We start from the raw sequence: 70,495 nt of genomic DNA, 5'->3' as shown, positions 1-70,495 counted from the left end.
TGCTGACAAAAACATTCCAGTACTCCGTCTCATCGACTGGTTCTGAAAATCAGCCTGATTTCTTCTACTTTCAGCTCCCTGCATCGTGTGTTATTTACAGAACACAGAGTTTAACTAATGGAAATGTAATCCCACATGTGCTAAACCTGCCAGCTCCTCCCTGGGGGGGATCTCAAGGCGTTCCCAGAAACACAGCACAAAGCACACGTAGAATGCTTGAGCGCACCCCCATGGGCTCGTCCAGTGTTGGTCACGTCAACCGGCTGCAGAGCGTACGGGCAAAATCCTCGTCTCTAAGTTGTACCACGGAACAGAAAGCTGACATCGTTGGTTCTCCCTACATCCAGCGGGTGGCGCAGGTCGCTACAATCGACAGCAGCCACACAGGCGCACCCGCTAGCAGGAAACAAACGCACCGAGTACAACACTTTCATTCTATTGGCTGAGAGGTTGCCAGGCGACGGTACTTTTTGTTTCCAGAGAGAGCAGAAGACGTTGCACAAGCGAGCACATTTGAGCCGACCAAATGTCCGCAAGTTTTGAGCGCGAGGAGAACGGTTTGAGAAAGTACAGCGGCTATTTGGAAGAGAGGAGAAATTTTGAGAACAAGCCTTACAGGTTTTGAAAAGACAGACAAGAAATCCTGCTTTCAGACTGAAAATGTGTGTTCTCGAATTATGGCAGAAAAATTCTCCCATGAATAACCCCTGAATAGACCTTACCAGAGAGGCTTAGGAGTGCAATTTAAATTGAATTTAAAAGGGATTTCCTCTTTATACAGTGAAAATTATACAGTCAGGCTCATCACAATTGGTCGTCTTTGACTTGGGACAACGCTTCTCAAAAAATTACACCAATAAATTTGAAAGTCTCTTTACTTCTTTTTTTTTTCTTTTATGTTTTGACATTTGTAGTGAAAATGTATTTAAGGAGTGAGCAGCAGAACTGAGTATGTGTACTACAGCCTTTAAAAACGAGGAAAATCCTTCTTGCCCAATCACAAAATATCAACCTAGCATTTCAAAGTTTGACATGAGTTTTCCAACTGGACAATGATCACAGGCACACATCAGAATCTCACGTTGAAATGGATCAAACAAGCAAAGATTAAGCTTCTGGTGTATTCTGAGTCCTGTTGGAAACCAATCGAATTAAATTAACTCTACCCGTTCTGCCAGGAAAGGCAAACAAATGTCCTACCGTAATTATACCAAAAAACCGATTCTCATTTTTAAAAATGAAGTTAAGTCAATGCATCTACTCCTCCTCCTCACTACTTCTCCAGCATACTACGCAGAAACAAACCTTCACAAACCGTTTCTTAAAGAATCAGTGACACAGACAGCAGGGATTAGCCTCCAGACTGACCTTGGCGATGAAGACGCCGGTATCCAGAACAGCTTTGATGTGCTTCAGCCAGCCTGAGCTCTCCAAGCCCTCCAGGAAGTCAGACATGGAGGGAGAACGAAGCTCGCACACTGAAAGCACAACACAGCTGTCTCAGTGGCAGGAAGTGCGAAGCAGACCTGATCGCTGGAGTTTATGGAACATCATTCTCTCCCACAGCGTGCAATCTGTGCGTAGCTGGTCTTTCCCCCCCAAGACAGATTTCTCTAATATCACAGTTTAATCTGTAACAAAGTCAAAATGTAGCTTCTAGGTCGAACACTTTAGGCTAGATGAACATTAATTGGAGTTTAGCTTTCCTAACACAGTTTGTAACTTGTACAAAAATACGACTATTGTTTTCTTGGTTTTTTTTGTGAACTCAACATTACCATTTTGTCTATAAGAAAACGTGGTACCACTTTAAACAATACTATGTATTTTTAAGAGTAAGTCTGAAAATAATGAAGTTGTAACACTTTATGGACAAAATTTATGACAAATGTACTTTGCAACATGACATTGCAAGGATATACAGTGGATGGATGGATTTTATACTTAATGCAGAATCACAATTTCTTAATATAATAATAATAATAATGGTTAAGTGCATTAGTCATTTAGCTAATGCACTTAGTAATTCTTTATACACTGCTTGACTAAGAACTAATTAATAACTTACTGACAGTAATTTATACCAAAAAATTGCAAGTGACATTTCAAAACTGTCATGAATTTAGCATTAAGTTATTATGTAGTAATTATCATATGTTGGGGCAAAGCTGAGAAAATATTGAGTGGAGACAGCAGTGGAGGTCAGCAGCACACAGTAAGCTCCTACTCGACACAGGACGGCAGCAACTACCCACCGACTGAACATATGAAGAAGCAACACAAAGCTGAAAAAGGGTGGGACTAAAACATAAAAACCTATTTTTTAGACTAGTTTTTCTGCCATCCCCATCTAATGCTGCCCTGGGTAACCACCTTCTTTTTACCCATATCCAAAACCGGCCATTTGATGAGGAAGTTGAGTACATTAACAATAAAGAATTGTGTAAAAATAATACTAAAAACATTGGCAATCAATATCACACAGGCAACAGAGACTCCTGCTGACGCTGCACCAGTTTGTCTGACAGGAGAGACGCAGGTCATCGGGTTGACTGAGCCGGTGGCTCGGTGAACGGGCCTCTTCTGGGAAGGTAATCTGAGTTAATGGTGCCAGGCTGGGGGGTCCTGTAAATCTCATTGAAGCGTGCAGTCGTGTAGAGGGCTGCCGTCTCCTGGCATCTGAAGAATTCCCCTTCAGTCCCAGGGGGGCAAAGAGTTATCAAAACTGAGCACAACTCTTAACTCTTCAGACTTGAAATCACATCGTTCTCACGCCCTCCGTCTCCCTCCAGGGGGATAACGTTAGGGGCAGTCCACTCCGGGAAACCAAAACCCTCCAAAATCAAAGCCAGCGCCCCTGGACGATACCCAGGAACCCTCCTGGAGACTCATTTGAAGCTAACTGCAGCTCAGTCTGCATGACCACAGCTGAATAAAAGCACAGAGGCCTCAGATTCCCTCGCTGTGCTTCAGTAAAGGTGAAACACAAATACAATGCTGTGAAAAAGTATTTCCCTTCCTTACTTTGAATCCCCAGAACCAAACATGAAGAAGCAACATTCAGTTTTTACGCTCCGCAAATCTGGAACAAACTTCCAGAAAACCGCAAAACAGCCGAAACACCGAGTTCCTTTAAATCTCGGCTGAAAACCAACCTGGTTAGTTACTTTTGATTCTTTTTTTTTCCTCCTAAAAAAATGTGTTGGTTTTATGTCAGGTGTAAAAAACAAAATCAAGCACTTTTGTTTCATCGATCAAGAGAATATCTGCCCAAAAGTGCTGAGATAGTTTGGATAGTTTATCATTCCGGCTCATGACTGAAATCATGACTTAAAATCTACCTTTTTGTACTCAGTCAGGTTTTTTTTAACATAAACATTTTGTTTCTGCATCTGAAGCGTGAACTGGGATGTCATCCGAAGAGAGCGCAGCAATTTCACCTTCCAGCATTTTCTGCTGGCTGTTCCTCATGACGTGGATGTTCTCGATCCCCATGAACTGGAACTTTATGTTGGAGTAGTTGTCTTCGTTCTCGTAGCCTTTTCCTGCCGCCCTGTTCGCGATCGCGTTCAACTGAAGAGACAAGACAACACACACACACGGGCACCCACACCGGTTCATTTCAGCCTCCATGTCACAGGAAACCTTGCGCACAACCAGGAAGTCCTGAGGACATGCAGCTGTTAAAAACAAACAGCTGAGCACATGTTACTGCCGGCGGCTCGCGTTTCCACAAAGGGCTCACCTTGGGCCTGGTGTCCACCACATACATGAAGTCGCTGCGGGGATTGGACCTCAAGATGGCCTCCAGCATCTGCTCGTCCTCCAGGCAGCGAGCGCTGAAACCCGACAGGGGCTGGCTGCTGCGGCAGATGGCAGCCTGGGAGGGATTTGTGATCAACAGGTGAGCGTGAGACGAACCGATTTACATTTTTGCATGAGCTGCATGATATTAGAAAAAACACGAGGTGGCGATTTTATTGTTCACGAATGGGATCAGAGGCGGGTAGAGTAGCCAAAATGTGCACTTACTTAAGAGTACTTCAACATGCTTTTACTCGGGTAAAAGTAAAAAGCAGCCGTTCAAGAAATTACTTAAAAGGAGAAAAAAAACAAAAAAGAAAAACGACTACTTAAGTACTGAGCATCTGATCAGCAAAAATGATAAAATGATGGAGAAAAATATAAAGTTATGTGGAAATAATTGTGATTTATACAGGCACGTAGTCTAAAATAGTGTTTTAAATGCCCAAATTAAAATAATTCATATAAATAATTCCAAGTACAAAATAACAAAAAATCAGAGAATAATTTTCCAAATCAGTTTTTTTCAATATGAAAACTTGAGAAACTTTAACTAAAACAGGTCTGTGTCTGAATTAAGTTTTGCCTAAAACAAACTTGTCCTTCATTCAGTGAAGTTACACACAGAGGGTTACTAAAGGAAGAATCCTTCATAAGAAAATTACTCAAGTAAAAGTCCTAAAACTACATTTTTTTCCCATAACGTTAATCAAATAAAAGTAACTAGTCACTACTAAGCTCTGGTTGCGATTAATACAAGTTTTTCTTACTATTCTCTTTCTTTTCCATCGTTTTACTTTCACAACTCTTTCTAATTTTGCTCCGTATCAAGTGTTGGCATTAAGAGACGGAGAACGCTAATCCAAAACGCCTGATATAGAACTAGGAAAACAGAGTTTCACTTCAGATATTTCCATGCGACGCTTCAGTTTAAGGCAAAACGTAAAACAATCAGCAGTAGATTCATGTTTAGTACATCTCTTCCTGCATGTTGCATTTGGACTCACAGAGTCTCTCAGTTTCTCACATCTCCATTTAAAAGCCACGAAGGAACTGATCTGAACATGATCCAGAATATAGCAGACACAGACCCCCCTCCCCCGAGCTTACCCTGGGAATCTGACCCCGCAATGCTGCTTGACAAAAATCAGCATTTGGGAAAATATATTTGCTGAGAGGTAAATTTGTCAAAAGAAAAACTAAGTTGCAGCCACGCTGCTTTTTCATAATTCCTCTGAAGACGAAACTGGAACATGGCTTTGTGGAGCTGTGTCACACAGATGTGTTGTGGCATTAAGAAGGTAAGTGTCAGAGCTAATTAATAAAATTCATGGTACATATATTTCTACAGAATTGGTTAGTGCAAAAAAGTAATCAATTAATCTACAACTGATCAAGCCTCCCATGAAGGAATGCTTTCTTACTGCATTTTAGGCTACAATATGGTTATTTTCTCATTTAAAAACAGAAAGTTAATTATATATTTGCATCTTTTAATCTCTCTTTCTTTCTCTCTCTCTCTCTCCTTCCCTCCCCAGATTGCGAAATGTCTTGCCTGCGAGACAGAAGAGAAGCTGCTACCGAGCAAACAGACCCATTATTAATCAACTTTGTTCAAAAAACTGGCCCAAGAACGTCAATATCTCCACCAAAACGTCGCCTCTTATCTTGATTATTTGTGATTTTAAAACAACAACAAAAAAACAGAATGGTTCGGGAAGGAGACGGAGAAATGGAAATTGCGATCATCGTTGCAATCCTCCCACCGGACCCTTGTGATGCTAAAATAGAAAATGAGACACGCAGGCAACTTACATGGTTTTCTTTGGAGTAATAGGACAGGGCGGGGAATCGGCCTCTGCTTCTGAACTTGGAGCTGCCCACCAGCACCGGGGGCGCGGCGGAGTCGGGTACAAACAGCTCGGCGGGGTAAGTGTCGCTCACCTTTAAGAAAATAGAATTAAAAACAACACAAATTTAATAACAATCACCATATTACAAGTGACTGCTGTGGCCAAAAATGTATTATTTTGCAGCACCTTTTTCAAAAGGTTGTGGTCAAAGTTGCACTTTTTTCCCAGCTTTATTTTTGCCACAACGTGGTCTTGCACAAAAAAAAAGTTCAAATTGCTGCACATAATCTTCCCAAAAGAGACATGGTTTTAGCATAGTTAACATTTAAAATGTAAATAACACGTTCAAGTGCCTTCTTGAAATAGCACCGTTAAAAGGGACAGTGTTATGCGTTTCAGCCTTCAGCTGTTATAAAAATTTAATGTGTATCAAAGACGACTGAAAAGAAATTTTACGTTGTAATTTAACGCCTTGAAATTGGACCTCTGTCCCTTTAAGAAACTCCGGCTCCATTTCTAAAACTCCGCCTTCAGGAAATCATTGCAACATTGCTCCTCTGTTAACCCTTCCATGTTCTTTACGAGAGTGGCGCTGTGAGGAAGCTCATGTAAGGAGCAGCAGTGAGGCGTTTGCTAATAGCTGCTGACTAGTCTGAAGGAGCCGAGTGGAAACTTGGAAACTGCAGCTCTGAGGAGGAGCTACGCCCTCGGTCCCTGCCAGGTGTTTTGCACAGCTAAATGGTTGCCATGGAGATTAAATGACTTCTCAAACATGCATGAAAGAATCAAAGCAACGCTCCAGGTACGTTTCGGATTAAGAAATAACATAACGCAAAGTTCCCCACCCCCCCCAAAAAAAAAGTATTTCACCTAACACTGTCCCTTTATTAAGTCATGTCCTGATCTCAACCTCCTGCAGGGATCAGGATTAAATCTGTCCACTCCAAGGTCGGCTCTTTGACCTTATGGTGTTGGTTGACCGGGGAGAGTTTCCACTGGGCGTTCGGGAGTCCCATCCGGCTGAAGTCGGCCTTGAGGTCAACGAAGGTCCACTCCCGCCGCCTCGCCTCCTCGTCGACGTTGGGCTGGTAGGAGAAGCAGTACAGTTCCTCGTAGCGCTCTGAAAGGCCCGGCGCAGAGGGAAAGCGGGAGTTAGATTGCAAAGATGTTCAAGCAACTTTAGCTACTTTTCTTCTTCTTTTTTTTTTTTTTTTTGTCAATTAAGAACCAAACGCTTCAAAATGTTTTTGTTTGGATTTTACGCGATGCGTTGAAATTCATTACAAAGGATCTCAAGCTCATTCAGAGAATATGGAGAAGGTCTGTGAACAACAGTTGAAGTCTTGCCACATATTGTGGATTGAATTTAGGTACGGGCTTTGACTAGGCCATCTGCAGACATGTGTATGCTTTGACCTAAACCAGGGGACTGTCGCCTCGGGTTCCAAGAGGCTCTTTGGACCGTCCACAACAATAATAAACAACTAACTAGTACTTTTAATACAGATATATTACGAAATGTAAGGTTTTGTGATTAATCGTGCCTTGTAGTAAATTAGAAAATATTTTTCTTATCTTTAAGTTGAAACACTAAATGTATCTCTCCAATTTTTTTTTTCTTTTTACAAAATTTCACATTTCTTCTTTTTTTTTCAAAACAAACAAAAAAAAAGAAATAAAGCAGTGGTACTTTAACAATGACAACATTCATTTTGTATATATTTAACTCTTTGGTTCTAAACAAGTTTTGTTTGGCTGGACTGGGGGTGAAAACGACTTTTTGGATGGTAAAGGTTGCAGACTCCAGGTCCGAACTGTTCCGTCGTTTTAGGTTTGTTCTCCTGCTGAAAACTGAATCCGTTCCTCAAAGTCTTCAGTAGGTTTTCATCAGATTCTGGTTTTGAAACTAGGGTGGAAAATCCCACCTTAGCGTTATCTGATCGTTACGCCCTCTTCCGGAAAAGGACTTCCTCATATTGACTGGTTTTCTTTCTTTCTTCTTTTTGTTTTGTAAACTACTTGTACTAACAGATTTTTATTTTCACTTTTAATTGAACAGATCTGCCAGTGGAACTAGTGCTCTGTTTTATGAATATCCAAGAATTTCTTACATAAGACAAGATCCTACATCTTACTGAAGAGTTACTACCGAGATATTTGTACTAGAAAATAAATAGAAATACCCAGTTAGATTTTATGTTTTTGCCGTTTGGTTGTTTTTTTATGGTGTAAATATATATATATATATATATATATACACACCTGTATCAGTCTTGATATGGAAATATTCTAGATTGGGAATCGGATACATAAGGACAGATCTATGCAGCCTAATTCTATGGTTTGTGCTCTGAGCGAAGTCATGTTTTGTTATTTATTTGACATTATATTTGGAATCCCTAATTGCACTTTATTTTTAAATGTTGGCCATTTAAAAATAACAGTTGGTTATTATTTATTTTATGTCCCCTGTTATACTCCTAATTAGAGGTTTGCTTCTTTTTTTTTAAATGGCTGCCCAAGTTTATGAAGCTGTTTGTGTGTTTAAGTGTGCTGTACTGCTGCAGTCGTCAAATAAAGGAGTAATTCAACACGTTTATGTCAGTGTTTAAAAAAACAAAGCAGCATTTTAAGTCAATGCAGCAATGTTTGACTATATCGGATCGGAATCGGACGATACTAGGCCTCAAATATCGGTATCGGAAGTGAAAAAAGGTGAATCCTTAAATATTAATGTTGGATATCTGCCCAAATGTTCTTCTCAGCGTGTCCTTTACTATATGCATTATAAAAAGTGAGTGTATGAATACTTTCCCCAGCCTAATACTAGTTTTAAAGAACGGGTAGAGAGGAGAGTCTGAGCCTTCAGAGCTCACCGGGCTGGGAGAGCCGCTGCAGGGACAGGTGGACGTCCTGACAGTCCTGCTCTCTAGGAATGTTGAAGTGAAGAATCTGGAAGTTCTTGCAGCGGATCAGCAGAGGACACCCTGAGGCGCTGGCAGCCTGTTTGTCCACGCTGCACACCAAACCGTGGAGCACCTGAGGAAAGCACGCGGAGCCCACATGAACACATAAAAATAGCGACACATTATTTCTGCCCCGTGGGGGGTGAGTGAGCCAATAATGAGTTACCCATGTTTCACTGCGGCCTCCAGTCTCGCTCTCCACGAAGATGCTGTGGGTGGCCGTCAGGTAGAGGGTGCCCACCCTGCTCCTTCTGGGGGACACTCTGTCCAGCAGCCGGACATTCTCCACCTGCAGGGAGGACACGGATACATCAGACACACTCTGCCAGCGTGGCAGCAGCACACACACACACACACACACACACACACACACACCCTTTACGTCGATCATGTGTGTGTTTGTTTAATCAGATATATAATCCACAATCTGTCTGTGTTTGTCAGTCTGACGCTTTTCTGCTAATGCGGAAATACAAGCGAAGCTAATCACTGCATCAGGAGGATCCGCGGTTACCTTCGGCAGTCGGATGTGCTCCATCAGCGGCTGAGCGGGTCCGGTCCAATCAGCTCCGCAGCTCGGGTTCGGTACACCATTAATTACGGTTAAAGAAGCGGCTCCGCGAAGCTCTCAGGTACAACCAGCCATATTATTTCTATTGTCTGGGCTGCAGTCAGCCGCTGGGTCCTAAAGCCCGTCACTTCAACGCGTTTAAAGGGACAGCTCTATTTTTTAAATTTATTTAGTTATTTTTACCTGAGGTTATAATCTATGGAAGCCCGTTGCCGCCACTCTGGTCAAAAAATAAGTAAATAAATAAATTATCTCATTATTTTGACATGCTATCTCAAAATATTTTCATCATTTTGAGATACTTTATTGAGATAGTATCTCAAAATAATGATTCTTTTTTTTTTTTTTTTTTACCAGAGTGGCGGAAACAGGCTTCCATAATAATCATTAACAATTCTCACTAGAGATTGAAATAACATTTCTGTTGTAAAACTAAATAAATAAATGTTGTATTTATAAAAAATATATTAGACCGCCATGCTACTCTGATCCAGTCATTCACGCAGAAGGACTTACATTGTCCAACTGACATTTCTGTAAGAAAAGTTTATTTTGTATTAGCTTTACAACATATTTTAATTGTCTTAAAAACAGAAAAATGGGTAAACATCCTCGTAATTAAAAAAGAAGTTAAATTAGTCAAGTATACTACTGTTTTTGTGCTGAAACGTTAAAATTCAGTCCCCCTTTTTGACTGGAGTCGAAATAAATGAACTTGATCATATTCTGATTTACTGAGATGCACCTGCGTGTTTCCTTAACCTGTTTGTCTTTTTGACATCCTGTTTTGTTGTACAAATGTGTTTATTCAAAGTTGTTCCAGAACAAAATAAAGACCCACATGTTATTTTGTCATGCAGGCCACTGCAAGCAAAGCAACAAAAAAAAAAAAAAATTCACAGTTGAGTGCAACTGCTGCAGCTGAATGAAAGGTGTCCCGTTGTGAATGCTGTGATCGGGACTTGGATGTTGATGTGAAAGCTTTTTTCTTTTTTTTTTCAGTTGAAATCCTCAACAGTCAGAATATCAATATTACACATATCACTTTAGACCACAGCAGCTCACCTAAGAGCAATGTTTGACGAACAACATGAGTTCTTTTAGGAAAGCAGTGCCAAAAATGCTAACATGTTGTTTGTGTGTGGACCTCGGCCCAGTCAATAAATAAAAGCACAAACAGCACCTGCGATGTCACGTGAGCCAAATGGAAACTGGTTTCATGTCAGAGCACCTGGGCGAAGTTTGTCTTTCTTATTGAGGATTCTTAGTTTCAACCAAACGGCGCTGCTGCAGACATTGTGACATGTCATAGCAGGATGAGCAGAGTTGGGCTAAAAAACAAGTTCATTCCAGTGAGGGGTTGGAGTTGGAGCCAGCTGGCTGTCTGACAACACTCACAGGGAACAGTTATCAGATACAAACCATCAACAAGGAGACTGTCTCCTGCTGTCTTTTTATTTATATATTTTATTTTTTACAAAAAAAATGCGTCTGTTACCTCAGTAGAAGAGCCCTCACTGTAAATGTTAAGGTACAAGGGAAGTTTATTTAGCTAGAAATAATTCACGCACCAGTCAAATCGAAAGTACTGCACACAAAATCAAAAGAAAGAAAGAAGAAGAAAAAAAGATATATTTTAAATGTGATATGATCTTAAATCTCACGCTTCAAGAAGTCATCAGTGTGGCACAACGTTGCCGTGACTCTTTGATCAAAAGCTGCTTGGTACATTTATTTAAATCCATCAAGAAAGATTATAACGACAACAAAAATCTATGTTTAACCAAGTTACCAACCTTCCCAGGACGACAAATTCCTGGGAAGTAAAATCGCCTGTCAGGCTGGACGTGTCATGAATCCAGAATGATTGTTTTTTATTTATTCTTGTCTTGTGGTTGAGTTTTTCTTCTCCTTTCATTTCTCCTGTCTTACCTGCAAATTCTCCTGCTGCTTATCGTCTTGCGGCTTCCACGTGTGATTGGCTCATCTGTTCGGTGAGTCTGTTGTACGGATGTGTTTTATTTTATGGTGGGAGAGCCAAAGGAAACTCTACAACTTGGGGATCGTGCATTTATTGAGTCAGCCGTGACGTTGATGGGTGGCTATCTAAGAGCTACGGCTTGAACAGAATTAGGTAATCAACAGGTTAATGATGCCAAAGTCGGCGACAAAATCTACCAAAGTAGCTGCAAAAAGAAATTAATCAATGAGCTTCATCTGTTCTGTCAAAGATCTGATTGAACCTGATTGAAAATGTATATAAAGGTACCCCAACTTCAATGAATTGGAACGATGGTGTAAAGACAAATGGGACAAATTTTTGCCACAATGACGTGAGGCACTCATAAAGTAAGTCAGAAACGGCTACTACAACTTCCAAAATGTGTTTCTGTAAGCTACTGAATCACTGGATGATAATTCACATGCTACTCATCGCCTGTTTTGGTGTTTTGATTATCAAGACTGTGTGGAATCTGTGTTTTTGTGCACCTTAGATTAGACTGAAATCATTTTAGGACATGGTAAAAACCAGATATGTTTCTCTCGTGGTTCTCTCGTACAACAAAACACACTTGAATGAACGTCTGCTTTCTTTTCCCATGACCGTAAATGATCAGCGAGCACGCAAAAGGGAGAAATATATTTTAAAAAAGCATTTATGCAACAGGAAAATTTTAAATGCATCCAAAAATTGGAGATGACAAGACATCTAAAAATCTAATCTGACAGCTGCTTTTACACAACAAAGTGCCGAGCCCCCTGGCTCTGGGTATAAATTTTGAGTATTGCTCAAGAGATTGTCACAATGTTGAATAGAGAGTGAAGATTTTCTGGAGAGGTTTCCAAGTGCACACACAGATTGGTACCATGTGGCCAAAAGGTTGAAGCATGCATTCAGATTCAAATTCAATGTGTAGCAAGAGCTCTGCAAATATTGTCGGCATGGTTTTGGTAAGTGCTCAAATATTTTAAGCGTGCTACCTCAGTTTGTGAGCCATAGCTGACTGAGGTATGGGGTGGAGGACTGAATCTGAACTGCAAGACGTTATGGACCAAGTCCAAGTCCCCCCACTTAGTGACTGCGCCCTCTGCACCTCACTCCTGTAGACCTTCCCTCTGTGTGCCTCAGTGTCCCACCAAATGTCGTCGCCCTTCCTGTTTGACTGGTTGGGTCGTGTCCCACAACCCACATCAGTCTATACATGTGGTCTGCATTGTGTAATAATGATTTTCATTGCCCAGTTTAGCAAGTTTCTCATTCCTTTATGAAGAATTCGATTATTAATTGTTGGGGATTTTTTTTGTTTTGTTTTTAGCAGCCACATAGTTTAAACCTACAGCGGATTCGGCACTGAAGGGGAAAGCCGTGACGATGCATTTTCAACATGGATGACTACGGATCAAACTATGGTGATGCCACATGCTATAGGAAGCAATACTAAACAAAACAACTGTTTTGTCACCTCTGTTATAACCTCCATAAATAACCCAGCCTCCATCCATACGTTCGTCCTGTTGAAAATGTATCAAAAATGTGCCACACACAGAGCAGAAAATCAGCCAGTACAAGCAATCAGACTTTACTTATTTTATTCTTTTTTAGCGCTAAAAAAGGAGACGCTTACCCTTACAGACTAGGTGTGAATGTGACCGAGTCTATACAGCATCTGATCAAAAACGAGAAGATTCGTTTACTATACTACAGATGCACCTGGTGGTCATCTGATGTCTTACGTCATTTTATCAACTAAGTTTCTATTTCCTGGGAGACGGGAGTCTGAGGAATTTCTATAGATGTTACAATTACAGAGGGCTTTTGTGTGAGAATATGAGAGTGTAGTGTGTGAAAGCATGTTAATGTATTTGAGCTTGATAAGCGCCTCAACAGTCCGTTCATCCATCATCATCTGCTCAGTCAGTGGTCAGATCATAGGAGCATCAGCCTAAGCAAAAACCCGGACTTCAGAGTTTAGTTTGGGGGAAAAAAAATCCAACTGGACCCGGCTCTAGCCCATGGACATTGCATCCAAGTTCTATCCAACACTAATTAACTCTAACTGGAAGCCTGAGCCCCAAGCAAACCCAACATGTCGCTTGTTGTAACCTTAGAGTGAGTCAAAAGCAAATCTTCTGGAACCTCTGAAGTGTTTGAAGCCCTCCCAGGTGTGAGAGTTGAAACTCCATCAGACAAGAGACTCTGCTAGACGTTACCAGCAGAGCAATAACTTTGGGCATCTTCCCCTACGTCACAATCTTTCCCTTCCCCAGAGGGTTCTAGATTTGCGGCTGCAGATCAGATGGGTCGACCACAAAGTCGATTGTGAGACTGCAGCCTTAGATACCCTCCCTCTTGCTTGAACATGGTGTTCGTTATGGATAATCCATAACAAGCACACGCTAAGAGAGCTAAGAGATGTACGTCAAGGCAAGTCCAACAACATCTAGCTGAAATATTAATTTCTCTTAATTATAGTGCACCCTAGAGATTAATGTTTGGCACGGTTGCTATACTTGCTCTAACTGGGAATGGGAATGTCATCTAATTGTAACCACATCTAAGAAATGCCTAGTTAGTGGTAACTAGCTATCAATGTGTCTTTATTCTGCCTGAGTCTTCTCATTTTTAAAGCTTTCAGAAGATGGATATTCTATTCGACTTCATCTCCACAGAAGATTTGTAGGACATTATTGGCTAAATGATGGGATTAGATAAAGCATTTTTGCAATGTAGCAAACACAACAACCAAAACATCTCGATGGAAATGTGCGTGGCCAGCCCTTTGATGCAGCTCATCCAAGGATTATGAAGGAATAAGGTTTTATTTAGGTTTGATTTATGGTTTACGCGTCTGTAGCTTAAATCAAGAATAATGCCACTAACTGATTGACTGTAGAGGATTTTGGTTTTTCAGGAGGGGTGCCTGGGCTGTATTTAGCCTCCAAAAAACACATTTTGAGATATTGTCTGATGTATTGTCTGCAACTGGAAAAGGGTTCTTCGCATTCAATGCATCGACTGAGAACGCAGAAGACAATAAAAGCAGTCAAACTGGATTCGTGTCTTAATTTACATTCTCTCCCACTGTGTGCTCATGCAAAATGAACCAGAGAACCCCCCCTACTCTCACCCCCTGTGAGCATTTATTAGTGGAGAGTTCATGTTTGAGAGTAAGTGCATCCCGAGGGACTTGAACATTGAGTCAACTTTAGGTCAAGATACTTGGACATGACAATAACATTTTAAAGAATTTATTAACCGCTCCCACATGCATTAAAAGTCACAAATTACACTTCTCGGTTACCATTATGTTTTTTTTACGAGATAAAACTTAATAAACGACTCACATTACAACATTTGAAACTGTATACATTTGTTATTTTTGGACAACAGCCACCAGTTGTTGTTTTTTTTTTTACCCCCTTTCTATTTGAATCACAGAATAAATAACCACCATACACACATTTTAAAGTTGTTCTCTCTGTAAGACCAACCCAGATAGACAGGGGAAATCACTTGTCTGTAGGATCCACAAATGATGCTACATCCTTGTACTTAATAAAAATAGCATTAAAGTCAACCTAAGTACTGGTTTAGCGTCCAACCTACATGGCCCAGACTGTTCTTGAGCTGTAATATAAAAAGGATTTAGGATAGTGCATCTAAATCTGGCGTAATGCTGACCTCCTAGAGCAAACGTCCAATCTATATTTGTAGTTTACTTTTTCCAGAGTGGGCAGTTTACAAAACAGGTCATCTCAGCGACGCTGCTCAGGTGCACCAGACTCTTTCATGAAATGAACTCTATGTTTTCATCCAAATTCTCTTCTTTGCCTTGGTTTTGTACACATTTGATACTTCAACTTATCATTTTCAAGACAGCTTCGCTATTTCAGCCGTCCTCCATTCATTCACACGTTTATCGCGTCTTGCTTCTTCTGGGAATCTAACCAGATTGATGTGAACAGACAATAAGAAAATGAAGGACGATCACCTTCAGCAGCAGCAGCAGCTCAGATTGTAACATGTTTGTGCACTAGAACGGCCTAGTTGAAGTGCAGATCTAGACCTAACTTAGTCTTGTCCTAACAAGACTATAAAATCAAGGCTCACAGAAACTCATGTTCGAATCGGAGGGAGGAAAAAGATCTGTTTCCTCAAAAGACGTCCAGCCTTTTAGCAAAATGTTTGGACATCTGAGGGGAACTATACAGATGCATGCCACACTTTTCAAATTTTTAATTTTCCTTTCACTTACAGTTCCACACTATCCACCACACATAAAGTCCCAAGAAAATACATCTAACGTGAAAAGGTTTGAGTAGCAAAATTGCCTTTGAATGTAAGGGATCCGACAACTATTTCACTCAAACAGCTGATTACACTTTTTACTTTTATGTAATTATATTTCTTGGATTTTTAGTTGATATCTTGTCTCCTATGTGATGGAGTGGCAACATGTCTGGGGCTGAGATAGACAAATGGTGAATGGATGGATGGATCTTGTCTTCTACCATGAAAACAAAAGTACCATAAAGACGGGAATCTGCTGGGTTCTTGTAAACGAGCAAACTAGCAAATTCAGCAAGTCAGATAATTGTTTCCACTCACATTTAACGTTGATTTACGACGACGTCTCTCCACCGATCCAAGATAAGGAACACCATAGAAACTACACCCGTTTTCATAGAATCGAGGCCTTGAGCCTCGTCTCGACCCAAAGGCTGATCACGCTACATCCTCACCACGCTCCGCCTTATCAGCGATATTGCTCACTCTTAACATTTCCTGGTGACAACAGTGTTAACTGGAGCGAGCAGTCCCGGTGTCCGCAAGGCAAACACCACTCAATCTGTTGACCACGTCCGCGTTTTGGAGGCCGGGGCCCACTCGCGGCCATCGGAGGCCGCGTTGCGTTCAATTGGCTTCACACGATTAGCGCGTGTCAACATTGAAACGCCGCGAGCCAGTTGACTCCTTTCCACTGCTGCCATGGTTACAGCGCAGAACGCTTTGCTCTAGTTTTTCATAAGGAAAATAGATATGTATATATATTTTTTTACACTATTCTTTTTAAAAAAAATTAAACTTAAAACGTATCTTGATTTCGAAGTTGATATTTAACGTTTCACACTTTTCTCCTGTCGGTAATCCTCTAAGGAAGGCTTTTTGCTTCCCAAAACCAGCATGCGGGTCAGACAGTCGGCTCTCTCCAGCGGCCGACACTCGCCCGGGCAGTTTGTCCGTGATATTTGTCCGCCTGCAGTGGACGCACCCACCCACGGCCGGGTGACTGCCGCTGTCACGCCGCGGAGTCTCTCTGGTCGGCGGTTGGATGGGGGACTTCCTGTCCTGAGGCCAGCTGCCACATTCCCACTGAAGCCTTGAGCTGGTTTGGACTGGTTTCGTCAGAAGTGTTTTTCAGAGCTACTGTTTGATGGAAAGAGAGAGAGAGAGAAAAAAAGCTTTTGTAATTTTCTTCCACAGGCGAGGCGTTGTAAGAGACGTGAAGTCGTTAGATGCCAGGCTGTTATTGATTTTAATATGCTCATAGGTCCAATAGCTCAAGGTACATTGAGCAATACCTGTCTTCCATTAAGAGGACTTAACCCCCCCCCCTGCACACACACACACACACACACACCCTTCCAACACAGCACTCTCCACCCTTCATTGACCAATCAGCATCCAGGCTTTTAGCAGCGGTCCTGTGGGCAGCGGTGGGTAAACAGTGTCTGCCACAGTGTTTGTCAGTGAAAGTTACCCAATCATTTATCAGCAGTCGGTAAGCATCTAGACAGCTGGGATCTGTTTATGCTGGGGGTGTTTTTGTTTCAAAAATAGGATCCCCGCCCCGCTCTTTCTTTCTGCCCTCAGTCCTTTCTGTACGTTTCCAGTATGGAGGAGCTTATGGTGCAAGGCTGCCCTCAGTTACCTTGAATCCAAGAGTCACAGAGGTAAAATACCCACGTGTTCCCTCCTCCGCCCCCCTTCACTCAGTCCTGCCTCCCCTTCCAGCTGCTTTGTACTGTAAATTCATTTTAGGAGCCAGGGCAGATCCTGTGATGAAGAAACTCTAAAGACAGGGAGGAGGAGGAGCAAGAGGAGGAGGAGGAGTGAAACAGACTTGCTCTTTACAGTTCATGTTCTCGCACAGTGTTGTTCAGCGGCTCGTCAGATCACAACGAGCTCTCTGACTTGTACCTGTGTGCAGCTCATCTCACCTGGGGAAAGTTTTTTTTTTATTTTTATTCCTGAACCTGGAAGCTGTTGCTCTCAAGAGGCGTCCTACTCTAAGGTAGGTGAAAGTCTCATATATTTAGGATATACTCTACCAGTGCAGATTTTTTTCTTTCTTCTGGAAACCAAAAAGATCTGCAGATGTGACAGTTTTGAAGGTGAAACACCAGAATTAAGCTTTTATCACTTCGTTTCTTTTTGCAACAAAACTAGCTATGAAGTACGCAGCTTTTACGCACCACAAATCTGGAAAACTCCAGAAAACTGTCATGTCACGGACACACAGAGTTCCTTCAAATCAAGACTAAAAATATGACGATGTGTGTTGATGACTTCAACGATGGCACCGGACAAAATGTAATGTTTGTTACTGCTTTCTCGATTGGTGAGATGATGGCTTTGTGACTTTGACCTGCCTTGTTGCTGAAATGGGCCATTCAGATAAACTTGGCTGATTGATATTACTATTATGTTGTTATATGAATGAGCTGCCAGGACTCAAACTTGTGTCACTGGAAGAGAAAATCCACGAAATGCAGCACGTCGGGATGGTTTGTTGTTGTCAGGGTGGTCACTTCTGCAGGTTCAGAGAAGCAAAGCGAATGTCTTTACTGAAACATCCTCATTTAAAAACTTGTAACCATGCAAATATCAAGGCTGCCTCTGGTCAAATGGAAAGAGGCACTGCAATTTGCAGGATAACTGCGTCGAAAGGGGGAGTTTTCAGTTTTAGTGCCCCGTGTGTAATTGGAACAGCAAGCTGCTGGAATGCTTCACTTCATGAAAGCAGCTCTTTGAGTACTTAAGAGCTGCACCATGACCCCAAACAATAGTCGGACGTAGAGTATGAACTTTACCAGCTCTCCGGGACCTGGCAGCGCTCCTCCATCGCGCGTCGTCACAGTTTGTAGGGTCAACGTCCCTCGGAGTTCACACGTTATGTAACTCGCCTTTCAACGAGTCTCAATAGGACGGGCTGCAAGAACCCGAAAATGCAAAGCAGATGGAGCCGAACCCGAGCTGCTCCCCAACACCGGACCCTTCAGGTCTGGCTCTCTTCTGCTGAGCGTTAAAAGTATTGATTTGTTGATAGCTGTTATCTGCAAGCATATTTTTTGATGTTCCTCACTGGCTTGCACTTTGATTTTAGGATATTGATCTGGAATATACCGTGGGGCATTCAGGCAGACATCCTTCAACCAATTAAAACACCCATCAAACAGGTATTTTAAATCAGTTTTTGTTTGTTTTTTTGGTCTGCCTACAGGTGACAACATGCTGAAGCAAGTCGTTTCGTTCAGCCGCTCCTTGGTGCGCAGGAAAGTGGTGGACATGAACAGCTTGGAGGACTCCAAGCTGTGCCGCTGCCTGGGAACCGTAGACCTCATTGCCCTGGGGGTGGGCAGCACCCTGGGGGCCGGGGTCTACGTGTTGGCCGGAGAGGTGGCCAAGGGAGACTCGGGCCCCAGCATCGTCATCTCCTTCCTCATCGCCGCCCTGGCCTCCGTCATGGCCGGCCTGTGCTACGCTGAGTTCGGGGCCCGCGTCCCCAAGACCGGCTCCGCTTATCTCTACAGCTACGTGACGGTGGGGGAGATCTATGCCTTCATTACTGGCTGGAACTTAATCCTCTCTTACGTCATTGGTGAGTTTTTTGGGGGTCTGGGAGTTTGTGGCAAATACCTCCTGACTTTAAGAAGAGAGGGTATTTGTGGAGTCTGACCTTTGATTTCTTTGATCAGGTACGTCCTCGGTTGCCAGAGCTTGGAGCGGCACGTTTGACGAGATGACTGGCGGACACATCGAGGTTTTCTGCAAAACCTACTTCAGCATGAACTTTCCTGGCTTGGCTCCGTATCCGGACTTCTTTGCCGTGTGCCTCATTCTGCTGCTCTCTGGTAAGCACATCAGCGCTGGCCGCTCATCTCAAAATTCCCCCTGAATGCGCTCACACAGAGGCTTCAGTGAAGGGGACGGAAACCGAAATCATCGCAGCTTAACTCACGATCCGAAACCTGGCATAATTCAATAAGAAACTGGCAGCACAGTGTGTGACAACGAGCTAAACATGAGGTTTACACAGTGCAGTTCATGCAGTGCCTTTTGAATGTTCACAACGCCCTTGTACTAAGATGTCGTGGTTTTCAAACATTTTTTAAAGGAGGGTTGGGTTAGGAAATAATATCCAAAGATTCTGAGATCTCTTGGCACTGTTCTGCCCGTCATTCAAAAGAATATGGCAGAACTACAAACCTACCCAAGAATGGCCAACAACTTACGTTTACAAGTCAAGTGAGGAGGACATTACTCAGAGAAGTTGATGGAACTTGAGCTCTGGATGAGCTACAGAGACTCAGGGCTAGGGTGGGAGAATATATCAACAACTATTAGTAGGAATGTCCCGAGGTCTGTTATTTAAATGGGCAGTGTTTTTGTAAAATTGCCCTTTTTGAGCTTTACGTTGTGTTATAAGGTTATTCCCTCATCAAAAACATACCTGGAGTACTGCTTTGATTCTTTCATGAATGATTGAGAAATCCTTTAATCTCCCGTGGCAACAAACACTTGGGCGAATCAACGCGCAGTTCCTCCCCGGAGCTGCCTCTCCAAAGTTGAGCTTCTGCCTCACAAAGCAGCCCTACTAAGCTCCTTCAAACTAGCGGCAGCAATAATTAGCTAACACCCGATGAAGCTGTGCATCAGCTGAGCTCATTTCTCAGTCTAGTTGCTCCGATTGGACTGAGAAAGAGGAGGGTTGCTGTGATGACTTCCTGAAGGCGGAGCTTCGGAAGGAGAAGGAACTTCTTAAAGAGACATAGGCCCAATTTCAATATGTTAGGTGTACCACACCTAATATGGAAAAGTTCAAGGGATATGAATGTCTTTGCAAATGTCTGCTACATTAGGTTAATAGTAACTTGAGTCCACTAGTACTTGTTTTTTGGTTAAACTGACAAGATTAATCAAAGTTCATGGAAGACTCAAACCAGTCATGTTTTGATACATTCCGCTTGATTAAATGACATCCATCATGGGTTTTATGATTACATTAGGCCAGCAGGACTCAAAGACAATCTACCACTGTCTGGTTGTTTTTATGTGGATCGGAGAAGCAGAACTTCTGCAACTCAAATTTAGTAAACCCAATGTAAAAATCTCAAAATTCTCCCCTTTAAAAAAAAATAAAATTCATTTAGTAAAAAAAAAAAAAGTGTCTTAAATCACAATATTTAAAGATTAAACACATTTCTGTTGCAGTGAACGGCCAAGTTTACAATTTAAAAAAAATATGTTGGAGCATTTTACAAAAGCAAAATACTCTAGTGGAGCATTGAAAGTCGTTGGAATATTTGCAGCTTAATTTTGATAGTCATTTATAAAAATGACTGTAAAAAGAAGGACTCTTCGTTTAAAAGCCTCAGCAATGACCTACTTAATCCTTGTACAACCGAACCAAGAGCTGTTCATTCAGGACGCTGACCCTTGAGGGCTGACTTTAAAGAGTCTGAACAGTTTGGACTTTTTTGGCTCTCAAATGGTTGAAAACTTCATTTCAGCCTAGCTAAAGCTTTCATCGTGTTCTGTTTTACACTCTGCCATGGTTGCTCCCGTCCAGGGCTCTTGTCTTTTGGAGTGAAGGAATCAGCCTGGGTCAACAAGGTCTTCACTTCAATCAACGTGCTCGTCCTCTTGTTTGTCATCATTTCTGGCTTCGTCAAAGGGGACACACACAACTGGAAGATAACCGAAGAATCTCTCGTCAATATCACGATAGTCACAAGGTACAGGACTCATTTGATACCAGTCGAGTACAGTCTGTTACGCTGATAACCCATATCGCTTTGCGCATAGACTTGTCGAAATGTGCAGGTCAGCGTCGGCCTCAGTTGTTATGAAACAACCGTATGCATGTTTTAGGAACTTGTCGGCAACGGCCAACGTGAGCAGTGACTATGGCGTTGGCGGCTTCATGCCCTACGGCTTCAGCGGGACGTTAGCCGGAGCCGCCACCTGCTTCTACGCTTTCGTCGGATTTGACTGCATCGCAACAACAGGTGATTCCTGGATCCGGCGGGTTGGATCCACTGCGGTTCTCATTGTGCCAGCACATCTGTGTTCACTTCTCTGTGTGCATCAGGAGAGGAGGTGAAGAACCCCCAGCGGGCCATTCCCATCGGCATTGTGGTGTCACTGACTGTATGCTTCCTGGCGTACTTCGGCGTCTCTGCTGCGCTCACATTGATGATGCCCTATCACCTGCTGGATGAGAAAAGCCCCCTCCCCATGGCCTTTGAATATGTGGGCTGGGGGCCTGCCAAATATGTGGTTGCTGTGGGTTCACTATGTGCCCTGTCTACAAGGTAAGGCCTTGTTTTTCTTAGAAGCAACAACAACCAAAATATATACATCGCTGGTGTTTAGGTGGGATGTAATGTAACTGTAAATTCTGGGTGATAATGGCAGATGAGAATTGGCCAACAGCTTTGACTGTCAATCTCTGTCTGAGTCTTGTAATTGGATTGATTCCTGTTGCTTAACATTCTGTGGTGGGTGCATTGCTTAATTCTGTCTGTGTTTGAGGCCCCAGCATGTTTTTGTGCTGAGAGCTGCTGAGCAAGTCTCAGTCTGTCTCAGAAACATATCATGTTGTCCCAACTCTGTCTCTCTTTTCCGTCTGTATCAGTATTAGCGGAGTCGACTGACGTCATTCTTCCAGTCGAATCAAAAGTTTTCATCGATTGGAACATTCTCTGCAGGTTCTCGATTCAACTGAATCTGGTTCAGGTCTGCTAATGGACCTTATCTGTGTGGACTATGTGTCTTGTGAAACTGCTGTTAACACACATTTTTCTTGCTTGAAGTGAATGTTTACTTACTGGGTCTCATGATAGCGCGTGGAAATCTATTGGAGACGCAGTCCTCAAAGATCCATATGCAGAGTTTCTCTCTGGAGAACAGATTGCAAGAATGACGTTACAGGCAGGAAAGAAAGACATTTTTGGGACTTTCTTGACTCTGAAGCTTTTACGATGCTCCTGTCCGTTTGTCCGGGTTGAGGGCTCATGACTAACGTGTTGGTGTTGCATGTCTCTGCTGTCTCACGCAGTCTGCTGGGCTCCATTTTCCCCATGCCTCGTGTAATCTATGCTATGGCAGAGGATGGGGTGCTTTTCAAAGCCTTAGCCCGAATCAATCCTAAGACGAAGACCCCAGTTATTGCCACTATGAGCTCCGGTGTAGTTGCAGGTGAGAGCCGGGGATCATGCAAGTGAAACGAGTCAGCTAATGTGTCTCCACCAATCAATTGTGAAAGAAACAATGGAATCAAAAGAGATGATTCAGTCAGTTCTTTTTTTATTGGAATTGGTTCAATTTCACTTCTTGACAAATCAATACGAACTGTAGGACTTTCTGTATCTGTGCACAGGATGTATTTCTTTCACAGTTGTGCAGGTGTCATGTTTTCTCTCTCCCAGAATGCTCTAGACTTAACCATGAACCCTCTTCTCCCTAGCCTGTTGGGCTCCATGTTCCCTCTTCCGCGCATTCTCTTTGCCATGGCGCGAGATGGCATTCTGTTCAAATTTATGTCCAAAGTGAGTAAGCGCCAGTCGCCCGTGGCTGCCACCATGGCAGCAGGTACCACAGCGGGTAAGCTCCTGGACAAGGACTCGCCTGTCACTGGGTTGCAACGTGGACTGTCTGGGTTTCTGTCTCTTTTTTTTGTTATGTGTGTGTTTGCTTTTCTTTGTGCTCACGATCAGCTGGTGGTGGTAACTGCATGAATTTGGTTGTGGTGTTTCCAAAGCATGCAAAGGAGCTGTTACACTCAGCAAGAGGAATGATCAAAGTTCCTACTATGTCAATCCCACAGGTCTTCAAGGCCTTTCATCCCATATTGAAAGATAATGGCAGATAGTGGGGTGACACCAAAGAACATTGCAAAAGTATCAAAGTTACTCAACTAATTTGATAATAAAATCCAACCTAGAACAGTCAGAAACAAGTTCTTTGTTGATTTGGCCATATCTTTTGGAGCATTACCCTTGCTGAGTGACTTGATGATGATGGTTTTTTTGTTTGTTTGTTTCCTGGTATTTTCAAAAAGTTAATAATGGCACACACCCAAACAATGTTCCTAGCTCTTTTGGAAATGAAAGATACTAAATATTGAGAATTATATTCTCGACAATTGTCATGATGCACATGTCTGCATTTGCATTTTGATTTTCTGTACATGTCCAGTACATCTAGAGTCTAAATATACTGGACATCTAGAGTCTAGATGGATATGTAAAGTTTACTGTTGCTAAGGTAGAGCCAGGTAATTTCAGACGTGGAAGAAAACACTTTCACTTTGACGCAGTGCGTCTTAGAGAGCATGCTTATTATCAGAAAAGTAAAAAATGGAATAGATTGCTTGTATGGCAGGTACATTGGTTGCTGATACAAGAAGAAAGTAAGTGGCCTGTACATGTATAGCGCTGTTATCTAGTCCACAAGACTCCAAAAAGCTTTACACTACATTCAGTCATTCACCAATTCATTCACACAATGATAGTGGTAAGCTACCTTGTCACTCATGTTCACTTGTTGAAAGCTAAACACTAGAAAGATTAATACTTATTCAGCGGTATGCTAGCATGATAGTTTTTTATGTTTTGTGTTTGTATTGTGGATTTTTCATGTTTCAATTCCATTTTTGTTTTTGCTTGGTGAAATTTATAACTAGATTCAACAATGTCAAACCAATAAGACTGACCTATATTTACTGAAGTCACATGTTGCTATTTCACAAATCACACTAAAGCTAGCTAATAAGTTCTGCTAACTGACTGTTGATGCTATCAAACACGGTTGTTTAGGTGGTTTTACACCATTTTGACTTGTGGTAAACCTAAAAGTCCCAGAAATTCTCAAGAGTTTTCCGAAATCAGTGGGTTAAAATAACTTCAGCATAGCTAAGGCTAAATGAAAATATTTGTATGCAGCATAGATTAGGCTACAATTTGAAACAAAGTACGTGTGTTGCTGGTAGCTACTATAAGTGGCACCAAATTCAAGCTTAATGTTTGGGGGTTTTTTTAGTAATTTGGAACTGCACAGGGCTTCAAAACCAGCACTAAGGTTGAGGTTGACTGGTGACAAGGCTGCTAACAGTGTGTTTCTCTGCACTATATGTATTCAAGAATAAAAACAGTTCACTAGCAGCTGTACAGTGATCCATGTATGTGTCTGATTTTCTAGAATACAAATTGACACAAGTACAAATAAACAGTCTTCTTAAAGCTAACACTATGTTTAATGCAAGTGGCAGCCATATTGGCTTTTGAGAGCAAGGACTGTGAGAATCAAGTCCAAGTCAGAATTCTGATTGGCTACTCTTGGCTTGGTTAGGGCCGGTTTTGCTCCAGATTTTTATTGGCTGGGTGAGTTTATACCACTGTGCTGCAATTAAAGTTAGTCACAATTTACTTTAAGTGTACCACATCAACAAACTCACCAAGGTGCTGTTTGGCTCAATGTGAAATGGTGGTTATGTGGTGCAGCAGTATAAAAAAGTGCCACTTTTTCCATCTATAGCACTCCATAAGTCATCAACATAGCACTGAGCGTTGCTAATAAGGCACCCCAGAGGTACTCACAGAGCCCCCCATACACTGACAATGAGACTCAGACTCACATTGGTGTTTATGAACTTATGCAACAACGTGCCAGAGCTCACTTAACAGTTTGGACTTTGTGGATTAATGCGGCGCTTATAACGAATATTTGCTTCTGCAGCCTTCCTGCTTAGTGGACTGCAGGTGTTCGGCACATAGTTGCACAATCTGCTCAGACATTAAAGCTGAGACTTAACGGGGTGAACGACCTGATGAAGAGGCAGCCCATGCAACCACGAGCCATACGTACCGAGCATCCGACAGCAACATGCCAGAGAGCTTCTTTGTTGTTGTTTTACCCCCCTCCATTTTGTTTGAAGAAAATGTTGAAAGGGATGGCAGACATACTGCTGTCTGTTTGATACTCTGCTGCTGAGATCTGCTCCATGCTGTTGACTACAGCTGAGTTTTCATTGATCGCTTAATAGAACCGGGCCAATTAAAAAAAAACCTCATGTTTTTTGATAAAACAGTTTTTTTTTTCGCTGTATCAAAATTAGGAAACACCTTTTTCCGCATCACACGAGTCACGTGATCAACAACCGGATGTCACCACTCACAGCAACCGCGAAGAAGACGGCGCCGGGAAGCGGTGACAGGATGACGGCGCCGCATGTTTTTTAATAGTGTCTCGCGTGAGCGCATTTATTTGCGTGCGGCTTTAATTGCGTTTTGTTTTTGTTTTAATGGAAACGCAGTTGTGAAATTGTGCTTTTTCGACATTGATGGAATATCAACAAAGTTTTGCGCACATTTGTAATGGAAATGCAGCTTATGAGGTTCTAGCAGAATTGAATGTGTTCATGTATTGCTTATGCTTTATGCTGTTCCATCACAGACTGAAGGTGCTCTCCTGCACCCGTCGAGATTCTGCCGTATGACTTTGGTGCAAAAAGAAACGACTAAACAAACTGTAGAACACCATAACATGTGTAAACATGAGAAACTTGAGCTGCTGTAAACATTAAAAATAACTGTTATTTGATTTTGGCATGTTTAATCAGTGTGCCAGCAAAGAAATAGTACCAACAAGCTTTTTCAGAGATATTTGGGGCCCCCAGAACAGCAGGAGGGGCCTCCACAAAGGTCCCCCTTTTACATTTTACTGGTGTTCTGACACCAGTTCTCTTGTATCAATTGACGCTCAGTATGGACATGATCTAAGCTGTCAAAGTCAAAAAGTTTTTTTTTCCTGTTTGTTTTTATGAAACTTTGTTGCATGAAACTTAATTTGTGTCTGTGCGCGCCCATTTATTTGTGCATCTGAAGAAAAAACTTTTCCACATCCTCTCCTCATGTATGTGTAATGACTGTAATTCGGTGCATGAACGTGTTCTGCAAATGCAGCAGTTCTCCATGTTTGTTTGTAATGTTTCCTCCGAGGTTTGCTGTTCATTTAAGAAGTCTTCTGCTCTCCACAGCCATCATGGCTTTCTTGTTCGACCTTAAGGCCCTGGTGGACATGATGTCTATTGGAACTCTGCTGGCCTACACGCTGGTTGCCGTCTGCGTGCTCGTTCTCAGGTGGGCGTGCACACTAATCTCTCCCAGAGCAACAGTGTAGAGAGGACTCCGATTTGCGCAACGTTTGGGAAGCAGCCGCGTTAATAGGTTTTTCAAATGCCCAGAAGCCCGATTACCCTGTTTGTGATTGAGTCACCTTGGTGACGTAAGAGCTGTGAAAGCTCCCATTGTAGGAACATTCATTTTAAGCAGGCGCGGGTTGTTTATTTGAGTTTCTTTACTCGCTAAACATAGGGCGTGCAACGCAGCAGCTCTTTTTCTGGCGCCCTTTCTGGTCCAGACTGGATCCGGTCTTTACTTGTTCTGTCAAAGCTAAAAATCATGACAGCCGTTTCTCAATCCGACTGCTGGAGGATATGCACGTTTTTCATATGTGTGGCGCACATGTAATGAGCCTGCGGCTTTAAATCCTTAGAGGTAGTGCAAATTCTTCCAGAAAAGTTATTATCAGGACTAGTTTCGTTGCCTGAACTACATAGCTGTCATTCCAGTGAGCATGTTGAACTCAAACTGAAGTTGGTAAATTATAAACATTGCCAAAAAAGACTGGTCATTTTGGCGCCGTTTGGCCACTCAGTGTTGAGTTTTGACTAATAATTAATAATTAAACAAATGGAGAAACAAATACCAAGCAAGGTAATCATCAAGATGAGAAACAGGTAGCTAAAGAGAGTGAATGGCTGAGCAGTAACGAACACCAAAAACTTGCTCCTCATGTTTTCAAAGAGCGCTGTTTGGTTTAGCGCTAGGCTAACGCTAAACCTGTGTTTATTTTATATACGTTTTGATAATCTGTCGAATATTTCAGTGTTAATTGTTTGCGAAGAAAACGTCAGGAAAATAGTTCTTCTGCTTTATAAAAATGGCTGCGAAGGTTTTGATGTAAATGCCGCAAAGCTAAACGAAGGGCGGACCTGCTCACCTGGTCGCCATGGAGACACAGAAGGTCACGTGACACAGGCAGAGCGGAAGCCGCAGCACCAAAACACGATAAGCTGAAAAGCCAGGCTCCTTCTGTTTTATTTGCTGTGTTTATATTTAATATTTTCTAGAGCACTTTGTGGCTTCTGACCTGTAAAAAGTGCTGCATAGATAAACTTTACTTACTTAACTTACAAACTGGATCGATAAATGAAATCTAAGGACTGTAATAAGGTTTTGCTAGCTTTGTACAGAAACCTCAAAACATTGCTGCAGGTCTCACAGGGAGCCTCATATAATCTCAGAAAGCAGTTGTAGGTTGTAGATAACAGTTGAAGGCAGGTACATTTAGTCTTTGGCTGCAACATCCCCAGCTGTGCTCAATTGCTCAATTGAGCTCAATTAGAGGCACCTGCTGCCTACTTAATACCAGCTAACTGTTAGCTTTCCACGGCGTTGAAAATTCCTTCACTTTTCCATAAACTCACTGCTATATAAAGTGTCTATCAAATTTAAAGGAGGTATTACTAGTAATAACTTCACAGAATTGAATATATTTGTCTTCCAGGTACCAGCCAGATGGAGATCTGGGGAGGCAGCCAGGGAAAGGTGAGAAGGACTGCTTAGCATCTGAAGAGTCCGAACTGACAGAGTCAGAGTCCCACCTGAACATGCTGAACGGTGGTAACTCCATCCTTCAGACTGTCCTCCACCCTCCCCTCTTACCGTCCGAGAAGTCGTCTTCTGTGGTCAACATGTCCATCGGTGTCCTGGGTGCGCAACCTGTTGTGTCCGACGCTTTTTCCTTTCCATTTGCGGTTGACTCTAATCCTTGTTTATGTTGGAATAATCTCCACGTGTGTTTCCTCCAACTGCAGTGATTACAGTTTGTGTCATCAGCTATCTCACCACCTACCACTTTAACTCAATCGTTGGTTTGGAAGTGTGGATGTTGGCGTTGCTGTCCGTGTGTCTCCTTGTCTTCAGCTCCTGCGTGTTCATGGTCTGCAGGCAGCCGCAGACCACCAAGAAGGTCTCCTTCATGGTACGTAGCAGCTTGGCCATAGCTAGTTTGTCTCAACTCAAAGTCCTGCTTTATGGAGTCATGTGTCCATCAACGCATTGAAACCTAACGGCTCCTTCTTTCGTCACAGGTACCCCTCCTGCCTTTCCTGCCAATTCTGAGTATATTTGTTAATATTTACCTCATGGTCCAGCTGAGTGGAGACACCTGGATACGTTTCTCTGTCTGGATGGCTGCAGGTTAGTTGAACTATGTTGTACCTGTAAAAACCGATAGGAGAATGATGTCATGTGTGGCTTTGACCCATTCTAGCATACAAACTATCTTTAAAGGTGCAGTATTATGTGTTTTCCAGCTGCATAGTACATTTTATAGCACAATCAAATATCAACGTTGCATTCAGTTGTTGCAAAGAAATTTGACTTTGTGATTTAACACCTGGAAATTGGGCCTTGGTCGCTTTAAAAACTCCTGCTCTTTCTGAAACTCCGCCTCCAGGAAGTCATCACAACATGGCTCCCTTATTAAGCCTTGCCAACGTTTTTACTTCTGAGAAGTAGCTTGTATAAAAAGCACAGCTGATGCGCAGTTCCACCAGGTGTTTGCTAATTCCTGCTGGCTAGTCTGAAGGAGCTGGCTACCAGCGTTGTGGGGGAGGGCTGGTCTGTAACGCAGACGCTGGGAAACTGCAGCTCTGAGGAGGAGCTTCGTCCTTGAAGGCGGGGCTAGGTCCACCCAGGCATTTTACACAGCTGAATGGTTGCCATGGAGATTAAAGGATTTCTCAGACATGCATGAAAGAATCAAGGCAAGACCCCAGAAATTTTTGATGAGGGAATAAGATTATGATGATATGATGTAAAGCTCAAAAAAGCCCATTTTAAAAAAATAAAAAACATCACAATGGTTCTGGTTTCAGAACCACTGAATCCGGAACCATTGGATTCAATAGTTTTGAATTGAATCCAGAATCAATTAATTGAATCTTTAATTAATTAACCCTTAATTTAATCCTAATTAAGGGTTAATCTTTAATCCATAACCCTTCATTAAGGGTTAATTAATCCTTATTTAAGGGTCAATTAATTTTTTGATAATTAACCCTTAAAAATATAACAAAAACAATTGTTAATTATGTAGAATATAAAATTTAGAATTTTTTTTTTTTTTCTTAGAGCTACAGCTGCATTTATGTTAAAAACCTATACTCCTCTCATCCCTCCTTTTAAACGTCTCCTTCACAGGCTTCTTGATCTACTTCAGCTATGGTATTTGGCACAGCGCCGAGCGACAGCGCCACCGTCAGGACGCGCACGGCAACGGCGACGCAAACCAGCTGAGCATGAAAGCCGTCCAGGACAAGCAGGTCGAGACAAACGAGGCGGGAAAGGAGCAGGAGCGCTTCATCGGCCCGGACAAAACCAGCCAGTGTTAAAAGCTTACGGACTGTTTCACAGGCAGCAGATGCAAAACGAAACAAAACCAAAAAAAAAAAAAAAGGCACTCAGCGACTCAAGCCTCGACGCACCCGTACATAGCGGCTCCTTCGTGTGTACGAATCTCACTACAGCACCTTGGGTCTGCTAATGCAGTGTCAGTATTCTGGTGAGGAGTTGCTCCGTCTCTGCGACCACAAAGACGTAGATCCCAGAGCGCTCTCTGGACGGCATGGAGGGGGGAAAAAACCAAAACAAAACAAAAACAGGACAGGTAACACACTGGAGAGCGAGTTCAGATGAGGAAGCAGTCATGGTAAGGCTGCGGCAAACACACACGGCCTCCTGAGGGACTGGAGGTTACGGTGTGTAAAGCACATTTTTTCCCGTGATGCACAAACACTTGTGAGAAGCTCTTTTCAGTTTTTCTTTTCTGACTACGTGTTCTATGTCTTCGACAGTTTGTGTTTGTAATTATGAAAATGTCAGTAGAAAACCCTCGACACGCGTTGACCTGCAGTGGATCTCATAGTTGCTCAAACGACTGAAAGGCTGGATTGTTTTTAATGGCAATGTCCAGACTTTTTGACCAACGTTGCGGTGATATTTCCTGCATAGTTCAAGCAAAAGACAAATCTGTTAGGAAGGAAGATAACTGTGTGCACAGCCGGAGGGAAGCTGGCAGCACGTTTTGTTTGAACGGCACCAAGACTAATTGTGCAATTAGGCACGACGTGTATATAAGTACAATCACAACGAGAGAATACAGCGGTAAGAAGAATCGCACAATAACACAATGCTAAAATAATAAACAAGAATAAAAACAACATGGAAGACAAATCAGCATCTCACATGGTGTCAAAGGTCAGACCAAAGAGACAGGTTGTAAGAAGTGACAGAAAACCACAGAGGAAGAAAAGGGCGGTCTGATCATAAAATCTCAAATTGTACAGTTACATTAAAGGGTGAGAAAAGTTTTGAAGTGATTGATCTGCATCTGATTATTATTATTTTTTTTTTGATCACTGCACACTCTGGAGAGCCACTGTATGTGCAAAGTGTCAATTAGCCGAGTCATGACTGACCGTAGTTGAGGTAGTGCGGGAAAATGTTCATCCTTGAGTATTCAGTTTAAATCTTCCCTGTAGTAACTAAAGTCTCTGTAGCTGTGGTTTTATTAAGCACAGGTTGGCTAGGTTTATTATTATTGTTGCTTCAGTTTGTGTCGACTATGAACTGTTATGATTAGAAAAGGAGTGTGACGTGAAGGTTTTATGAAAATGTGTGGTTTTGTTTCATGCTATCCCACTACGACATGCTGATATTTTGTGCTATTTTATACAACCTAGAGTAGTAGGTGAATGAAAATATTATCTTCATTTTCAGTCTGTCATTACAGCCGAACTCTCGTCATAACGGCCTTAAAGCTTTTCTCTGGGATGAAGAGGAACAACATGTTAGATTTAATGTTGTTGTTTTTTTTTTCTGGTCTTTTTAATGACCTTCTGTTGTGGTGAGGCAGGTTTAGCTGATGATAATGTGCAACAGCTTACCTGCGCTGTCAGTATTTTTAATTTTTATGTTGACGAAATACAAAATTAAAGAAGAGGTGAAACACCCTGAAGCTGCATGATGTTGGTTATTGATCAGGTTTAGCAGTTTAAGTGAAGAAGTGTGGAACAACCTGAGATTACAGCAGAGTTCACACTGAAATGGTCACATTGTTCTAACGACACCGTCTGAAAAAAGGCAATAAAAGATTAATAAAAAAAAGTTAACATTCACTAAAACCACCTTTGACCAACCAGTTTTGAAGAATTCTATTTATTTCGCTGAAATATTTTTAGTGCTTCCACTAAAAATATCTTTCAGGAATAAAACCAAATTCTGAGACCACCGCAGGTTGTCACCGTAGGGGGCGCTGTTGCACGCCAATACAACAGAAACGTAAGAACCAACGCAAACAGAAAAACAAAGAAAAAGCCGAACAAAGAATATAAAGTAACATCTGATCTGACCTTTAATATTATGACTATTACGGAAATATAGACGGTCACAGAATATGATAGCGCTCATCATATACTCTAACTCACAGTAAAGTATTAAATACTTAAACTGTTTCTGCTACATTGACAGTCAGATACTTTTTATTCTGTGGCGGATGGAGAGAGTTGGCAGAAACTGTTAGTACTAAAGTTACAGCGTGGTCACAATAATGTCACATTTTGTGACCACGGTTATGGCAAAGCGCGGTGTAAGACCAGAACAGCGCCCCCTGCGGTCACAATACACAGTGTAAACGGAATACGGTGCAACAACATCTGTACAAATGTTTCAGGTTATGACTATAGTGTGACTAATTGTGAACAAGTTGAAAAAACAATTTTCAAGGCGATGTATGTAATCTTACAAATAAAAATTAAAACTATCTTAGGACCAAATCTGGATGGGAATGCCAGAAGCTTCCAAACTGTGGCCCACATCACACACCTATGTCTAAAATGTCTAAAATTTGTTTTATTTTGTTGGTTGGGGGGGGAAATACTGTGAAGCAGAAGGCTAATTCCCCCGTTGGTCCAGCAGAGGGCGTCAGACTACACGTTACTGCTCCTCGGGCCTGTGAGGAGGATGGAGCTGGGATTGTAAACAGAGCAGCTGGGGCCGGTGCTGGTCCAGCGAACCTCCCAGCCTTTTTTTCTTCTTTTCCCTTCTCTTCACCAAACCTCCGCAGTTCGCCTGTCCCAGCAGGGCTCTCCGAACATGAAGCTTTGGGCTGCATTTTTTCTGGCACTGCTCTGTCTGGAGCTCCAAGATGGTGAGTGAAGTTCACGTTTTCACATCTGTTGATGAGCCGCGTTGTGCGTAGAAGGACCGGCTGACATCCGCAGGTCGAAAAGGCGAAACCGCTTCAGACACCGGCAGGAGGGAAACCACTCGGTGTGTGTGAAGGGAAGCTTTTTAATTATTTTTTTTTAAAGAGTATATTAATGCAAAAACAATTTCATATCCTCTCTAAGGTATGCATTTTTTTCAGTGATGTATCTGAAAAGTGTTCAGTGGAGGAAGGTTTTTCCAAAGTGATTCTGCAGACCTGCTTCCTGGATGTGAAGGAATGCAACAGATGTTTCTGATTATCGACGACAAGCCAACCGAAATGGAATATTTTACATTCTGTTCCTGCTGAGATAAAAGCAAAAGTAGTAGTAGAAGAAGAAGAGATTGAAATGTGCGCATTTGGAGGCAGTGGGAATTATTTTTTTTTCCGGCCTTCCTGTTGTCTCAGCTGCCTCCCTCTGTGTCTCCAGGATCCTGCCAGGCGATCAAGAGGAAGAAAGACGCGGGGGAAAGCGGCGCCCATCCTGGTGGGAAGCGGGCGAGGGCCCGCCAGCCGGCTCCGACCAGCAGGAAGGGGAAGAGCCAGTCCCTGCTGACCCAGGTGTTGGACAAGGGCCGCTTCCTGCGCCTGGGCCCCAGCACCACCCTGACTCCCGGGAAGAGCGTGGAGCTGCGCTGCAAAGGGACCAACATCGGATGGTCCTACCCGACCTACCTGGACACCTTCAACGACTCGCGCCTCAGGTGCCGCAGGGAAACGCCCTCCCCAGCTGCAGTCTCCGGTTGCTGGGTTGGTTGGCTCGTCTTATCGCTCGTCTTCTCGCCCGCAGCATCAAGCACAGCGACAAGTACAGCCAGCTGGTCCTGACCTCGCCCTCTGCTGCAGACACGGGTTCCTACAGCTGCTGGGTCATAGTGTGCGACGGGACGGAGTGCCAGAGGGACCAAGACCGCACGTACTCATCCTACGTCTATTTCACAGGTGGGCGTTAGGGTACGTTTGATTTCACAAGCGAGTAAAAAAAAAAAATCTGTTTGGAGTTTCGCCCAAGCGCTTAAAACATAAACCATCCAGCAGTTTTTTGGCAATAAGTTGGGAAATGAGTTTCCCGATTGTTCAGTCAAGTTTATTTGCGTGGCACATTTCAGCAACAAGACAGTTCAAAGTGCTTTACACCATAAAAACACATTAAAATCATTATGCAATCATCAACAAAATGATTAATACAAATGGATGTTCCAGTGACTAGTAAACCAGCATTTCGCCCTGATTTAAAGGAACTTAGCGTTTCCGGAAGTTTGTTCAACATTTCTGGTGCATAGAAGCTGAATGCTGCTTCTCCATGTTGATGCTAGCAACGTCAGCTGAGCTCCAGCACGTTTGGTCAGCCGGTTTTACCGCTGTATTGACCGTACAATACAGCCATTGTACGAAAAGACGAGTGTTTTGTTGTGGACTTACCATTTAGAAACCACTTGCTATATTGTCATTAGTTTGCACGAGGTTCCACTTCTGCTTTTCAAGGACGTACGGTTGTATAATGGCGCATCTGTTTTGCAGCCGTTTTCACGTGCGAGTGTAAACGCTGAGTTAGAGGGCGTGACTGGCAGCAGGTCACGATTTTCTGGTGTAGGTTTTTCTTTTTTCCTCTAAGACTTATTGGCTTGTCATATTAGTGAAGAAAGGGGAAACAACTGCTGCATTGTCATTGCCCAGGTATTATGTTTGCCGAGATAAATAAAGTCACTGACTTCAGGTGGTAAAGTGGTTTCCAGTGAGCGTTGAACTGTGGTCAAAGCAGAAAGTCCAAGATCCAAAATACATTTCCCGCCTCACCTTCGTTCCAGACAAAGAGAACCTCTTCGTCCCGTCTGCGATCCACTTCGAGATCGTGTACCTGCGCCCCGACAGGCCCGCGGTCGTGCCCTGTCGCGTGACCGAGCCCCGAGTTGAGGCGTCGCTCCACCGAGAAGTCCCTCCCGAGGAAATCACAGCAAACCAGACTCTTTTGACCTTCGACCCCACCAAGGGTTTCATCCTACAGAACCCCAGCGCGGATCTTCAGGGGGTCTTCTACTGCAAGGCTGCCTCCAAGGGGACGCCTCAGATCTCCACCAAATACCAGCTGCTGTATGTGGAAGGTGAGGGAGACCAAAAGTATTCATACCCTCCGATCTTTTTTTCCCCACATTTTGTTGCCATGGAACCAGAAACCTGCAACCAAGTGTGAGATTCCAGTGGCACTTCTGCAGAAATTGCATCTCTTAAGCTAAAGTCAGCTTCCTGATTCAGAATAGACCCTTCCAGACTGGATGACGGAAGTTTACCAAATAAATCAAGCAAATTTAGGTAGAGTTTAGCAAGTTTTCTATGTCTAAATGGCAGCTGAAGATGGATTTGTGCTTGTTTGATTGTTTGAACTCCACATACCTTCACTGCTACTTGACTGAATGGATCAAATCAGAGGTTTGGGTTTAGGAGTTTTCCGTCTCTCGTGGACAGTGCCCAGCGGGGCCCCGTTCGTGAGCCTGGGAGCCTCTCCGGAGACGGTGAGAGGAGGCGGCGGCAATGTTAACGTGACCTGCACTGCGCTGGGAGAACCGGAGGAGGACGTGAGGTTCAGCTGGTCGTATCCCGGACAGGTGAGAGACACGAGACGTAAACTGAGTAGGAATGAGGAGGAGTAGGGGAAATGTGAATAAAGACAGAGGGATATTTCTAGTTAAAAGAAATACATATTTAGACAACGTTCTCACTGAATTTCTGTTTTTGAGTCTAAGTGGGTAGTTTATACTTTTAAAGCCTCAGTATGCTGATTTTTGCTTAAATCCTAAGACTAGTTAAAGCTCAGGTTTAAAGGAAGAGTTTGGGATTTCTGAAGGACCGTTTTTTTTCAGGTTATAAGCACATTTCCCTGCAGTAGAGAACGCTCTATATAAAGCATAAATCCAGACTAGTTGGTCCCATAAACTGGAGCTAACAGCAATTATGAGGGTCCAAGACCAGAATGACTTGAAGAGAGAGAATATTTACACATCTTTTATTTGATTTTACATAGCTTTGTGGAATTGTCAGTTTGAGAGTAAATGGGTTTCTTGCACATTCGTCAGTAAATCCTGTTGATTACGATTGATTTGGGTATAAACATACGTGGGGGTGAATACTTTTTAATAGGAACTGTAGATTCTCACTCATTAAGGACGCGACGGTCCTAAAAGCTGAAGAAGACAACTTGACTACTTGTGTTTGGTTCAGTTCTCTTCTACTTCAGCTCTTCCGGATCTCCTAAACACGTCAAGCGGTAACAGGATTTCTGCTGGTTTCACCAACTCAAATTCCAGACTTTAAGACTTTTTGAGACAATTCTGAACGAAACTTAAGGCCTACCTCTCCACAATGTGCGAACGTCGTCAAGCCAACCGGACTGATCGTTTGTACTTACACATGATCGACGCAAAAAAAGCTAGCTAACTAGCTAGCCAGGGTATATTAGCAGCTTTTTAGCGGTAGCCTCAACTGCCTCGAGTTACAGAACACAATGAAGATGTCCGTAACGTATTTAAGGCCATTTTACTATTTTAACTGAATTTAAGACATTTGAGGTCTTAATTCTAGATACATAGATTTAAGACTTTTTTAAGGACACCGTGGAAAACCAGTCCCACTAACGGCTGATTTATCTGATTCTGGTGTGCAGCTCTAAAAGCATTTGGCTCCTTTGCAGCCAACAAACGGGCTGTTTTTGTGTTGCTGCAGGACAAGCGTCCGGCTCGCATCCAGACGTTGTGGAGGCTGGTGAACAGAGGCATGGGCCACACCACAAGGGTCTCCCAGAGCATCTTGTCTGTGGAGGACATGCAAACCATCGACTTCGGTGACTACATCTGTAAAGCTAAGAACATAAACGGCGAGACGATAGTGACGACTAAAATCGCCTCTTCATAATCGCCACCCAGCAGCGTATGAAACAGGTTTTTTGTTTTTTGTGATGGACCTTTTCCACATGTAAAGCTTTAACGTTGAGGCAGCCGTCTGCGGGACCAGATAACGTCCATGTTTGTTCAACAGAACGGTGTGCAGTATCGCAATATTTTTGAAAGACGCAATAAAGATTCTGTAATTGCCTTCACTCATTTCAATGAAAAACTGCTTGTAGTTTTGAAACCATAATATGTCGCACGGAGCCGTTTTTGAACGCAGCAGAGTAATTTGAGGGAGACTTTCAGACTGTTTTCCTTACAGCAGGAGGAAGACGCACGTAAACCTTTGCAACCTGAACTGAAGAGGTGTGGAGTTAAAAGCCTCATGGAAAAAGCCCAAAGTTATCTCACATCCAGATGTTTTTGACTAAATTAAATGTAAAGGTTTGTTGCAACAGTGTTGTGAATATCTAGTGAAACTTCCTTTCCATGCTCCATTTAAAGCCTATTTTGATGCTAAAAAAACCCCTAAAATGCTGTGTGTTTTTTTTCCATTGCTACAGCTTTGTGTCCTAATGTGCTCCTTATGTGGAATGTGTTCTGCTGGGACAGAGTTCATTTTGGACTCGGTCCAATGGTTTTCTGCTTTAGCAAAAATAAAACTGGGGATTACAGATTATGTCCAATAATCCAATAATAAAGTGATAAAAGAGCGCGCATATTTACGACGTTTAAATGTGGCTCTACTGAAGTAAAAGCCACCCCTTGTTCAGGTTTAATAAGAGTTTATTAATTGCATATTTCAAAAAAGGGGTAAACACATCTGTCATATTTCCACACAAAATATTCACACCTTTTGAAACATCCAGTGTCCCTGATGTGAGCAAAGCCGCTAGTGTAAACCCAGAAACAGGACCCTGACCTTAAAGCTAACTCTTCCTTTCAGAGGTCACAGACGGGACTCAAACACACCAACAAAGACTCAGATCGGTCTCCTGGTCAAAGAAAGCAGAAACATTAAAAAGCTTTCTCTAAGCTGGCTGTGCAGGCTTAAAAGAAACCACATACACGCACCCTGTGAACAAAAATAACCTTAAGGAAATGGGTGTTCAAGGCCAGCGTATGAAACTATAGACTCACTGTTATGCTTGTGAGAAAAGGTGCTGAAGTCTGAATGGATTCCTTAGATATTCTGGATAAATATGTACACCCTTAGCTATCCTGAAGTCAGACTTTCCATGGCTGTGGAGTCCAGGCTCAGAAAAAAAACACAAAAGCTCATCGACACTGAAAGGCTAAATCTGCACATGTACACATGAGCTTCAGGGAAGACGAGCCTCTGACGACAACAAAAACGGTAGAAGTAATAATAAAAGTCCTGAGATTTTTCTCCTCAGCCTCCATCTGATCAGTTGTCAAAGGCAAAACAACAAGGTGGCATTAAGTGCTTCTGTGCAACGTTTCTCTTTATAGTATTTAGCATCTTTATACAGGAAGTGGTGGCGCTCATCTAGTCCTTGAAGAGCCAAGGTTCGAGCTGGCAAGATCCAATCGGCTTTTTATTCCAGGAGGAAAGCTGAACCCGGGTTGCTTTTGCTTCCTGGAAGCAGGGGCCCGCCGCTATCTGGGGGACACGGGGGGGCTGGAGAAGAAGCCGGAGGCGCGGGGCGACTGCAGCTTGAAGGGGTGGGGGGGCGAGGTGGGGCTGGGGGACAGCTTGCGGGGGCTGCCGACGTCTCCGTTGTGCAGCTTCCAGAGCAGCTCCTCGTTCTCCATGGACAGCCGCTTGTTCACCTTGGACTCCTTCTGCAGCGACTCCTGCAGCAGGGCCTGCTCCGTGGACAGCTGCCTGCGGGGCGGCAGCACAAACGGGGTCACAAGACGGAGGGGCGTCCAGTGTGACATTTCATTCACTCTGGATTACTCAGGCCTCAAAAGTTATCAAAAAACAGAACATTTTACTGCTCTAATTGGAGAAGTCAGTTGATTCAATTTCAGATTGACAGACTGACTAGACTCAAATCTTCCACCTTTATCTGATCAGTGAAAGAAAGCAACATCAGGCAGTTTAAAATAATTAGTAGCCCTGGCAAATTTAAACCAATTTAGTTGGGTTTTTTTTAACAATAAACTACTTTGTTTAATATTGAAAATGGAAAATATTTCTCTGAAGCATTAAGCATCTTATTAGTTAAGTTATTTATGTAGTTATGTCGTAATGTTGTTATTTATGTAGTTAGATAACTAGCAGTGAGTTAGCGGTAGCCTCAACCATCTCGAGTCACATAACACAATAAAGATGCTTGAGTGCGACTCAAAACTTTTGCCTGACAAAAAAGTCCCACAAAAAAAACCCAAACAGAATATACAAGATTAATTAGTCCAGCCATGACAAAATTTAAGACACGTGACCGTCCTAAAATAATGGCCCAAGTCATTTTCTGCCAAAAGTTTATGTTTTTGTTTGTTTTTTTTAGCTATTGGCAATACAAAGGTAATTTTTTAATTTGTTTTTGCAAAAATCTATTTCGGTAAAAAAATTAACAGACCATTATTTTAGGAAGGTAACCATATTTAAAGGCCAAATTAATTTTTAAAATGAATTAAGGCCTTAATTTTAGACGACTTTTTAAGGATGCAGAAACCCTGTTAGGAGCCACACTGAGAAGCGGTATGAATAATAATCAAATGTGATCTCTGGTGACATAAGATCAAATCTCTACATAAGCCAGAGATCAGACTCTCTGATCGTTGTAGCTCTAGCTAGAAATGATCTCCGTGGTTCTGGTACCTCGACAGAGCAGCGTGCCTTTCCATTCGGGCTTTCAGGTCTTCATTTTCTTGCTGGACCTTTATGAGCATTTCATCCAACTGTACCTTTTTATCCGTCTGTTTGGAACAAACGGAGTGAATTTATGGTTTAGGTAGTTATTTATGTTGTCGTTATTGTTGGGCAACCTTTTTCCACGCTGCCCAGTCCTCACCAGTTTGCCGACGTCCAGGAGCTTTTTCTCCTGCTTGTGGAGCTGTTTGTTTTTGATCTCCAGCACTACTTTGAGACTCTCCAGCTCCTGCTCCAAATACAGAGTGTGAGAGTCCTTCTGCGGGGACAAAACGCAGCGGCATGATGAGGGGCGACCAAGAGTTTAAAAGCCTGTGCAATTACAGCACATTTCCTAACTGTAGCATCAGAAAAACAAACCCTCCAACAGAGGGCAGCACTGAGCTCTGACTAGTAGGGGTTTGCTATCTGCTCACAGGAACAATATAGTGTATATTTAATCATCAAATATGAAGAAGGAGCAGTTCCTGCTCTGCTTATTATTATTTCAATAAGGCTTCATGTTAAAAAAACAACAAAAAAACTCACTTCCAAGAACACATTGATCTTCTATCTGTCCATTAGTAGTTTATCTTTTGGACAGTCACTGGTTTTATTGTTATTGGAGGCTCGGGGGCAAACAGCACTGGAGTCATGAGGAGTTTCAACACTTAATCCTTTCTATACCACAGACAAAAAGTACCTGAGTGTTTTCTACCAGCTCCCTCCTCCTGCTCTTCTCTGCAGCTAGCTTCTCTAACAGGACATTATTCTCTACTGTCAGCTCCTCAATCTGTGCCTGTGGACGAACAAAACCAGTGGGAAAACTGGTGTACACTGGTGCATCGATGGCTAAAGTGCATCAAACAAATAAACATACTGGGGTGGGGGGGGGAAACTACTTACAGACAGAGCAGATTCTGAATCTTTTAGTTCTTGCTCCAAAGACTGCAGCTCCTGAGTGTGGACTGTCCTGAGTTCTGAGAAGTTCAGAAAAATGACTGGAAATGAGTTTTCATGGTAGATCACCATTCTACACCGTATTGCAGAGAAGAATCTATGGAACTATTATTTTCATTTCATAGAGTTTCACAAGATATGTTTTGAGGATCCTAGAAATGCAAGTTATCGATTAATGAGTTAAGTTAAAGTTGATCGATCTTAATCAACTAATGATTAACTGACAAGCAGCCATTTTGACAAGACCATCTTTTCATAAAGGGCTATATTGTTCATAATAAGCCAAATTTTGAAAAAGTCATTAAATTTTGACACTATGTTGTACCAGCAGTATTATATACTGACTAAACAGAAAACTGTTTTTCTCTCAGATTAAACTTAGACATATTTATAAAATATAACCAAACAGGAACCTCATAGGGCACTGGACAGAAAATTAAAAGATGAAAAGTATAAAATATGTGAAACACTTAATATAGAGATATTCATACAGAAGTACCGTCTGTGGTTGCTCTAGAAGGGATGCTAAAGCTTCGCTCCATGAAGTGAATAAACTCACAACAGCCCTCAAAATAAACTTTGCTTATTGGAATCATGTCTTTTCTCCATCTTGTTTCAGTTTTTCTCGGTAATGGTTTCCACTTTTTTGTCATTGTAGCGCATCAGTAATTCTTGAATGAGAAGTTGCCTCTGCTTTGTCATGCAGCTCGGCTGAATGAGGGATATTAAAGTGATAACTTAACAAGTTTGTCGAGTGTTTATATTTCAAAACAGAAAACCATAAAGTGTATTTTTGCTTCCCACATCCATAAAGTGTATTTTTGCTTCCCACATTGGACTTTGTTTGGACCGTTTCTCTGTCCTGTTCTGGTGTGACACCAACATCTTTAAATCCGTACCAGCTGGCTCTGCTTAAAAGATGACCAGCATCGCCCTCTGCTGGCTGGCGGCCAAACTACAGCACTAAAAGAAGATCTAAGAGGACTCTATTAGTTTATCTATTGGAATTTTAATTGAATAACCCATTAATAAACAATTAAGAATGATTAAATAAATCATTTAATTGTTTGCATCCCTAGTGGATCCGCTGCTTTCCTCTCACCTTCCAAAGACAATTCATACTGTTGCCTGACAGACTGCAGCTGCTCTGCATGGCTGCTCTCTAGTTGCAGCTTCATGGCTTCCTGATTGGCTTTCAACTCTTCCATCTTAAAAAAAAAAAAGGTACAGTTAAATATGTTCAAAATGTAGAACAAATTGTTGCTTTTAAGCTAAGTGGAAAACCAAAAGGCAAAACCTTAGACCAACCTGCTGCAGCATGAGAGTCTTGTACTCGTTTGCTTCCTCCTGGTAGTTGAGGTGAACATGGTCCCATTCAGCCTTGTGGACAGCCTGCAGCTTCTGCTCCAGGTCAGCCATCTCCTGCTGGTGCTCTTCCTGCAGCCTCCGTGTCGCATCCTGCAGAGCGGCGCGCAACGCTTCCTTTTCCCTCTCCAGGCTCTCGGACGAGTGGACAGAACAAGCTGTTAGCAAAAACAAACGACAGAATGTAGCGTTCATTTAAAAATAAAAGAAAAAAACTGAAGGGGACAGATTGTTTAGTAACTCGCCGAGCACATAGTCTAATATTCCCACCGAGGAAGTTTGGTTTACTGAACTGTGGGACATCAGATGGTCTCCAAAAAGGAATGGAAAAACTGACTTTTCAGAGGGAGGTGGCACTTGTTCTCAGCCAACTACGGCTTAGTTATTTATAGGCAGAGAGGAATATAAAAACAAGCAATTAAATCACTCGGTGTAGCTCAACAGTGGTGACTCGACCGCAACCGAGACCTTGTTTGTGTTAGCTGTGTTATACCATAATTTAACACACTCACCATTTCCCTCCTAGAAAGAGTGTTGTTCATGACATGGAGATTTGCTTCTGCCATCAGTAGTTTAAGCAGCTATGGATAAACAGCTGTCGTTTTAAACCATCAGAGTCGAGTTAAATATGGACCGTTAAAATACAGCCATGGAGAAGCTGACATGTGTTCAGTGAACGACATGAAATTAAGCTGAAAATAGATCTGGTCAGTTTGAGATATAGTCTGCATGCAGCTGTGTATGAAACCTTAAAAAGAGTTTGGTGACATTTAATTAAAAACAAGCTGAGCACAAAAAGACTGATTTATATTGTAGTCCTTGAGCTTGAGGAATACTGAAATCATGGTAAACCCAGTGCAGATCCAACTTGCATACAAAATACACTCCATTTGTTTTTGTACTGTAAGTATTTCCATGAATTATTATGATATAAAAAAACGCAGGCGGGGAATCTATTGTTGTTGGAGCCACGCTAGGTAAAAGGACTCGGCTATTTGCTGGTTTTTCAACAGAGCAGAGCTGGCCTTCCAATTCAAACACCGTCGCCTCTAAAGCTACAAAAATAATACATTTATTACATGTAGCATTACCACCAAAGGAGACAGAATGGCAGCTAAACATCTGACAGATAGAGCAAGAGAGAGAAAGGGACCCAAACAGAAGAGACAGGAGAAGCTACAGCAGTGCTAATGCTATGCTATCGCTAGGCTAACTGAGGCAACAAGCCCTCACCATGGTGAGACAACTGTGTGAAACACTAAGCTGTATAGCAAGAGAAAATATGTGCTTTAACATGCTCATGTATATTGCTAAATTCCTCAATTTAGTGAAATTAGATCAAATCAAGAGAATTTCTCAGCAGCTCCCTTGTTTGGGCCTCTTGACCCTCTTAAAATATGACAGATTATGACCCATGAAAAGGTAAAAATAACTACATTCAATGTTTTGCTGCTAGATATTTTAATCAAATTGAAACATCCTCATGATGGGCTGGCAATAACCCACGTTACCCCGAACCATCTCATACCCCTACAAGGTACAAAACAACCAAATGTGCTAAACATTGTGATATCACATGACAAGTAGTGTCATCGGTCTGCTGGGATCTTATAAACAAAGTGGCAGACATTAATTTCCTGAATGGAGGAAAGTGTTTCCCCGACTTGAGAGTGGGTTGACCTACTGTCAGGCACAGCCTGACAGTAGGATATGCTCTAAAGTGTCCCAGTGTATAAATGATGTGAACTCAGTGACAGATGAAAATGAAAAGACAAATGTGGTTAAAAATGGAGGAAGGGCGCTGTGCTGCAGAGAGTTGAAGCCATCTAGATATCAAAGGAGGTATTTATATATTCTACATTCAAAGCTGGAAGCAAAAGATGACCCACAGTGACTTCAGACCTTTTGTGTTTTTTAATAAAACCCCTCCCCCAAAAATAAGCAAAATGAATAAAAAACCCCTACAAAGCCAGAAAACGTTTTATTAAAAACCCCAAACAGGCCTGTTTAAGGTCTGCGTGGGTCTCCCAGCCAGTCTGAACAGAAGATTGTGTTAGAGTATAAATATAACAACATTCAGCGTATAAGAGCAGTCATGTGGGAGTCCCGAGGCGGCCTCAGAGGGGGAGGAGCTAAAAGGCCTCCAAAGCCTCAGGGGGGACAGATAAATACTGGTGTGTGGACAAGAGTGGAAGCACACATGCATGTGCAAGGCTAGTCGCCGTGACAACACTTAACCGGACTTGTTATAGTTCCTGAGCACTCTGCAGACCAGCAGTGGGAGAGAGCTTCCACTTCTACTGTATAGTCAGCGGTGGTAAATGTCTGACCCAACAAGTCTAGTTAAACTGGAACCTGATTTACAGCAAAATAGTAAAAAAGTACCAGACAGCTCTTCAGTGGGAAATAAATTAGATGTAATTATATGTAATTAAGCTGCAATAAGGAATTAATCGCACAATAAATACAAAGGAGCGTGATCATTTCCATTCTGATGATTAATATATTTTGAAGAGCATCTATGTTAACAGAGGCACTTTATTTATGATTTCAGTTTTCGTTTTATCGTTTTCGGTTGTTGTGTTTTGCTTCGGATATTTAAAATGTCTTCCAGTTCCACTGTTCTTTGCACAACTGAAGTTAGTGGTCAAACTATGCCAAAACTATATTGGTCATGATTGATATATTACTTGAAAATTGTCTGAGTACCAATATTATCGTTTATCGCAGCAATTTCTGGGGCAATTTATCGTCCAGCAAACGTTATGGTGAGTTCAAGTTCAACAGGCAAATGCTAGACAATGAGAGTGATAACTGCTGCTGCTGTGGTGCAACTTACCCAGCTCTCCTTTAAGGCTGACCAGTTCCTGAGACAGCTTTCTGCACTGCGTGGTGGCATCATCATGCTGCAAAGGAAAAACAATTACTTCTGTCAGTGTTACTGCACTGATTAGGGGGAGGAGGAACAAACTCTTGCATTAATATTACAAATACAGACATCCACACAGGAATCTCATAAGTCCAGGATTGTTAGACGGTTCAAGTTATGGAAAAGAACAACTAAATAAAGACATAAACAAGACAGAAGAGACGTTCTTTGGTGACCGATATGGAGAGGAGAAGTAAAACCCTCCTCGACATTCAACTCATGTTTCCAGTTTCATAGACTCCTCATGTCAGCCAAACTTCCTTAGCCTTTCTGAGTCAGGGTTGCAGCTGCAGGTTGAGCTGCGGCGCTTCTGCTACGGTTCGAATTGACGCAGAAACAACCCACAAACTATTCAATTCCCTGCTCTCTTACTACGTTGATTTACATCCGCAACCCAACGCTCTGCACATCACGTTATGCAGCCCACGTAATTTAAAGACGACCGCGAGCTGCGCAGGACAAAACGCCACCAAAAAGAGTTCAATTTACATCAGCAATGTGATCCCTCTGATCTGCATCCGTTTCCCACTGCGGAGAACAAGAATGTGGAAGCCAGTTACCCTCTCTGCAGCGCAGCGAGCACTAAGACAAGCTTTGCTGCCAGCGCAGCCCATGATCCAGCCTCAGCCTGAGGCTTTGGGTGCTGGAGTCCCCCTCTGGTCGCTATGGAGACCCGGTAATCCAGGACGAACAGCGGTCCGGGTGGACGTACCACCTCCACACGCATGCCCTCCCAGACTGAGCTCACCACATCTGAGGCAGGACTGAAAAAGCCACTTTAGAGGTAGAAGAGAGAAGTGACTGCTTTACCGTATTTCATCAAAAAAAAAAAAAGAAGAGGGCCGGGCTACAGAGTGCTTTAGGACAACCCCCACAGCAGAGAGGCCACTTCAATACGAAGAGGAGAACCGAGACGGAGCAGAGAGCTGGCCGATGGGATTGGATCCGTCCAGTGCAGTGACACCACCCTGGTCATAAACAGCCAGTGCAGCTTGGCTTGCCTTCCCCCAGCCACAGGCTTCTCCATTAGAAGCTGATTTCATCCAGTGACCTATCAATTTACCGTCCTCTCCATGAGCAACGCTGCTTACAGTCAACGTGCAATCAATGAGAAAAAGAAGAACAGATCACTACGCTCGCTAAGGCGATCAATAAAAGGTTAAAAAAAGTCAGACGTTAGTTTTCGGTCTTTGGTTTTTTTTGTTTAGCTTCTATTAAAACAAGTTTTATGGCCCATTTCCATCAGTTTGGTTGTTCATGATCCTGCCATTTTAATAGGATGTAGGAGAAAGAAGATTTTTTCCTCCAGCAGAAGTGTTCCCAGAGGTATACGTCATGTTACTCTCTACCAAGAGTATCATGTTTATATGAAGATGATACTCTTGGTAGAGAGTAACATGACAATATGGACAGAGAAAAGAGGTCATGTCTCCAGTTTTCTGGAATTATTGGGAACAGACAAATGAGGTTGGAATATAAATTACTTTGTAAATCAGCCACAAATTTGTGTATGTCAACTTTTTATAAGAAAAATAAACAAATGCACCGATTTCCCCTCATATCATTTTCATATACTTTTAGTTTGTGCAGATGCAGAAAAACGAAAGAAGTTTTTATAGCTAAAATAAATCCTAATTTTATTTCTAGTGCATGATGCAAAGGGAAACAAAAAAGATCCTCTCTGATTCAAATATTCCATAAGCATAATCTGAAAAGTGTGGCATGAGTGATTACTTTGCAGAACCACTGTTAGCTCCAGACATTTTGGGGATATGCTTATTCTAGCTTTACATGTCTAGAAACTGAACAAAAATAAATGTTGCCGTTTGTTAAGTAGTGTCAAATAATGAACCTCTGAGGAAACTGAATAGTAAAATTTACATGTAAATAAGTTTTCATTTAACTTTTTTTTTTTTTACCAGGTAAGTTGATTGACAACAAATTCCCATTTTCAACAACGACTCGTTCAGGATCATAATATGACAAAATATTATGGTCACAGAACAGAGCAAAAAAACAAAAATACAACCTTACTCATTCATACTGACTAAACTAGGTATGTACATACGACAAGTCAACAGCTTTTAAAAGCAGGTACTTTGATCATGTGGTCGTTATTGAGCTGATAATGGTCGATGTTGAAGTTAACATACAGAGCTGAAATGGGCCTCTTTACTAAACTCGTGATTGATGAAAGTAATTTCTTGCAGCGGATTTATTTCAGGGGTGTTAAATTGAGCGGGGCAAAATGCAAATGTACTCCGCACATTTCAGATTTGCACAAGTAAAAGGAATTTAAGAACACATTACACACATGTATCTCTCTTTTACACTTCAACTGTGCACCGTTGTTCTGCTTTATGAAACAAAATCTCAATAAATTTTGAGTAAATATATTTTGACAAAATTACAAAAAGTTAAACTTTTTGAAGCCATAGTTTACCAATTAAGCTGTCGGGCTTTGCAAAGCCTCAGCTGAAGCAGTAAGGTGAAAGCAGGCAGCCTGGGGGAAACAGAAGCCACACTTCACCCCTGTCCAAACAGGTGATAAGAAGCAGCAGCAGCACCACACAGTCCCTGCTTAGTGCTTGGCAGCAGTTCATAACCATATCAAGTCAACAGCTGGGACATTCTCACGCCGCGATGGCAGACGTCTGCCTCCTATTATTGGCATGATGAGTGGTCACCAGATTCCATTCTTCACTATGAGATTATTGAGGTCATTAAAAACACACACACATAATGCTCCTTAATATATGTTATAACTGTCACGAATGATAGATGTTGGTGTTTAACAGGTGTGAAGTAGAAAATAAAGCGGTTTATTATGCAATAGTAAGTGGAGTCAGTGGGAGGAGGCTGGAGCAGCTGCTTTATCTGCCAGAGGAACAAGTGTGTGTTTTAAGATTTGGTAATGCATTTGTTTTCACAACCATGCTGCCCAAAACACTAGGACATGAGTCAAACATCAGTGACTAAAGATCACGCTCTGTGCCTTAGACGCAGCTGCCACATTTCAGAGGCCGCCACGGACATTAAACGGACCCTACTCAAAATTTGTTCCACCGCGACAACAGGCGGCGAAGAGAACGTCACAGAGAGCCGTGCTCCCTCCGTTCCTCCAAAACCCTCTCTGAGAATTAAAATGAATTCGTAGGTTTTAACAAAAACTGCTCCAAACACTGAGTTTTATCCGATTAGGACACAAATCACATAAACTCTGCATCAACTTACAATTGCAAAAAATGTCTCTGGGGTAAAAGTCAGCTGTGGACCAGAGGAAACGAAGCACAAAGGCGACTTTGTGTAACAAACACGTTTTCTATGAGGATTTTTTTAAAACGGGGAACTAGACTGAACCAGAAGAACACTAAAAATCAACAGCCATTGTTGCCCCTGGCAACATCCTACCGATGAATAATGCGGGATAACACTATTCAAGAACACATACCATACAACACTAGTGTCTTGATAAAGGAGCCTCTACCCACAGCGGCTACACTGCTGTGCTATAAAGATCAGTCATTCTGAGACGAGAATCAACCCTATAAGCATAAGAGGTGTCTGAAATATGAGCTTCTGTTATTGCTTTGTATAGTTTCCAAAGAAAGAGAAACACTTGGCATCTTGGTGGAGTACATGAATAATTTACATATAAATTCATTAAAAATACAGCAGCTCAGAAGTCTCTTAGACAGTATCATCATTCAGACTCGTATCACAACAGAGTGCAGGGATCGTAATAAAGTAGGAGATGCACTGATTTATCAGCTGGTGAGGAAACACTCTGAGCTGGTTGATGCTGAGAACAAAGGGTATCCAGTGACAAGGTCACAGAGTGAAGAAGTCTAAAAGTTAGTCACTTCAGTCCCAGAGAGGGCTGTTTAAAAGGAAACGTTAGTTTTCACAACATGTCGAGAAATGTCTGCGTTCTGGTCATTTCCATCCTCCCCTTTGCAGTTCTGAACTTTGCAGTGTTGACTGTTTTTTGTATCCAATTTCTACATGTATTAAAAGCAGCTGACTTGGAGGAAAAGTAAAAATTCACGTGAAGCTAAGTGAACTAATTGCCAATGTGAGATTCTAAAGAGATTTTAAAACGTCAGCGTTGGAATCGTTTTGTCTTAAACGAGTAAATCATTGTTTTATATACCGCTTTTTAAAAACACGACAGGACATCATCTTTGCTCCCATTACAGGCAGGAAAGCTAAAGTTAAAGTATTTTCAACATTTTATAGTTCATAGATGATAACTGGATTGGTCTACCGTCAAAATAAAATCAGCAGGGAAGAAATTTACATAAATCAGAAACTAAAAAACAAACAAATCAAATGTGGTGTAGCAAAATAAAGAAGCAAGTCAGATAGTGAGTAAATGTGGAAAATTCAAATATTTAAATCTGACCTATTGTGTGGTTTTGGTGAGTCATTTGATGTAAAGGGAATCTTTTCTCTCAAAAGCCTGGCAGAGATTAACAAACTATGGATCAAACTAAATTTGTCTTTGATTGGTCCAGAGTTGACTGACAAAAAGCAGACATTTATAAGACTGGACAATATCCAGCCATGTCTGCTTTTCATTTGGTGCACTACACAACCACAAAAATCTTACCAATTACTTTTGGTCTAGTTTCTAGTGCAGATGTCTTAGTGCACTTAAAATAAGACACAACTAACTTACAAGTAACTTTTCAGCAACATATAAGAATTTGTTCTAAGTAAATAATTCCTTAATATTGATGAAAAGGTACTAGATCCACTTGAAGATTTTTTCCATTTATAAGTGATATAATCTGACTAATTAAACTGGAACCTTTCCCTTCAATATTAAGGAATTATTGACTTAAAACAAATTCCTACATCTTGCTGAAAAGTTACTTGTGAGTTAGTTTTGTCTTGGTAAGATTTTGTATTTTTGCAGTGTAGCCTTATGTCAACAAAATAGAAATAGAAATGTGACTTTTTATTGTAGCAGTAGTCAATAACATACAAAGAAAAAATATATATATTTATAGTAATTTGGAATCTCTAAATAAATTACAGCTGTACAGTTTATGCATTTTAGCTGATGTGAAACTGAAATTCCTTCCTTAAACAATTGACGCTACATTATGCTTTAGTAATTTAACTTGGTAGAAAAGTATATGTTGTTGAGACCAAACAGTACAGCATTGCTTGCTTTTGTGTCAATTAAAAAAAATCACCAATACATTTCTGTTATATTATCAACTTACAGAGCTGCATACCAATATAATGTAATAAAAGTAATTAAATTACTAAATATTAAGTCTCATAACTGGCATCAAGGATGTAAGATGTAACCTAGTCTTTGATAAAAGACTCATCTAATGTAGAAAAGCTTCATTTTCCCTCTAGAGTTAAAATTGATAAACTTTCTCACCCGAGCCAAAGTTTGCTGCAGAACGATGGCAAGTGCCTGGAACCTACAGTTGCTGTCTGTCAGGCGCCCTTTGAGCTGATGGATTGTCCGTTCTCTCTTCTCGTCCTGTGCCGCAGTTCGAGACGTAGAGCCCTTTGCACGTTGGGAAGGCTGCTGTTGATGCTGCCTGGAGACGGTCTTGGCTTTGTTCTTGTCCACTGTAAAAGCATACGAGTTGTTGGGACAATTAATCTTCAGCAAACCCCGCCTGTATAGTATAGCCCCACACACACGGTCACCCAACCAATGAGTTTCTGTCAGGTATAATGGATTACTGTCATCCAGAAGGGCACTGCCCGATCATTCAGCCTGATGGGTAGCAGTACTGCCCCTCAAATACAACTAGTTTTCCATATTTTTGTTTAATCCAGGCACCTGTCGCCGAGGGCAACATTTTTAGAGAGGTTGTGCTACAGCAAGCTTGACTTAGGTTTGAGTTATAAATACATTCGTGACATCTGACGTCCATTTAACTGAAGAAGAGTACATTGTTACCTGCACTAGAGCGTCATGGAAGTTAGAAGAAAACACTTCCAGCATACATAAAGCACACGTCTCGAGTCCAGTGAGGGGACAGGATGACAAACCTGTATGAGTCGAGTTGAAGTGAAATGGACTGAGCAGGAGGATATCTGGTACCACCATAATGTATCTGTTAAAACATTTTTATTTCAGAACTAAAAGCTTGAAGCCACTGATTTATTATCGACGACGATAAACTGATCATGCATGTAGCTTTCTGCTCCTTGCATGATTATAATCGATCTTGCCATTAATGTTTTATCTCAAATACAGAATCTCTCACTAATTATCACTGCCTTCCAGTTTAGTTGGTTTGACATTTTTAACCATATTTTAACAAGCATAACATTGGTAAGTTTCTATTTATAAATGTGATGGATAGTAAATTTCATTTGCGTGGCTGAAAACAGTTTTTAAATGATGTTGGCTTTCATTTATTATGTACAGATGTGGGTAGTATCACCAAAACGTCTACTCAAGTGAGAGCAGCACAACGTCAGCATATTTTTATACAAAAGTAGCTGCTCAAGAAATTACTCAAGAGTAAAAAGTATTTGGTAAAAACTCAACTCAAGTACTGAGTAACTGATCAAAATATCATTTATTTAATATTTAAAAATTACACAATCAGATGGACTGACACCAATATTTTCACAAAATGTTATGTATTTTACAGTCCAAAATAAAAAATAATTTCAAATAATAACAATACTTTCAGGTCAAGGAAAAAAATTTTCCAATAGAAAATGTACAAAACTTCTAACAAAAACTGCAGGCGTGTGTCTGTGTCTGGTGAATTTTTGGTTCAAACAAACTTGTTCTTCATTCAGTGACGCTTCTCACAGTGGGTAGAGCAGCCAGACATTTAACTTAAGTGAGAGTAGAAATACTTCATAATAAGGTTACTCAAGTAAAAAGTACAGGCTAGTAATAATACTCCCTATAAGTAACTTTTTTCCGAAAAATGTTACTCAAGTAAATGTAACTGAGATAATGTAACTAGTTACTACCCAACTCTGATTATGTAACATTTATTTGTTTTACACGGGTCTGATTTGTGTGGCTACTGTTAATTTACAGGGAAAAAAAACAACGGTCATAAAAATGTTGAATTCATGATAAAGATAAACTTCATAAGGCTGTTTACACAACACCAGTGTTGTGAGTTGGACTCTTTTAGGGACTGAGCACATTTTTCCACTGTTGGTTTAATGAGTGTGTAAAAGTAGGATGTTTTGGTAAACAGACTCCTCCCCCCAATCTTTCTGTGTTTTCTGCAAAATAAGAAAGCGAGCTGCTGATTTAAGAGTTTCTGAATTTTAACAGACTCTACTACAATTCACTCAGTGGATCTTTCTATTCTGACACATGAATATAAAACATCTGGTAATTAATGGTTTTGCTCCAATAAAAACACACAGCGTGTCCCTAATCGTTAAGCTTCTAAGTTCCATCCATCCATTTTCTAACGCCCTTGTCCCTAGTGGGATCAGCAGGGGTGCTGGTGCCTATCTCCAGATAACATCCCGTACTAAGTTCCCATTATATATTAATTCTTTATATCCTTAGATCAAGTTTTTGCACAATTTTGTTAGACAACTGTATCTAAAACAGAAAAAAACCCACTAAATTAAATCTCTAATTTCTGCAGGCCTTGACGTTACACTGCCCTCTGCTGGATTTTCAGAGTAAATCAGCTTGCAGTAAATAGATACTGTACATCAGCACATTTAAGTTTCAGCAAGATAATCAAAAATCCTCTATGGTATCCCGTGCTTACACTGTATAAATATGAAATGATACATAGATCTCTATTAGTCTGCAATCTTAAAAGTAACAAAATTATTTCAGACTTAACTAAGAAATTTAGACCCAAAAGAGATTTTCACGTTTCTCATAAATATATTCATAAAGTGAAGTGACATGCCGATATAAAAATAAACTGCTTGAGCTTCTATCCAAGACCACAGGTGAATGTTATAAAACACTGCAGAATTTAAATAATTTATGGCGTCACCAGTTAAATTATTCAGAAGTGATCTTGAGAAGTAGTCCAGCTTCAATCTAAGACATACGCAAGATTGCCTACTTTTAGTTTTAGCTTCTATAAGGTCTCTATTGTTCATTGCTTTCTTCAAACAAGTGTAACAATAGAAAGATGGGCAGGAAATATTTCTGTGTTCACAACGAGTCTGAGAGGAAGCATCACTGGCTTTGTTCATTTTTTTGTTTTCTAGAAAACACAAATCTGAGCAAACACAGAGTCTCTCTTTAACGACAGGAGTTTGTCTTTCTAAAAGTCCAGACAGTAGTGACGAAACACGCTGCCCCTTCATTTCAGACATGTCGCATGTCTCCAACTTGAAAACGTAGCGTCAAGTCAGCACACCGACACTGCACTGTTCAGAGACATCACATCGCAGCACAAAGCATGATGGGTGAGGAGATCCCTCACAATTGGACACTTGTTATGGTGCTTGGTGGCAGCAGTTACTGATATCTATTCTCTGCACAGAATGGGATTTATTTAAACAGAGGGCCACTGTATGAAATAAGTGCAACTTTAGCACCGCGTTACTCTCCAAGTTGGCTCACAAATTTATGTTTTACGACTTAAAGAAGAGGCATAGATATCAGCATCTTTCTCTGAAAGGGTTTTCCATTGCAGATAATTTACTGTTTTATTATAACCAAATGAACATTTAACTACTCTGTTCTTACTCATTTTAAACAACATACCAGCTGTTATTGCACATATGCTTTTTTTTTTTTTTTTTTTGCACTGATATAATGTACTGTAAATATTCTGTACATCTTTTGGAAAACGTTATCCGACTCAGTTGGATCACGAGTCAGATATTTTTATTGCACAGTATTTTCTGTTACAGTCTTGTACAGTATATGTTTATTATTATTGCTTTTCTCATTGTTTTTCATATACTATTTTTAACACTTAAAGAACATTTTTTTCTTTGTGTGTTAACCTACTCCTGATGCTGCCCGTACACCTGACTGCCCCTTTTATGGGTCAATAAAGGCCGTTTCTATTCTATTTCTAACTGTCAATGTGATTTTTTTGTGTTATTAGGTCGAGGTTGCAGTCTGCCCTCAGGACTGTTTTGATTATTATGAAAGCAGCAACATATTGATTTACTACTGCGCCATGTTCCCAGAACACTGCTTACCGATCACAACAAAGTGACCTGGATCAAAATAACCTTCATGCACCGAGTAAAACAAGAGTACTCTGTTATAGTGAGGAAATAAAGAGAGTTTGCTTGATAGCTGCATAAGACTGAGCCTTAAAAAATTGTGCAAACCAACCAAGAATGCCAATATGCCTTCAGTAGAGTCAACCATGTTTGTTTACAGCTGGCAAAACTGCCATCACATCTAAATATACTTCTGTGGAGTTGCGGGTATTGCTGAACGAGGTAAGTAAATGAAACCTGAACCACTTGCTTTGCTAACCATCAAGACGTATTACTAAAAATAGCCTGAAGGAACAGTTAACTATATTTGAAAGGAGAGAGAAAAATAGTAATGCTACAGGAATAAAAACAAAAAACACATACTGTATATATATAAATGACAGACCTGCTTTGAAAACCACAGGGCTTTTCCTGCATCCTGACAGCAGCTGAATGTTTCGGAGTAAGCCTTTGGCGGTAAGACACACGTGGATGATTGACAGAGAGAGCTTTGGAGACCATAACATGGCTCAAAAACAAATAATTCAATGTTTGTAGCCAATAATAATAATAACATAAAAATCTAAATTGTTGTCCTAATGTAGATGCCTCATCCTTGCAGCTTTGGAAGCTCCAAGTATCTTTAGATGAGTCTGATCAGGACAGGAAGAGAGTAACTAAATAAAAACATACAGCAGTTGCAATAGTTACTCCACAGGGACGGACTTGAAAAAAGTGAGGGCACCCAAGTTCAGCATGGCACGCCTTCCCAGTTAGAAGACTAATTCCCAGCTGAGAGCATAAAGGATGTCCAGCCGCTGTGGCCCAGGCTCATAGATGTGATGTAGGGAAACAAGCAAATAAAAAAAAATATATATATCCCTTAATTCTGTAAGCTTCAGTTTTTGCCAAAACATGAGTCTTTAAGAGTTGCATTTCCGAGCAGGATGATGGTGGTGCTGAAGCAGAGCCAGGATACGAACAGAGAGAGAGAGAGGAGAGAGGGCAGGCGATGTGGGCGGAGCGCTCAAAAGAGCTGCAGCCAGTAACAACTGTATGTAATTCTCTGGCTACAGAACATTTCCCTCATTTATTTCAATTTGCTCTCGTACCAGGAGGAATGGGAACCGACAGGCTGCTCAGGTTTTGTCAGGTGACTAAAACTAAATGTGAGAAATAGACAAGACGATCTTAAAAAAAGCAATAAGGATGCCTCATATTCATCACTAGCCAAAAATGTTCACATGAAACAGAACATAGAAAAACTGATCCAGATTTTCTAGAAATCTTCAATTTGAAAACATTGTAATTTTCCAGAATGAATAGCATGATTTTGAGCTCAAAGTACTTAGGGAGTCAGGTTTTATTACCAATATGTTTCAGAGATCATAAAAACAGCAAAAATGTTGACATGACTTAATATAGGGCAGTGCAGCACAGTAATGATATTCAACAGTTACAAATTTTTTATTTTTTTGTTTTTAAATATTTGTAAAAATATTTTAAAATACAGATTTTTTAAATAATCTGTATTTTAGAAATACAGATTTTTAAAATCATGATATACTGACAGCTTTACTCTGTACATATTTATTAAAATAGCAGTCTCAATACTTTGATTAGCATCTAAACCAGAATCCAATCGAGATTTTAAAGTGAAATTTTGGTTCCTAAACTAAGAGTGTTAAAATCATTTAAATGGCCCAACTTGATTTCTAAAAAGCCAACATTTATCACTGGATTTTCATTTAATAAATCAAAAATCAACATGGTCAGAGTTTGACTTAAACAATCTCAGTTTGTAATATGGTAAATGACAAATAAAAAGATGTAATTTCAATAAAAATTGGTACAAAAAGGACAAAAAAGAAAAACATATTAGCTTGTAGATAAAGTAATGCATCAGGAAATGCAAATAACTGACCACGCTCCTATTATCTTCATCTCCCAAACTAACCAGTCCTAAAAGACTGCAAATGTAAACTCCAAACGTTTTTAGGCTTTTCAAGATGGCGTAAGAACCCAAACGATTATCGATTCTTGTGTCAAGACATTTTAAAGGAGTGTTGAAATAAATCAAGTAAGCGATGTTGCCATGGTTAAAAGTAACGAAAGAAACCTTACCAGTTCCACAATACGTTTGTGCAACAAGTCTTCCATAATTCGTCTTTTTCAGTGGAGTGCCTGCAGAGCTTGATGATCCCTTGCTTGTGGAAGCTGCAGTCAAGGTTGCTACAAGAAGAAGATCCACATGGGAGAAAAAGTTGAAGTTAATCCCACCCATCATGAAGCAAAATGCTGGTCTCCAACACTGAGAACTGACACTTGTGTGCAGCTATAAAGCTGAACTAACTACCAAGAGGAAAAACATCAACAGGCCAACAGAGATGGAAGTGATACAATCAAATCATGATTAAAATGTTTTCATCATGTGCTATAATCTCAGAGCATTGTTTGATACGGATAGAATAAAAAATTAAATTGAAGATGTTAAAAAAAGACAAAAAAAGAAAAGAAAGGACTTATGCTAGCCTATTTGTATAAATTGAGACTTTATTTCAAAAGGAATGGTTGAGGATTTTTAAAGTTTGTGTTCTGTTAAAAAGTTTCAATCATTTGATGTCTTACCTGTGGTAGAAAGCTGTCCTAGTATCTTTATTTAGTAAAACTCCAGATTAGTTTGTCCCAGGGGCAGAATCTAACAGCCAGTCTAAGATAAACTACGACAATGGACAACTTCCAGTCTTGAAAGTGTATTTTTCATAACTCCCATTAAATGATCCTTTAAACCATACTCAACTTTACTTCGAATGGTTATTTACACAGAAGATGATGATGATTATCTACATAAAAATGGACTAAATAGACACTTCACAGTAACATGTCCTGGATGACACAAGCACTGCTAATCCACCTCCTGTCCTTTTTCTGCCATTTAAATCTCTGTCTGCTCGTATTTTTAGATAGTCTGGCATAGAGACGTTGGAGTCAGGGATACGATTCTGCTTAAACTCTTGCTGAGTCCTTGTCAGGGCTTGAAGTTCATCCAGCTTGTTGGCTAACAATCTGCTGTTGCCTATTATGATTGATGGACGAGATGGTTTGAAGTTCCTCCTTCTCTCTCTCCTCTTTACTCCTGCTCTGCATCCACGGCATCTCCTTTTAACCTCCACTGGGATTTCTGGCTTCAGTTGTGGCATCATTTCAGCTTTCTCAATGTTAATCAGCAGCCTTCTGTTATAAGCCACCTTGTTGCTAAGGTTACGCATCATAACAAATGAGCAAAGTGTAAGAACTGTTAGTAAAAAAAAAATCAATTCAGCTGCACAGCATCCAAAACCAAAAGGAACGGTTGTTTAAAAAAAAGCATTTATTCTGTCAGAATTGCATGAATGAAAGTTTCAAAAATTCAAAAGCAAAATCTGACTGGAAGTCAGAGAGCTGCTCCAACATACTGCCACTCTGAGTGACGCAGTTCTAGAAAAATTGTGTTCGTTTAAACAGAGACATATGTTTTGCTTTTAACATCACTTTACCTTTCTATCATATAGTTACTCTGACTGGATATGATTTGCAAAGTGTGTTCGTAGCAAAGGTTTCAAACAGCAATGTCACTTGTGGCACATTGCCTCCTAGGTCTGTGTTTAAATGATCATTCGGTGCAAATGTGTCGGCATTGAAAAGCTTCATAAAATAGTGTTTACACAAAACACTATGACTTTTCTTTAGTCTGATCTGATCTTAGCCACTCTTGGATAATCCATTAATGCCAGCCTGCGGAAATGAATAACCTAAATTTATGCTAAACGGCAACACAAAGAGATTTATCTACTTCAGGAAAGATAGTAACTGCTTAAAACATTTTGACAGAACCTCACTTTAAAAAAACCTCAACTATTGCTTTAACAAAATCTGTAAAATATGATCTCAGATCCATAAGAAGGAGTTTCCTACCTGATCCATTGTTCCTTGAAGGAGCTGAAATAAGCTTTGCTTTCAGCAAAGAAGATTTAAGTGGTGTTGATTTCTGGGCAGCTCCTCCGGAAACTAAGGAATAATTATAGACATGAATGGGTTAAATACAAAGTGGGCATGTAAACTCAGAAAAATTTTATATTTCAACTGCAGAATTTAAAACAAGCCAATAATCATACTAAACTTTAAATCACATTAGGATCAATGAAGTATTTTTGAACTGAAAATAAAATTCTATTCTATTAAATCAACAAAAAACAAAATTATGAACATAATGTTGATCATAGTGACTATCGTTTGCCTGGGAAAGAATTAACAAAACATGAAAGTTTTACATACAGTGCAAAATTACAGTTTCTGCTAAACCTGAAAGCAACACGTCTACCCAACAGTAAATAGCAACAGCCACTTGTGAGTTGCCGTCACGTCTCCAAAGCTTTCTACCGTTTCCATGAAACGCAGTCAACAAAGGGACGATACAGAGGCGATAGGATCCGATGAGCACAAACGTCAGCAGCACGAGGTCACAGCAGGATTCTGCATGGCTTTGTCCGACTACAGAGGAGTTATGGAAGATGTGAGCTGGGGATTCAGTCCAGGTGCAGCTTCGAAGTCCGGTGTAGCCATCCATAGGTTTTCAGCTCAGAATTTGGAGACTTCGCTTTGTCCACCTCAGAGAACATCGGTCTGAATGTGTCTGCTTTTACTCCTCCAGGCTACGTTGTGTGTTAAGTAGAGTGGAACAGCGGGCGTTGCCATGACAACACAAGGTGGGGTTCCCCAGTTTGGAGTACGGGTTCTCTCAGCCAATCACAGCGGGCTGCAGTCTATTGAATATTCTGGGTGAGAGGACCAATGCATAACAGACGTCCTCATGCTTTATACTACTGGCCTTGAGACAAGTTTATTTAAAACATCTTTTAGAAAAAGAAACAAGAAAAAAATATATATATAAAAAAATATTCATATTAAGGTCAAGGCCTGAAATTGACCTTATGTTCCATCTGTAAAATCAGTGGGCAAAAGAAAAATTGTGGTCTTCACACTAAAAACAGATTTTACACATTTGTGTAATAGCCTGCAGTAGCTGTTCTTATTTCTGCACATCAATAAGCCTCACCTGGTGTATTCTTAGAATCCTGACTCAGACCTGGGATCTTCCTTGGGGGTCTAACAGGAACTAAGGGAGGGCCCATGAATGAGGAGCGACCAGGCATTTGAGGAGGCTTGGGTGCATTTTGATGGAGCTTAATGCCTGTGGATGTCTCCTCTGTTCCCACGGCTTTGTGACTGCCTGGTACCCAATTAAGAAAATGAAAAACACACAAAATGACAAAGATTTTCAACAAAAAACCCCAAAAAACAAACTCTCCAGCTAAAATTCATACATAAACAACCATCAAATGCCACACTGTTTTCTAAAGTGGTGCAGCCGCTTGAGCTCATATCAGAACGTGCTCAACGTCACCATCTGATGGCGAGACCATGCTACAGCAGCCTGCTTCATTCAACTTTACTGTAGTTGGCTGCCAAACTAGCAGGTCTATCAATAAATTACAGTATCAATAAACTCAATTAATTTTAGTAACCAATTTCAAAAAGTGAAACTCAATATATATATATACACAGTAGGTATACTGTATATATACACAGTCATTACAGAATGACACAACTGAAGTGATGTTTTGGTTATTTTTGAGAACCAATTTTTTTATTATTATTATTTTAGAAAATTAAAGGGTTTCAGCCTGTTTTATGTTGTCCAAGTGCCTAAGCACTAAACCACTTCTACTTCTGTGTATCTCTGCTAGTTTGCAGTTCTGGGACATAACATAACATAAAAAATTTAAAAAAAAGAGTCCTCTGCACTGAACCCCGTTGAAAACCTCATGGTTAATCCACCAAATATGGATTTCTGAACTCTTCCCGAGTTAAAACATCAGTATTTTTGTTTCTAAATTAATATTAATTTGTTTTCTTTGCATTATTTGAGGTCTGAAAGTGCTGCATCTTTTTCCTTACTTTTACCATTTCTCCTTTTTTGCAAATGCACACTAACTTTTTGCTTGGAATTTCTGAGACATGATATCAGTGGTTCATAGAATAAAAGACCAATGTTCATTTTGCTCAAACATATATACCTATAAAGAGTAAAATCAGATAAACTGATAATTTGAAGTGGTCTCAATTTTTTTCCATAGCTGTATGTAATATTTTAGTACCTTTTTTTTTATTTATAAGAAATTACTGAAATCAATACATTTTAAATAATATACTTAGTTAGCATGAATCACTTGGAGAATAAAAGGTATAAAAAATGAATCTTTAACTTGAACCCATCTCACTCATTACCCTAGCATGACCACAAGCTCAGTACTGTCCAGTGTTTTTCTGGGACTAATAAATAAATTTAACTGAAAGATAAGCCTACCTTCGCTACTTGTGCTTATTTGGGCCTTCCCAACAGTTCTTGTGATCCTCCTCTCAGTCGTTCCCAGGGCTCCCCATTTGGACCTGGCTGACAGAGGGGTCAGTCTGGGACTGGCAGCGGGAGGCTTGGGAAGTAGTGCTCCTCTACCTTGGCTGGGAGAACCAAGATCTTGAGATCTACTTTTATTTTCATTCAGCTGAGCTCCTGCTGACTTGCTGGCTTCTGCCTGGGAGAAAGAAGAAAAAAACAAACAAAACAACAAAACAAAATGTAAAACCCATAAAAAAATATATTTTTTAAACTGTTCAAACAGTGTGTTCAAGTCCGGGTATCCACTCACCACCAAACTGATCTTCTTTAAACCTCTTGAGTTGTTAGCAGGACTGTTTGCTTCCTCAACATGTTTAAGCTGAGAAGGGCACTTTGGATTGCCTGCTTTGGTTGAGTTCTTGCCACCATCATCTCGAGAAGCTGGAAAACCAGACGCAAGCCCTTGAGTTGCTTTCTTGTCTTTGGGCAAACCCTCAGCGTAGCGGCGAGCCCACATCCTGTTTTGACCTGCAGCTGAACCTGAGCTGACCACAGTTTTGTATGAAACACCCTTCTTTGGAGTGGGTTTGGGATCCACTTGGCTCTGTCTAGATGACAACATTTCTGCAGCTGAAGTACTGCTCAGGTCGCCACCATGTTGTGCCGATTCCTTGGATACTTGGCTGGTGGTTGCTGGCATCCCTTCAAAGCTGCTTTCACTGCCCTGGACCACTGGAACATATTCTTGGACAGCTGGATGGAGATCAGGTGAAGATACTGCATCACACCTATGTGAAGATTTGCCAGTTAGTCCTGAAGTAGTAGCTCTTTTAACTTGTCCAATAGGATCAAATGTTTTAGAGGTAGAAGAGGCGCCTGTATTTCTGCCCATAACTTTGGCAGTGGTAAACCTAAAAGTGTTTTTTTTATTAACCTCATCGTTTTTTTTAACCTGCAGGGTCTTTTGTAGTTTATCAGTGCCTGGTACAGCTGCTTGCTGTGCCATTCTAGTTAAATCTTTAAATTTCACAGTATCAATGTCGGATTTGGGAACCTTCTGTAATTCTGTTTTCTTGACTTTGCAGATTGATGGTGTGATTCCTGCAACCGGACGCTCTTTAGAGGCAACAAAAATTTGCTCCCTTTTCTCAAGCTGCAAACTTGGGCTGTTAACATTTTCATTGAAAGGAGATATGTAGGAGAAGTTAAGCATCTTGCTCGCAATGCATTGCACCGGAGTGGACGTCTGAATGTCGCCATCGCTGTTCCGCACTCCTAACGCAGCGGACCCAAAGGTTTTGCCAAGTTCTGAAGTAGACTCTTCTGTAACCTGAGGCAGAAGCTCTGCGTCAGCACCGGAAGACTTGACCTGGTTTGTCTGGTCGGTCGGTGTTTCACAAATAAAAGTTGAGAAAAGACCACCATCACTTGGCAGTGGTACATGGGAGCTGAATGCTGACGTATCAATTTCCTCAGTGAGATTCTCCAAACTGTTTGCCTGGATGAAAGTCACACCAAGACTAGGATGTCCCATGCTTTCCTTGGTCTTTTGTTCTGCGGATGCTTTGCAAACATCTGGCATGATAGACTCTAGAGGCAAAGACATCGTGCCTGCAGTAGCAGAAACGCTTGAATCCTCCATCGAGGAGAATATTACAAGGGATTGATCCTCCAGACATGAAATGCAACTTCTCACCACCATTTCTCCAGAGCTTAGTAAAATGTGCCCATTTCCACTATATCTGCAACAGGAAGGGTCACTTGAACTCAACTGGCCTTCTCCTCCAGCCACGTTTGAGGTGATCTCCTCATTCTTATCATCTTGTTCTCCATGTTTACTAAAACTCTCATCCGTCTCAGGTCCAGTTTGTCCACAATGAGCATGGTTCAAACTTTTGTCCTGGGAATTCGGACTTCTATTTACGGGTGAGTTAATAAATGTTTCATTCATATTTGAAGTTACAACGGTGAGAAGATCCTGCTGTGCTGAGGTGGAAGTGTGGCTGTTGCCCACAGAGGAATGTTCATTTAGGCAGTGGTCTGTGTTGATGTAAGGGGAGCCTCTGGCTTCTCTTTCACTCAGGCTGGAAATACCGTCGGAGTCGGGTGATGCAGAAAGTTGCCCGTCTCTCGGTGGGGTATCTGCTGAGCTCTCAAAGGGGTCACTTGGTAAATTAAATGTCTCCATTGTAGAGTCAGGACTGGATTCAAGTTCAGTCTTTTGGCTAACACCCCTGTAATCCATCACATTTGTTGAGCAGGTCTGAACATCTGTAAAAAAAAAAAAAATAAAAAAAAAAAAAGGAAAGGAATGTCACTTTCTTTCTAAACACTTAAAAATATACTTTTTATGAATTTTACAAAAATACTCAAAGTAAGAGGTCATGACATATACCCAGATTTGTGTTGATATGCCAAACCTCAATTGAATTGGAACGAACTATGATTGATGTCAGTTTATATAGTTTTATGGCAAATACTTAAACTTCCTGTTAAAACAATTTTGATCAAATGCAAGCAAACTAAAGTAAGCCAACAGATGCGAATTATTAATAAGTCTGACCCTAAATAAACTATTAGGCCAGCAGCCGTTCAGTCTGAGAAGTTGACATCTTAATAGCTTTGCTGTAGCACTATTGTGTTTGCTTAAGCAGGTTGGACAGCAAAGCTTGCCAGAACCAACAAAGGCACCACTGTAGAAACAAAACAAAGAAAGCGTAAAGAGATCAGATCACAAATCACATGAAAACATTAAAACTAGAGAGACTGAGGGCATTCTTTACCATTTAAAAAAAATAAAAACTTTAAACCTATCCAAATACAAATATTTAAAATCTTGGACAGCTCAATGTACAAATCAGGCACTTCCCTTTAAATTTCTTCCTATTTATTAAAACTTAAACGTCCATTTTTTCAAAGGCAATCCACTAATGCTTGGCTCTGCCTTTAATGACTTGGATTATTTATTGCTTTATTGCTTATTAAGGTCTAACATTGTGAAAGAAGAGTTGTATAAACCCACATACACTGAAGAAAATACAGAATCAGCCAAGTTAAGGTCACACAATTGTAAGCTAAAAGTTATTATTGTAACTGCATTACGGTTAATGTAACCATCAAGCGTATTTAAACAATGAATGAAAGTCCTTTAAACAACATGGCAGCTGAATTCTTCGTCATATGAAGGCTTCCAAGGCTGTGAAAGTTCATACACAGATGGGATAAATTATCAGCAAGCACAGTGTGAATGCCTTTCTTTGAAAATATAATAGTAACTAAATGTTACATCAAAGCAGCTCTTTGTAGTTGCAGTATTTTCTGTTATTGTGCAATGACACTGAACAGCTTTCAACTACTTTCATAAAATATTTATTGCCAACTAAATCTTCAAATAAAATATCTGGTAACAGTAGTCAGAGAACAAAAAACAGCATATAGTTAAAAAAACATGAGTTAAAGCAAAAATGTAAAAATGCTACAGTAAGTTAAAAAAAATAAGATTCTAACCTATACAACTCCTTATTCCTTATAGAGTAATTATCAGTTAGACTTACCATCCATGAAACACACTTTGTTGTGCATTACAAACTTTACAATCAAGTCTGAATTCATAGAGCCTTGAAGAATTGCTGTACACACTGAACTTTGGCAGGGACTACCCATCCAAAGTAATATAATCACCAAGTGAAATGCTGATAAGAAGCAGTGATTGTCCTGGTGAAGAATGTAAATGAGCATTGAGTGTTACATAAGGAACAGCAACTTCAGACTGTGTGTCCTGACTGTTTATGGGAAAACAGAGCCAGAGGGATCAAAGCTGTACAGCACTAAAACAAAAATACTGCTAAAAATGAATCTCATTTTCAGTGAGAGTGTTTAAGAGTAGTACGAACCAACCTTCAGAATCCATTAGTCCTCTCTCCGTCCAGTGACATGGACAAAAGTACATTCACACTTTATTTTGTTTCAGGAGAGTCCTCCATCCCCGTTTTCCTTCCAAACGTCAAACTCAGCCAACTGGTTAGACATCGGTGCAAGTCGGCCTCCATCCCATCAGCCCTCTTGCCTTGTGTTCAAACTCAGCCGTGCATCAATACCAACAAAAGCTGCGTGAACGAGCCCTCTGTGAAGTTGTTAGTTCAGGATTTTGTTCTCCTCCTCAGCAATATCATTTTCTCCATGCGGGCCTTCTGCAGGCTCTCCCAGCAGCTCCTGCGTAAGACATCAAGAGGAAGTTTGTTTCTCCATGCTCTGCCTTCACACACACGTGTCAAGGTCCAGCTAGGAACTGTGCCTCCGGTTGGGTTGCACGCTTACAAAAGCAGCGAGGCGACATGTCACCTTATCCTACTGAAAGGGGAGTGGCCGTGGACAGCCAGACGGAGTTGGCATTCAGCGTTGCTGAGCAGCCAAAGGCTTTCTGCTATGAAGGAAAGGATCAGGCAGCTTTTCATGTGTGGGACAAAATGAAGGGAGCAGGAAGGCTACCAGCCACTGTATCCCACCAATGACGCACTGGAATTTGAAGTAAAGCTCACCTTTTCAATTCAGGTCAATAATATTTTATGTATCCGAAAGGAGAAATTAAAAATTGCTGTAACTCTTATCTTCCAAGTTTGGATAGTTGTGGACGGTGATTGTTGGCAGAAAGGGTATCTGGTAGCAGTCAGTCTTGCGTCACCTCTGAAAAATCCTGTGACTGAAGACTGTTGCCGTATGACGACGTCACTGTCATGACATGCCAACAGTTCAGAGACAATATTCCACAGTAACATGTCCTGGATGAGCCCATCAGTTGCTGGCAGGCACTGCTAATCAACCCTAGTTGCTTTTGCCTCTCCTCTTTGAATTTATTTCTGGTCGTATGAATAAAAATCCAGATAAAGACGTTGCAGTCGGAGAAATGATCCTTGCCCATTGTAATAGATGCAAGAGATGGTTTGAACCTCTCTCTCTCTCTCCATGAAGCCTCCTTTTCAACTCCTGTGGGATTTGGAGTTGAAGTTGCAGTTCAGATATTTAAGTTTTTGAGTTGCTAAGCAACTCCGCCCTCCTGTGAAAACAATACCTTGTTGCCACTGCGCATCATAACTATCCAAAAAGTTAAAAAAAAAAAAAAAAAAACAATAAATAAATAAAATCAACATTGCATTACACAAACTGCGGTCAGTACAGTTGATAAGTTTGTCAAAGCCCTTGCTGACAACATTCATGTTGAACAGAAACAGCTTGTCATTTGATCCTGACCCCACTCCACAAGACCCTCACTATTTCTGCTTAATCTATATAAAGCCAGACGACCCAAAGAACCAATCATGAGTCAAGATGACATATAAATCACTGCACAGAGTTGATCTCCGCAGATCGCTGTGATGTCAAATGTCCTGTGAAATCCTATTAAAATGGGAGGGTTATGTAATTGAAGCCTTTGAGCAATATTAACCAAGTAAGGCAGAACACACACTGACCTGTACGTTGGACAGGCATAATTGATAATGTGATACGCACTACCTTATCTGGCTTGTTAAAGTTATATTTCATGTACACCTCAAATTAATTTGCAACAAATGTGACTTGCATATAGCAGAACCTTGTACCTGGGTTAATCATTAAACTGAGCTGAATCAAAGTTAGTGCCTTTGTCTTTGCATGGGTAGCTGAACATAATCTGTAACACTCAAGGAGGTGGTATGAGTAACGGGAGCAGCCACCAACAACTTTGACACGATGATAGTCTGCTGCACAAAGAGGCAGCAGGTCAAACTACTGGATTCAAGGTAAACGGGGATAAAATATAAACACAGGAAAGCAGTTCTGGGTAAGGGCAAAAGAGATTCTGGTAAAATTAGCACAAGCCATCCGTCAGTCTGAATTCAGTGTAAAGGACTCCACTGAATGCACCACAAATAGTTTACTGTAACTGTATGACAAGACACTGGAAAGTTTGACTAAGAGGAAATGCTGCTTTAAGGTAAGAAAAAAAATACTTCAAGTTGATGAGCAAAAAAATCTAATAAAAATCTAAAAAAAAAAGGAAAAATATGCAACATTGTCAAAAAAATGAAACATCAACTAAACAAGTAAACAACCACAAAAAGCAGTAGAACGAGATGCAATTTTGTTAACCTGAGTGAGGCTGCCCCCCACCTTCTTCAAATCAGGCAAAATTTGTGTCAAACGTTTGTGCAGCAAAATGTTTTGTTTGTGCTGCTTTGGCTTTTAAGACAACAATTAAAGTTTAAAGGTCAAAAGGTCAACCAGCACTCCCTCTTATCCCCACTTTACTAAATCTAACTGACCTTTAGACTTTCATCAATATCTTCAAAACATCACAAACAAAAAATTCTGCTGCACATACCAGCACAAACATAGTCAAGTTGATTAACACCAATTTTCTCTGATTTGAAGAAAAAAAAGTGGGCTGGTTGACCTTTCATGACCTCTAGAAACATTTCTTAATATTCTTAAAATGACAGCAGCACAAACAATTTTTTGCTGCACAAATGTAGCACAAACATTTGACACTAATTTTGTCTGATTTGAAGAAGGTGGGGTGGCCAACTTCACTCAGGTTCAAAACCAGGACAAAACAAACTAGAGTGATACAAAAAGGTTAAGACAGTTGGAAAGCCAATGTGCCGCACAAGATGACCCTAACTGCTCTTGTGATGAATTGATGACCTGTCTAGAATATGTCTCACTTTAGAGTCCTAAAAATAAAGTTCATACAATATTCACAAGGCAAAAAAAAAAAAAAAAACTACCCAACACAGAGCCCATTTTATCAAATTACAATTACACAAACATCTCAAATTTTCAGATAACATAAAAAAATTATCTAGATGTGATAAATGGGCACAGAGCTAAATGCTACAACCACATTTAGGCTGAGATGTAGACTGACCAATAGACTCCAGCCTGTTTGTGTATCTGAGGCTGGATCAAGGTACAGTTTGTGTGATATTCATAGAAATATTCAAGGCTGTGAAAGGCCAAAGCAGGACATCTGGATATTAAACAGTAGAAAAATCTAAATTCCTGCATGGTTTGTTGTTTCCACTTAGTCATCAGTCACTGGATCCCCTATTTAGTCACTATAGTCAATGACAGATTACTCAGAATTCCCTGTATACAGACTCACTTTGTAAAGAAGACGCTATTACTTAAAGGTTGTAGTTAAAAGACATACATGAAACTCTATTGCTGTATCTTAACTCTCTCTAGAAGTCGGTTTCTGATCAAAACCTTGCCAACACCTGACAGACTGACCCTGTCTGTTCTCCTCCTTCGGCTGGTTTGGACACTGCAGTCGTCAGCGGGTCGTACTCCTACGACAGAATAAGGTTTTGACTTTAAGGAAGACGCGTTACTGGTTGCGGGACGGCGGTTACCGCTAGCTTACAACGAACACGGTGAATTCCAGCCGTTAGTGAAAATACAAACGGTGCTAACTGCGACTTAGTTTTGCTAGTTAAGAGTGCTGGAGTAGCTCAGTGTATGTCAAACTTCAACTAACGTCTAAAAATAAATGCGTAAATATACATATATATATAAAATATATATCTTACCACCTGCCCAGCATGTAACGTTTTCTTAGAACGTAAATACCTTACTAAAATACATAAACGTTAGCATAAATGAGAACACATATCCAGGAGGCTACCTGTCTCCCTGGAGACCAGACGTTGTCTCGAGAGCAATTAGTTCCACCTGGTCATTACTAGGCTTTTCACTGCACAGTCATGGAACCAGTCTGGTATTTAAAACGACATACTGGTACTTACCACGCTTTAGCTATCAGCCCGAAGTGATGAAAGAGTTTGTTTGGATGAACTTTGACTATTGAGAGAATGAGAGATACAGAGACGGTGGGTTTGGAGTCCACTGTAAGCTAATAATCAGCTCCAAATGTTAGCTAAATCCTACCAGACTGGGTCGTTTGATAGAATGGTCTTACTCTGGCAGATTTATAAACGATTTAATTGAATTAAATACCGATATTATTTGTATATAATCCGTGTAGGTGTAAAACAGTTTTGTGCTCTAGTTCAATTCCTGGAGTATTAAATTTGGGTTAAAAAAAAAATCCCAAACCATAAGAAAATATGCACCAAAGAACGATTTTCATAACAATGTTATGTGTTTTTATGGCCTACACAATAATTGATTAAATTCTGATTTGATCGTTTTTCTATAGCTAACCACTGATACCCCCTCCACAAGAGGGGTAGACCACAAACAAAAAGGCTCAATGTTCCTAGATGGTATGAAAAGTTAAGTGGAACAAAAAATCAGTGGCGCAAAAAAATGGGTATGCACTGTATGCAAGGCATAGGGGCGCTGCACTAGAGAGGGCGCCAACACGGGACACTTTGTTTTAGTAGGAATATTCTGTATTTAACAATTGTTTGTGAATGTATGAAATGATCAATAACAGAGGAACGGGACTGATTAGGGGCCCTCCGCTCCTTCACCGCCCCTCCCACACGGGTCAATGGGACATGTGCCCCTTCCAGAACGAACTAAGGCTAGTTTTATTCTTTATTTTAAATTTTAATCGTCTCATGTAGTGCACTTCACAAGGTAAAGATGGAGCTGTAGGAAAAAAAGCTATCAGTGGTACAATAAAACAGAAAATGGAGGATATATATATATATATATACTGCTCAAAAAAATAAAGGGAACACTTTAAGTGTTAAACACCTGTTTAAGTGTTCCCTTTATTTTTTTGAGCAGTGTATATATATACACAATTGCAACCAATATAGAATTGGTTGCAATTTTAGAACCAGAGATAAAGATTATAACAGATGAACATGGATGTTGGACTGAATGGGGGAAGCCGGAGCACCCGGAGAGAACCCATGCATGCACGGAGACACTGTGCCACCGTGCAGCCCTTACTTTTTTTAGAAAGAACTAATACTACTACAATTAAAACTAAGCAATATTTAACTAATAATAACTAATAAAAATGAGCAAATATAAACTAATTAAAACCACCTGAACTGGACAAACAACAACTAAATAAAGCCAGATTATAATAATCAACCCAAACTAACCACAGACTTCTGTCACCCCTCAACTCTGATCAATTAAAATCACAGAGCCCATGTTAAAATTTACTGCAGCTGCTTTTCTCTTCCCTCTTTATGCTCAGTCCTTTATTACATGTTCATATTTTATGCTGCCGCAGACATGATGGAGTGATCGCCTTTTTGAATCTCCTCCACAATGAAATCTTTTCTGCTGGGCTCCTCTGTTCTTCTGAAATGTCCTGCTCAGCAGCAACTACTTCTGCTTTTTCTGATACCTCAGGAGAAACCGTTTTTATTTCTTCCATGTTTTCCTCCTGATCGTTTGGCATTTCAGCTGACAAAACAGTTTCTATCGCCAGAGTTTTGGCTTCTTTGCCTGAGTCTTCACTTTCACAGACGGTTGTACGCTTCGTCCATGTCGTTCATTTGCTTGTTGAGCTGCATCTTCTAAAATCCTTCAAAGTTCATAAACTTCTTTTAAACTCGCTGATGAAATGCTTAAGCCTGTTGCTAGGCAACAGTCAAACAGGGCAGCCATTTCCTGGATTCTTTTGGGTTTGGTTCTGTTCTGTGTTCTCTCTGATGTTTCTCAGTGTTTAGGCTCGGTTCTCTCACCCAGCTGATCCACATCCATCAGACTCACAGCTTTTTGGAAACTCATTCCTTCTGCTTTTGGATGGTGAGGAGCTGGAAAGATTTTTGTTCATATGTTTTTACATTTGAAAAGTTATTGTGATGCGTTACTATAGCAACAATGATTTTTTTCCCCCCAAGGATTTGGACAACAGACTGGAGATGCAACAGTGAAGCCGTCTATAAGAAGGGACCTGTCTTGGGAAGACAGAGTGTCTTCAGTCAGAGTTGAAAAGGAGGCATCATGAATGTAGAGCAGGAGCAGAGAGGAGGAAATTTAAACTATACCTTTTGTTATACATCAGCAGTAAAATTTGATTTTTAGTAAACAAATTGAATGAGTTCCAAGAGATAAAAAAGGGCCCAGAATACCAGGAATGCAGTGTTTTATGCTGTGCAGCA

At 41.0% G+C, this 70,495-nt stretch overlaps 4 protein-coding genes across 15 annotated transcripts in view; 2 read left to right on the top strand and 2 right to left on the bottom strand.

Annotated features, from left to right (window-relative positions):
• Positions 1–9,303, bottom strand: part of mtmr7a (myotubularin related protein 7a) — a 14,007-nt gene extending 4,704 nt beyond the window's left edge. The window contains exons 1-8 of one of the 4 annotated variants that reach the window (XM_028009123.1): positions 9,138–9,303; positions 8,790–8,945; positions 8,534–8,696; positions 6,620–6,777; positions 5,620–5,748; positions 3,746–3,880; positions 3,441–3,666; positions 1,369–1,478 (exon numbers count right to left, since the gene is read on the bottom strand). In XM_028009123.1, coding sequence (XP_027864924.1) covers positions 1,369–1,478; positions 3,441–3,666; positions 3,746–3,880; positions 5,620–5,748; positions 6,620–6,777; positions 8,534–8,696; positions 8,790–8,945; positions 9,138–9,161 — 1,101 coding nt within the window. In that variant the 5' untranslated portion in view covers positions 9,162–9,303. The remainder of the gene's footprint in view (positions 1–1,368; positions 1,479–3,440; positions 3,667–3,745; positions 3,881–5,619; positions 5,749–6,619; positions 6,778–8,533; positions 8,697–8,789; positions 8,946–9,137) is intronic. The other 3 variants (XM_028009124.1, XM_028009125.1, XM_028009126.1) reach the window with 3 other exon arrangements.
• Positions 9,304–17,298: 7,995 nt separating this feature from the next.
• Positions 17,299–30,262, top strand: slc7a2 (solute carrier family 7 member 2). 3 transcript variants are annotated; one of them, XM_028008843.1, is made up of 12 exons: positions 17,299–17,491; positions 18,701–19,078; positions 19,176–19,331; positions 21,050–21,215; positions 21,352–21,488; positions 21,572–21,794; positions 22,541–22,680; positions 26,519–26,621; positions 28,111–28,316; positions 28,421–28,587; positions 28,697–28,805; positions 29,811–30,262. In XM_028008843.1, the coding sequence occupies exons 2-12, from the start codon at positions 18,709–18,711 to the stop codon at positions 29,999–30,001; spliced, it is 1,968 nt and encodes a 655-aa protein (XP_027864644.1). In that variant the 5' UTR covers positions 17,299–17,491; positions 18,701–18,708; the 3' UTR covers positions 30,002–30,262. The 3 variants fall into 3 exon arrangements, with proteins under 3 accessions (XP_027864644.1, XP_027864643.1, XP_027864642.1); XM_028008842.1 differs by lacking the exons at positions 17,299–17,491; positions 22,541–22,680 and adding exons at positions 18,422–18,479; positions 22,949–23,085; XM_028008841.1 differs by lacking the exon at positions 17,299–17,491 and adding an exon at positions 18,422–18,479.
• A 2,350-nt stretch (positions 30,263–32,612) lies between these two features.
• On the top strand, positions 32,613–37,218 carry pdgfrl (platelet-derived growth factor receptor-like). The gene is made up of 6 exons (XM_028008844.1): positions 32,613–32,817; positions 33,308–33,581; positions 33,668–33,819; positions 34,686–34,979; positions 35,341–35,480; positions 36,595–37,218. The coding sequence occupies exons 1-6, from the start codon at positions 32,763–32,765 to the stop codon at positions 36,781–36,783; spliced, it is 1,104 nt and encodes a 367-aa protein (XP_027864645.1). The 5' UTR covers positions 32,613–32,762; the 3' UTR covers positions 36,784–37,218.
• A 308-nt stretch (positions 37,219–37,526) lies between these two features.
• On the bottom strand, positions 37,527–68,199 carry mtus1a (microtubule associated tumor suppressor 1a). Of its 7 annotated transcripts, none has more exons than XM_028008836.1 (15): positions 68,086–68,199; positions 60,733–62,693; positions 60,393–60,618; positions 59,082–59,258; positions 57,941–58,033; positions 56,111–56,218; positions 50,235–50,431; positions 44,744–44,810; positions 41,848–42,062; positions 41,642–41,747; positions 40,486–40,559; positions 40,283–40,378; positions 39,743–39,859; positions 39,550–39,647; positions 37,527–38,607 (listed from the first exon to the last, which is right to left on the bottom strand). In XM_028008836.1, the coding sequence occupies exons 2-15, from the start codon at positions 62,665–62,667 to the stop codon at positions 38,379–38,381; spliced, it is 3,738 nt and encodes a 1,245-aa protein (XP_027864637.1). In that variant the 5' UTR covers positions 62,668–62,693; positions 68,086–68,199; the 3' UTR covers positions 37,527–38,378. The 7 variants fall into 7 exon arrangements, with proteins under 7 accessions (XP_027864637.1, XP_027864634.1, XP_027864635.1 ...); XM_028008833.1 differs by lacking the exon at positions 68,086–68,199 and adding an exon at positions 64,320–64,722; XM_028008834.1 differs by lacking the exon at positions 68,086–68,199 and adding an exon at positions 64,320–64,721 and having other exon boundaries at positions 59,082–59,255.
• Positions 68,200–70,495: the final 2,296 nt, after the last annotated feature.

The sequence above is a fragment of the Xiphophorus couchianus genome, chromosome 23 (assembly GCF_001444195.1).
Source record: "Xiphophorus couchianus chromosome 23, X_couchianus-1.0, whole genome shotgun sequence".
Classification (NCBI taxonomy): Eukaryota; Metazoa; Chordata; class Actinopteri; order Cyprinodontiformes; family Poeciliidae; genus Xiphophorus; species Xiphophorus couchianus.
The sequence above is the reverse complement of the archived record's forward strand: the minus strand, read 5'-3'. Positions and strand labels throughout refer to the sequence as shown.

Coding starts and splice junctions, on each gene's coding strand:
- slc7a2 (XM_028008841.1), top strand. CDS start 18,437: ATGGAGCCGAACCCGAGCTGCTCCCCAACACCGGACCCTTCAG. Junction 26,622..28,110: donor GTCTGCGTGCTCGTTCTCAG/GTGGGCGTGCAC, acceptor TTTGTCTTCCAG/GTACCAGCCAGATGGAGATC. Junction 28,317..28,420: donor CATGTCCATCGGTGTCCTGG/GTGCGCAACCTG, acceptor CTCCAACTGCAG/TGATTACAGTTTGTGTCATC.
- pdgfrl (XM_028008844.1), top strand. CDS start 32,763: ATGAAGCTTTGGGCTGCATTTTTTCTGGCACTGCTCTGTCTGGAGCTC. Junction 34,980..35,340: donor CCAGCTGCTGTATGTGGAAG/GTGAGGGAGACC, acceptor TCTCGTGGACAG/TGCCCAGCGGGGCCCCGTTC. Junction 35,481..36,594: donor GCTGGTCGTATCCCGGACAG/GTGAGAGACACG, acceptor GTGTTGCTGCAG/GACAAGCGTCCGGCTCGCAT.
- mtus1a (XM_028008833.1), bottom strand. CDS start 64,371: ATGTACTTTTGTCCATGTCACTGGACGGAGAGAGGACTAATGGATTCT. Junction 58,034..59,081: donor GGATTCTAAGAATACACCAG/GTGAGGCTTATT, acceptor ATTATTCCTTAG/TTTCCGGAGGAGCTGCCCAG. Junction 39,860..40,282: donor AGCTGGTAGAAAACACTCAG/GTACTTTTTGTC, acceptor TTGTCCCCGCAG/AAGGACTCTCACACTCTGTA.